At 50.0% G+C, this 61,971-nt stretch overlaps 1 protein-coding gene across 2 annotated transcripts; it reads right to left on the bottom strand.

The window, feature by feature from the left end:
* Positions 1-272: 272 nt before the first annotated feature.
* Positions 273-47,818, bottom strand: SLC25A1 (solute carrier family 25 member 1). Of its 2 annotated transcripts, none has more exons than XM_074973122.1 (9): positions 47,705-47,818; positions 12,126-12,233; positions 10,757-10,856; positions 9,164-9,302; positions 7,522-7,606; positions 6,710-6,814; positions 5,725-5,840; positions 4,635-4,708; positions 273-3,741 (listed from the first exon to the last, which is right to left on the bottom strand). In XM_074973122.1, exons 1-9 carry the CDS (start codon positions 47,802-47,804, stop codon positions 3,627-3,629), a joined length of 942 nt encoding a protein of 313 aa, XP_074829223.1. In that variant the 5' UTR covers positions 47,805-47,818; the 3' UTR covers positions 273-3,626. The 2 variants fall into 2 exon arrangements, with proteins under 2 accessions (XP_074829223.1, XP_074829224.1); XM_074973123.1 differs by lacking the exon at positions 47,705-47,818 and adding an exon at positions 23,598-23,637.
* Positions 47,819-61,971: the final 14,153 nt, after the last annotated feature.

Raw genomic sequence — 61,971 nt, forward strand, 5'->3', positions numbered from 1 at the left:
GTTAACTGGTACGGTGTCTAGTGATTCCCCAAATAAAAGTGAGTGTTCAACAGTACAGCAGATGGCTGCAACATGGAACTCTGATCAGCACACCAGACTAATTAATCAGCACGTTTCCCACTCCATCAGGGCGTGCTCATTAAGACGATTCCTTTGTATTCCGAACTTTGATCCTACACATACTCCATTCTTGAAATTAACCAGAGCATTGACACCATGCGATTCAGAGGCATCCATGACAAAATAGCAGATACACAGACACACCAGAAAAAAAAAAAAGGAGAGAGACATCCAGCTTGCAGCAGGTTTCAGTTTATTACATAATCTCTGAATGCAGTAAAACCTGAGAAAGCAGCAGGGGCTGACACAACATGTGTAGAAGACTCAGCCTTGTAGAGAGCAGAGCACATGGACTCTGCCAAGGCAGAGGCAAAGAGACAACACAGTGCACACACTCCTGTGCTGAGCTTTCTCCTGGCTCTGGCACCCACCCCGAGGGATGGGTGCTGGGCAATGGCCTGCACCCATAGAATGTCGCTCCAGGTAGAGAGTCTGCCCTAGAACACATGACCAAAGGAGATGGTATTTCCCACCTCCCAAGGGGAGCCCAGTGGCAGCAGTTCTCGGCCCTGCACTAGAGAAGCCGTCTGGTAGCGTCTCTTCCTAGCCCAAAGGCAGCTTCGGGAGGGAGCAGCTCCTCTGAGGCCTAAAGACGCCAAACAACGAGAAGCAACGCAGGAAATAATTCATTGGTCCTGGAGGAGAAGACCCTAACTAGTCTCCAGTAGGAAGATCCTTTCCCTAATGCCCTCCTCTTCCACTCAGCATCCTCCCACCCCCACCCTCCAATTGTCATTGTATTGGATTTAGGGCACAATCTTTGCTCCCATCACTGAAGGCAGCAGGCATGAAGAACCCGGCTTGGCTTTCAGATCCCCGCACTAGCAGCACCACAGCCAAGGATTTTACAGGATCAGAGCCTTGGACATTTCTACTGAGCCCAAGAAACAGCCCAGTTTAGTTTTTAGTCATTCAGAATCTCATTCTTAATGTGCTACAGAAGCATCTGAGAAGAGTCAGGGATCAGAGAGGACATCAAATCTCATTCCCTTATCAGCACAGCACTGAGGCAATGGATTGAATTGGATGGTAAACACAAAACAGGGGGGGAGGGGGAGAGTTCCCAGCCTGTTTGGAACCTAGTGGTGACCAGTGCAATTCCAGGGTAAGAACCCAAAAACTCGGAGGGGAGACACTTGGGAAAGCAGACTGCAGCATACATGGGCTAAAGTGTCAAATGATCTGCAGCCAGTGTAACAGAAGACAGCATCATTCCCGTGTAGCTGCAGTGTAGCTAGCTGCATTGGCAAAATGCGTTCACCAGTGATTTGGGACCTGGGGCCCCCTCCTGGATCCCTTTGCTCATCCAGAACACAAGGGGAGGGTGGGGAGCTCTCAGTGACCGAAGGGATGTGAGCAAAAGGCTTAAATTGCAACAGACCCGGGGCTGCCTTTGGCCCACACAGAGCGATGGAGACTTTGTTAACAGGCAACTTTGGTTTACTGTTGGGGTGCTTGCCAGAGCACCCCAATTTGGCCTTGAAAATGGCAAGAGTCACTCCAGCATGCAGCTGCAAGCGCAACATTAACACATTTTGCTCAAAGCTTGAAAAGAAACCCCTGGACTCTAAAATATTAGCACAGGAGTGAAAACTATGCAGCTGGCTCGGAATCCGGGGCGCTGCCCTGTCAGCATGGTACAATAGGGGCTGCAGATGCTACAGCGAGATCACTGTGGGCTGCCAGGGACCACTAATGTAGCACAGGATTGTAAATGCAACATACAAATATGCATCAGGATGTCAGCGCACACACACGCAGTGTAAGGCTTGATTGTTGCCTTTACAGATCCTGGTTCAATTCTGAAGTGTGTTCTAAAGCGAGGCTCTTATTTTATTCAAGTTGCAAATGCAAAATGCAAAAAAACCTCAATGGCTTGAGAGCTGAAAGCCGGAAAGTGACTCTTCCCTGCACTTTCCTTCTTCGCCTGCGCATACGATAGTGTTAAGGCTGCATTTGTCACTGAGAGTACAGACAGACAAACCCCTGTGTAACTATTGTAGACAGACACACGATTTTGGCACAAATCTGCACTGGAACCATTATGAGCTCTTGGCACTGGGCAAGGACAGGGTTACTGTCCCCCGGGGATACAGTACAAGCGTTAACAACGCAGTGTGAAGTTCATTTAGTCTAGCTAGGTACTTGTCTGGCTCCCAGCACTGGAATATCGAGCGGCGTGGGGGTGTGTGTGTGAAGAGGCAGAGTGGAAGGGAATGTGGCAGGAGGCAGTTTAATCAGAGAAGGCCGAGTGGCAGGCGAGCACTTCACCTTTCTCACTCTCATCTCAGATGTAAACAAGGTGCCTCTGTCACAGGGGTGAGGAACCTGGTCACGCTAGGCTGGAAGTCACTCGCCTGGGAATGTTTCCTCAGCGAGGAAAAGGAAAATGAAGGCACCACCGCTCAGTGCTGGGTCTCTACCACAGCAGCAGCTGCACCGCCAGGAGCCTGGGCGAGTGGCTGGGATGGTAGAGGACATGTTCTGGGCACTGGGTTCCTTGCAGGTTCCATAGCAAAGCCCCTCAGTGCTCCCAGGAGGCGGTACAGGGTGGATTTCCTCTCTCCTCCAGGGGAGGTGGCTGGGCAGGCAAAGCCCCTACGGGAAGGCGCGCGTTCGGAGCCACAGGTCTGGATCACACGCTCTGACTCAAGGAGGCAGGGTCATTGCCTGCACCAAGGGGCCTCCCCTCAGCTTTCTGGCTTAAACCAGAGGCTAAATGGCCAGTGTGTGCCACGCAGCTCACTTCACGATCAATCCTCTTTGGCCCTAGTGACTCCCACTGGAAAACGCTGCGACTGAGGCACTTGGCAGCTCTGGTAGCGGGGGCTGGAGCTCTCCCCCAGCCAGGGGTCCCCCCCCGCTAGCAACTCCTGCTTCTCGAGATTGGGTGTGGAATAGCCGTGAGTGGCTCGCAGCCCGGGGTGCCACACCATTCCCTAGAGCATCTCCTAGAGGTAGAGGATGGGACTGGAGTAGCAGCAAGCTCCCCATACCCAGGGACATCACACCATTGCAATCGCGCCCCTGCAGCCTGCGCTCCAGCCCCACGCACTCCACGCCTCCTGCTGGGAGAGGCGGGAGATGGCAGTGAGCTCAGTGGAAACCTTTGCTCGCTTGGCTCTGTTTTCTCAAAGGCAAAAGGAAACGTGGACTGAATTGTAATCTGGCTGGAGAATCATGGCCTCTCTTCTCCCTTTCGGGCACTGATCTATTCCCCACCAGCTCCACCCCCAGGCTAGCGGAGCTGGCCTTTGCGAAGTTTGCAGATATAGTCCCCTCCCCCACACCATCATTTTAGCACATGATCAATAATTTAAACTACTCCACAGTTCGATCCTATAAATAAAGATGGTCAGGGTTTGATATGGGCCCAAGTGGCTGGGCACAGGGCACCGCTCCTAGTGAAATGTCCATATAATTTCTCCCGGGTTGGTCATCTTCCTCCAGCTGTTGCCTCGCGGTGGTGGAGGAGACGGTGCCGCTGCCCGGGGCTGCTGGCAGGCTCAGTCGGTTTTCCACACCTTGTTGAGGACCTTGACCACTTCGTCATAGATTACGAAGACGATGGCCACATCCAGACAGACCCGGCCCAGGCGAGGCACCGTGCCCTTGTAAAACCTGCCAGGAGAGGAGAGGAGAGGAGAGGAGAGGTGAGGGGGGAGCAGAGAGCCCCACACAGGCCTAGGCCAGGCACAGCTTGGCCAGACGTGGGAGCAGGCCTAGCCCACCCGCTCCCAGCGATCTCTGGCGGAGATGCAGCCTGGTGTAAAATGGCGCCAATGCCCGGCAACCACACTTTGTGAGGCTCACCCTGCTCTCCAGCTCAGCCTCTCGCCCACCTCCACCTTCACACTCAGCACAAGCGGGGACTGGCCCAGTCTCTGCTGGAATGAAAGGGGTTTGGGGAAGGGCTGCTTCCTGCCCGGCAAACCCCACCCAGAGACCCCAACTTTTTAAGATTCCCAGTCAGGGCTTTCTGGCCAACTGCCCCACTCCTGTCACAGGATCCGCTCTCCACACCAGCCGCTTTTTCAGATTCCAGGCCAGCTCCTCGGGGGCGTCGGTCACTGTTGACTTCCCTGATTTTACACTAGCTGAGGCTCTGGGCCTGTGCTTCTGTGGCATTTGTAGAGAGGCTAATAAAATCCACACAGGTCTCTCTCCCCTCTTCCCTGTGTGGGTCTCTGCTCCTCCTCTCACAGCCAGGCCTCGCTGCTACTCCTACCATCCACCAGGCCCTTGCCTTTCCCATCTCATCCCCTATGCCTACGGGACAGGCTCCCGCTTCTCGTGTGCCGGTGACCTGTTCTCCCTTCTGCAAATCCCACCACAAGGTGCCTTTTACCCATGATGGTGACGGATCCCTTTGCCCCCTATGGCACTACTCCCCGTTTCACCGTACGGGTGTGAACTGCTTCGCCAGCACTCGGCTGCAGGGGAGGGATTGTCCCTGTTTCCCTGCGTTCACCCAGCCCTGAGCCCCCTGCATGGAGACAAGATGAAGGACTCACGCGATGGGCCCTTCGTATTTCATGATCTGGTAGGCGCAGTCCCAGGTGCTCTTGTACTTGTGCGCTTCAAGTCCCTAGAGGAAGCGGAGAGAAGGGTCAGAGACCTGTAATGGGGGGGATCTATGCCACAGTTCCCAGCACAGCTCCCACAAGCCGTGGCTCCATCCTGGGAGATTCTGGAAGGGCCCCGGGGGGGTGGGGGGGAGGGGGAGGACGGGGGGCTTCTGTTTGCACAGTCGGAGCTGTCACAGCAGTGACTGCCATCCTCGCCAGCCTGGTTGTGTGGGAGCCTGATCCTAAGGAGGGCTGCGGGGTGCTTAGATGTGGTCTAACCCAAATAGCAGTGGCCACGCCCATGCCCCACTGCAGGTGTTTTTGGGTGGCTGCAAGGTGTGTTGAGACGGGCTACGGCAGTGATGCTCAGACAGAGGCTCTTTGCAGCCCTTGCTATTAAAACACCATGTGATTTAATTATTAGCCAATTTAAGTTATTAACCAATCAGGATGCTTTTACTGTGTTATTACCCAATTGTAGCAGATAAAATAATACGTGGTCAGTCACTGCTGTGAGAATAATATAGAACTAGTAAACGAAGCAATGAATTCACATGATTGTGGCTCTTTGGGGATCGCTGATCGGGCTCCTGAACTGAGAATCACTGGGCTACAGGACTGCCCGGAGAGGAACATGCCAAATTCCTCTAGCTCAGGGGAGCCCTGGGCCTGGTCTGCCTAGGAGTGAATCGCTGGCCGTTAATTCAGGTCCCCAGAGGGCAGCGCGACCACAGCCACAGAGCACAGCATGGCTAGTGTGGACACACTGCTGCACTGGGCCTCACTCTCCCATCAGGCCAGGCACCCCAGCGGTCATTCTCTAGGGCAGACAGGGCCTTTGTGGGGAGCAGTCTCAGTTCCAGCTCCTACTCCTCCATTGGGAGGGCGCCGTGTGGCACTTTGCCACGTCCCATTTCGGCGCTTGGCCCAGCGGTCATGGTCTAGATGAGAGCAGGAGACATGGAGCACCCAGAGGCAAGAGGTGAATGATGGGCTCTCAGCAGAAGCCCAGAAGCCACACAACCACATGCTGTACCTGCATTCTGGTTTTCACCACATCCAGGGGGGTGTTGCCAAAGACGCTAGCTGCTCCGGCAATGGCCCCAAATATCCCGGTGACGAAGGGGTTTATGACCTTGTTGGGATCATCCCCTGGGAAGAAGGAGAGCGACACAAAAGGGGCAGGCGGAGGGAAAGAGGGTGGAGAGAGACACAAGGGCAGAGCTCATGAGCACCAAGAGGTGGGAGTGTGCTGGGACGTCACTGAGTGACACTGCACGTGAGAGCGACAAAGGCCCCGACAGGCTGGGGGTGCAATGGGGGTTGGGGGGTGAAAGGAACGGGACCCCGCAAGTGAGAGCCCCCAATGAAGCTGGAACAGAGGGAAGGGCCGAGGGGGCCAGAGATGCTCTCTCTCTCTCTCTCTCCAGGTGTGCGCAGTGAGCAGAGGGGCCAGGCTGCCTGTTTGCCGCCTAGAGTCCTCAGACCCCACAGGTCGTAAGGCAGGGAACACACAAGCCTAGGCCAGGGCTGGCCTAGCAGCAAGTGGGTGGGAAAGCGCCCCCGGCTGGCTTAGTTCTGAACAGACTGTCAAAAGGGCCCAGGCCCAGTGTGTGCGGGCAGGGGTAGGGGCGTTGAGAGCGTGCACAGGAGAAGTAGATATGTGTATACTGCAGCAGACAGGTGCGAGCAGGGGCAGAGTGGAGGAGACCCCATTAGAGTCCCCGCTTACTCGCCGTCTGCATCCCCTGGGGCTTTTAACCCAGGCATCCCCTCTCCCCAGCTCTGCCCTGCCCTGGGGCCTTCCTCAGGCTCGTCAAAGTGACCCCACAGGAAACTGGTGGTGGCGCGTTTCACTCGGAGGGAGGAGCGGGAGCTCAGCTGAGGCTGGAGAAGCCAGCCCTCGCTGCAGCAGGTCACCGTGCTGTGTGGCTCTCCGCCCACAGCGCTCCCCGGAAGAGGCAGGGCATGGCACGGAGACGCGGGGGCAAGGCAGCGGGAGGGAGGCAGAGCGCGGGTACCTTTGTACCAGTTCCTGAGCGCCGTCATGACAAAGAAGCGAATGGCCTGGTTTGATCCTTGCTTGAGGACAGTCGCGGTTAAACCCTGGTAGGTTCCCTTCAGACCTGCGGCAGGGGAGAAGGGGCAGCATTTGAGGAGGGGAAGCAGCATGACGCTGGTGTCCCCAGGACTGCCACCGACCCCATGCCTTCCTGTGGCCCACAACACAATTTCCCCTTTCCCCCATTCATACACCCACCCCGCAAGGGCCCACAGCACAAAGCCCAGCTCCTCCCCAGCTCTTTCTTGTGCCCCACCCACTTGGCCCTGCCTTCAGGATGGCCGAACAGGCTAAGGTGCTGCGTTCAGGCCGCAGTCTCCTCTGGGGACGTGGGTTTGAATCCCAACCCTGACAAGCCCTCTTAATAGCAGGCGTTGGGGGAGAGAGGCATTTCTCCTAATTCTCATTGGCAGCGGGGTGAGGCCTGCTCTGCGTGGTTTTGGTGGCCTGTCATTTGGCCTCCCCCACCCTCCTATGGACATGCTGACAGGGCTGCACGGCTTTCCCCTGGCTAGGCCAGAAGAGGAAAGGTGCTCAGGCCTGGGAAGCAGGTCTCCCAAGAACCAGACTGCTTGAGGGACGAGCAGACACTTGGGAGCCAGTGTTTTTCAAGGCCCTACAGTGCTGGCTGCCTTGGCAGCTCACAGACCAGTCTCCCACTCTGGTGGGAGGAGGCAGTTCACAACCCGGTGTGGCGGGGCCTTGCACACTGAACGCAAGGATAACGCGGCGCGGAGGCACTGAGTAACGCTGCCACGCCAGGGCCCTCACCCTGCTCGCGGATGATCTCCCGCACGCCGTGGAAGAAGCCACGGTACTTCGGTTTGGGGGAGCACTGGTCATGGATAAACTTCACCTGGAGGGGAGAGAAGGTTAGGACTTGTTAATCCCAATCTGCATGTGAAGAGACACCCATTCCTCAAGCTATAGGAGCCCAAACATCCCAATCAGATGCCTGGCAGCGGGGCTCTGCTCAGGGATTCAGCAGCGAGGATCTTTGCTAATCTGAGGCAGCGCCATACCGATGCTGTTCCAGAGCGGAACGAAAACCCTGTCCAAGGTTTACCTGCAACTGCGGACGTGTTTGCTCATGCACTCCACATGCAGTCAGAAAGGGAAGGGACCTATGCAGTCTAGGGATGAAGGACTGCAGCTAGGTCTGGAATACTTGAAACACACAAGGCTTGGCACCTGCAAGGGGAGAGTCTGGAAGTCCCAGGATGGGAAGAAGGGTAGCTATTGCTAGCTCAGGCCAGCAAAGCATGAGAGCATCTTCCCCAATGCTTAATCTATTGGTCACCTGTGAGAGCATATAGCATCAGGTCAGTAAATAACAGTCCCTTCACCCTATCTCTAAGCACTTTGCAAAGGAGGGTCCATCTATTTATCCCCACTTGGCAGATGAGAGCTTTGAGAAGCAGAGAGGTGAAGGGATGGGCCTGGGTTCACACAGCACGTCAGTGGCAGAGATGGGGACAGACTTCGGAGTCCCAGTCCCGCTGCTGCTGCTCACAGCAGTCAGCCTCTTCTTAGGATTATGCTGAACAGAGTCATGCAAGCAGAGGCCAGTTTCCCAGCCAAGTCCCTGGCTCTCACGTTACACTGTGTAGGAAGCATTTGTGCCCAGATATCACTCACTGAGAAGGGCATATTTTACTAAGCCCTGAACAGGATTTCCAGGCCTGGCATCATTTTTGAATCTGGGAGTTACAAAGCAAGGAGAAAAAACTGAGTATAACACAGGGGGAAAGAGCAGAGACAGAGAAACGGCCTCATTTGTGTGGGAGAGCCTGGCAATGAATGAGAAGCAACAACGGTGCAAAATGCCCTTTGCTACTGTGGAGCCTCGGCTAGGTATTTCATGCACGGCGCTGCATTTACTTCTGCCAGCAAGTGTATTGGTGTGGCTCAGCGTATCTTTCATGGTATTAACACCTGACAAATTCTGGAGTCAGGCCACAAAGGCTGGCCTCAGAGAGAAGAGCTGTCACTCACTGCAGGAGTTACGGGCCCCAGGAAAATCAGATCCTGTCTGGTCTCTTGCTAAAATTTCCCATCAACAGGAGAGTCCAGAGGGAACGCCCCACAGGCAAAGTCTTTCCCTGCACCTCTGACCATTCACCACTAGTGGGCAGCTGGAGCACACGGACATTTCATCTGCGCGGGAGCAGCAACATACAGCACAACTCCCTGTGTGACGCCAGGTGGGGAGCAGAGCAGAGGCTGTGCTGAGTTAATACCCGGCTCCAACAAGACAGAGAGAGCCCAGCCAGCTAGCTCTGGGGCCGACAAGGCGCTCACAGGGCAATGGTGCTCCCTCCTTGGCTTCCCCTGCCCCCTCTGAAGAGGTCTCCGGTCTCCCCCTACTCTGGGACTCATTCTCAAAGCAGGGATGAGAGGGCCTGCGCTGTACCTTTATGGTCTCCATGGGACACACCACCACCACGGCCTCGGCCACCCCGGCTCCCAAGCCGCACAGCAGCCCGCGCTTGCTGTTCAGGTTGCCCTTCTCATCTCTCATGTGGTTGCTGAGGAACTCGAACATGCCGAACCTGGCCGGGGAGAAAGGCAGCCAATGCAAACCCCACCGGACTGGGCAGACACAGCTGCTGGGCACAGAGACAGGGCCAGGGCGAGAGGGATTTCCTAGTGCAGCTGGGCCAACCAGCTCGGCTGGAAGCTCCCGCCGTGCCCCGTGGGCATCTCGCTATGGAGCCTGTGGGTCACCTCCAGGGGGAGCTGGGAGAACTGACCAGGGATGGCGGGGAGGGGGGCTCACTCTTCTTTCCCCTTACCAGCACCTGGGAGTGGCAGGAAGTGGCCAAGCCCTGCCGTAGCTTCAAACACCCAGCCGCCCTCCACCCATCTCAGGCCCTCCCACTGGGCGAAGCACAGATGCCCACACTGGGAAGGCAGGCACCTGTAAGCCTGAAAGCCCAGGAGAAGGGGGGTGGCGGTGCGCCTGACTCCCCTGCCTGAGCAGGCTGCTGACTGCTGACAGCTATTAGCTATTGGTTCTTGGTTGGCAGCAGGGAGAGAGAAGGCAGCAGAGCATCCATCCTGCTCGTCTCGGAGTCACACCCTCACGCCCCAGAGAAGAGCGAAGCTGATCTGCCAGCACTCCACTGCCCCCACCCTCCTGGGCTGGGGACCGAACCGCTCAGAAATCACACACTTTCTTCTGCAGCATCTCCTCCCTGGGGAGGCTGTGGCTGCAGCAGCCAGGGCCTGCTGCTGGGAAAGGCTCAGCCTGGAAGAGCTGGGAGCTTCCCAAAGAGCACAATGCTAGCAGTGCCCTGGGGGAGCTCCCCACAGCAAGGCCTGCTGGCAAACAGGGCACTCCCCAGAGCCAGCCCTCCGGCAGCGTCCGCTCAGGCTGGTCCTGCTAAGAGCAGGATGGTTCTCTCAATCCATCCCAAAGGGAACGACCGTCCAGGGAGGCAGTCCCACCCCCAGCCAGGGAACTGGGCACGCTGTCCAGTAACGATTGGCCAGACCCACCTTGAGTAGATTCCAAACCACCTCGAATCATTCCCTCCCCTCCCCGCAGCGGGACCGAGCTGCCTCAGCACTTCTCCAAACATCAGGCCACCTACGGACACAGGTGAGCGATGCCAATCGCTCCTTGGCAGGCAGCCCTCAGGGAGGGTCACTCAGGGCTCCTTGGACAGACCCTGCACTGTGCTCCTTTGCAGAAGCCACGTCCGTGGCCCTCTGGCCTGCTAGCCTGGGGCCCTCACCTGCCTATCCCTGCATGTCTGGCTTTTTTGGCAGGGCTGTTCTGCAGAGAGGCTGCCTGAGACAGACCCCCGGCCTGAGACTCCCTCAGCAGCGAGACGGAGAGAAGGGGCCACTCCAAGGGACTCCTATGGGGTTTTTCATCCGCTTGTTTGGGGGCCTGGTGGCTGTCAAGGAGAGCAGGAGGATCACCTGGGCTCAGATTGCTCAACTGCAATTCACAAACGCCTCAGGGGCAAGGCTGGAAGTCGCAGCCGGAGCGCCTTACCTCACGGCAGCCTTTGGGATGGAGCCATACACCAGTGAGCTGAGGCCTCGATAGAGCCCCTTCACTCCATGGCCCTGGACAGTCTGCTTCACGCAGTCCGCTAGGGGAGAAGGCACGGAAAGAGGGGTTTAGCAGGCCCGCCAAGTCAGCCTGGCAGCACCTTCCGCCATTCAGGCTCTCCCTGGGCCGCTCACTCCCTGCCGTCCTTGGGTAACAGCCAGAGCGCACAGGGCAGGGTGGGCGAGTGCCAGGGTGGAAGAGCTCGGGTAACGTGGTCACCAACGCCAGGCTGCAAACGCACCATCGCGGAGAACACCGGCCCCGTGCGAGTGGACGCGTTCGTCTCATCGCTGAAGACAGAGCGGCCAGGACCCCAACGCTGCTGCCGTTAATGGATTTCCCCTCCCCCTCCAGCGTGCTGCGGCTGTGGAACGTGAAGTCCTGAGTCGTGTCCCCCCCAGTGCAGTTCAAGCCATATGCAGCAGGTGCCAGGCTATACGACTCGGCCTCCCTAGCTAGAACAGGGCAATGCCAAGCCCTTTGCAGAGCTGATCCAGGAAGGGAGAATGGCACAGGGCACTGTTCAGCCCTGGACTCAGCAAGTCAGAAGCCATGTTGCTGCAGATCCTCAGGACCCGGTTCCAAGCCAGACACGAAGCCAGGGGCTCTGGAACCAGCTCCCTGCTGTCTCTCCCCCAGCCAGCTGGGTTCTCTCTCACACTGTCAGCTGGGGCCAGGCTGGAGGGCAAGCAGCAGAGTGCAGCGGTGATACAATACAGCACGCCACCATGCAGCCTGTACATAAGTAGAAGGTTATGATCCTGCCAGTCAGGGACCCCTGCCAATCATCCTGGGCTGGAACGAGGCCGTCATCCCTGGAACGCCTCCAGCCTGGGCACCCGACCAGGCTACCGCCAACACGCCGTCTCCCTCAGCGACAACAGGTGTGCTGCATTGTGCAATTGGCCAGGTCCGTTAGAGGGGCGCGCTCATCTCACAGCCAAGCCTCAGATTCTGGGGACTGGTGGGGGCAGGATGTCAGACCCGACCGCCCAGCGCTCTGATCCACACACCCTACTCTGAAATGGCTTCTCCCCCGTTTCCCTACTCTCCCCCTTGTGAGACAGGAAGGAGGCAAGCCCTAGAGTTCCAAGGGAGGGTCCTTCTATGAGGGGCACCTGAACACCCAGTTCACTCCCGCCCCACGTAGTGATGCACACCCACCAGTGTCCCCCATGCCAGTCTCTGCTTAGCTGGCAGTGAATGACTGGCTGCAGCAGCTCCAATACCCCTGACACAATCGCCAGTCCCCTTGTTTGATCCCTAGCCTAGTCTCTCTGCGCCCACAGCTGCCAGGCTCCGGACTTACCGATGCCTTTGTACCGGGGCGGGTTAGCTTTCTCATCCAGCTGGAGCTGAGTCTTCACATACTCCGTAGGGAACGTAATGCAGATCTCAATGCCACCGGCAATACCACCTGGGGAGAACAAAGAGGGGGAAGATAGAACTGAGAACTGACAACATCTCAGTAGCACCTCCCCGATGCCCACTTCTAATTGCCCAACCCCCACCTTTCAGCACTTGGGAGCCAGAGCTGGGAGTGGGGTCACCTCCCAGGTACGCACTTGGGTAAGGGCCAGATTTGCAAGTCTGCTCAGCAACTAAGGAGCTCTTCTGAGCATCTCGTCCCTTATATTGGTGCCTACATGGGAGCACTTTTGAACAATTGCTCCTTTGAAAATCTGGCCCTCGGTGCTTTCAACAGAGCAAGCTAGACATGTTCTGCCCTCCTCTTCTGTGTGGTCTGGTTAGACAGGGCAGGGACTGGCCCTTACTGCGTGTTTGTACAACACCAAGCACCCTGGGACCCTGGTCTCACTCGGGGCCTCTAGCTGCTACTGCCATACAATAATAATTTTGCCAGCAGAGGAGCATTTAGTGCAGGACTTAAAATTCAGCCAGAGGCATCCTGAGCAGAGCTCCAGTAAATATTTTCCAACCCGCAGCAGCCCCAGCGCGCTCCGTGGGTCTGAAGCCCCGAGCCCCGGGGCTCCGGGAAATACTCAGGGAGAATTTAAGCCCTGATTTAATGTCATCATTTCATAGCACCAGACGAGCTTTCAGTGCAGACCACAGACAGTTCAGGCAGGGGATAGACATGCCCAGACACGGACTAAAGGCCTGAATTATGATCTGGGAACAAGGAACTCCCAAATTCCGGTCCCAGCTCTGGCCACAGAGGCACTCAGTGCCAAAGGCACATGTAATCTTGTTCTGCCTCCTCTCCCACCACAGCCTGCAAGACGGGGATAATGGTAATTATCTGCCTCCCAGGGGTGGCATGAAAATTCACTAATGTCTATAAAGTACTTTAAAGATAGAGTGCTGGGTATGAAGTAGCTGCAGCCGAGACAGACACCTGTCCCCACTTCCTCCAACACTCCCCACGTTCCTGTCAAAGCTCTGTCTCAGTTGCTCCCTTTCATCCCCTTCATCCACACCCGGCTCCTTTCACCCCCCGCCTCCAGAACAGCCTCTCCTTTCACCCCAAGAACCCTCTCCTCCTCCAGCAGACACACGAGTGAAGCAATCCAACTGAAAAGCACACATCCTGCTCCGTGCTTGTACCAGCCTGTGCCTTCAGATTGCGAAATCCTCAGGCCAAGGATCTGTTTGCGCAGCACAGCTCACCAGGTATACAGCACTGTGTGCTTACCGTACTCCCTGTGTCGGGAGTTTCTATCCGTACGTGGAGAGACCAACCGACACCAGGAAATCCTGGTCACTGTCTCATCCTCAAGCCTGTAGCGATATTAGGTGGGCAAGTAAAAGTGGCTTTGTGTTTTAATCAGCATGGTGAGGCTGGGCAAGTAGATTTAGTGTCTGGACTGGTACATTTCCACAGCAACTTCACAAGGCTGACAGCCACCAGCATCACCTTGGGGTTACACACTAAGTTAGCAGCAGCACAGAACTGCTTGGATTTTCCCCACCTGGTTCCTATTACAGTAGTTTAAAGTTAGACCCCCGGCGTCTCTAGCACCCCAGTGCCCAAGCCTGAAGGGACAGGGCCAAGGATATAGATTAAGGCCACAGGGGGCCATTAGATCATCTCATCTGACCTCCTGTGTAACACAGGCCACAGCTCTTCACCCCGTTACCCATGCGCTGTGCCCAGTGACGAAAGCAGAGCTTGTAGAAAGGCACCCAGACTTGATCAGCTGTCATGGAGAATCCACCACTTCCCTCGGCCCCATTCCTCACGGTTAAAAACTGGGCCATAAGTTCTAATGGCAATTTGTCTGGCTGCAGCTTCCAGCCATTGGTTCTTGCTCTGCCTTTGCCCCCTTTAGTACCTGGAGGTAACAGGTTAACAGCCCCTAAGCCAGCACTCCCTGTTAAAGGCATCAAGTTCATGATAAAATCTCCCTCCTTCTTTCTAAAGCAGGGCAGCCTCCTCTTAAAGAGGGCTACCTGAGCAAGGCCCCCACCGCCAGAGATCACAGGCACAGAGCTGTCTGCACAACTAGCTCTACAGATTTTCTTGCCCGAAGCAAACATCCTCCCCTGTCGGCCTGCAGTGACTCCCCCAAAGGGCTACTGAGCATCCCCCTGCCCTAGGTAGCCAGCCTGGGAATGCGGAGATTCCACAGCTGCCATTAAATACAAATGCACAGTAAATGGTCCATGGGAAAAACCTGCCACACCTGTTGTAATATAGGCACTGAAGCCAGGAAATCCCAAGTGCTAATTCCAGCTCTGGTACTGACCCGTTGGGTGGCCAGTGTTATTTATGTCTCTTAGGGTGATGCTCAGAGGTTCCACCCACTGTGCTAGGCACTGTACAAACGCAGGGAGAGCCAGTGCCTGCCCTGAAGAGCTTGCAATCTATATAGACAAGACAGACAAAGGGTAGGAAAAGAAACAGACACAGAGGTGGGAAGTGAAGTGATCCACACCGGGTTGCACAGCAGGTCAGCCACCGAACCAGGGACGGAACCCGCGTCTCTTGACTCCCAGTTTGGTGCCCTACCCCTTAGGCCACACTGCCTCTTCTCCCCAGTCACATCCTTTTCTGTGCCTCGGTTTCCCCATCTGTGCAAAGAGGATAATAACTTAATCCGAGTGCCCCATGAGGTAGGTAACTAGTGGCTGGAACACTCCTGTTTAGTTGGAAAGCAGCAAATCATTACTGCTCACTGCCAAATAGCTGCTGAATGACTATCCAGGACATGAACAAGAGAAGCACCACACCAGAAAAAATGAAACAAGAGTGGTGCAGAGAGCTCTACTCTGAGCATGTCATCGCTGCAGTAAAGCCATGTGTGCGAGCCAGCCTCCTGCTCCAGCCCATTGTGCGGGAGTGGGTGGGGAGGGGGGTTAAGAGAACAGGAAAGAGGCCAGATTGCCCTGATCAGTGCCATACCTAGAATGCTCACCATACTCATCACAAAATGGGGCCCATGTGACCGTGAAATCCTTATGGCAATCACGAACCATCCTACCACGCCAATCCAGGCAGCAATTTCCACACCAGCTGCAGCTCCGGCTGGCCTGAGGGAGTCGCATGCAGAACTCGAGTATTAACTGATCAATAGCGGGGGAGGAATTAGACACAGGAGAAGGGTGTTTGCAGCTCAGATCTGCGAGGAGATGGAGCGAGTGAGGCGGAAGGATACAGGGAAGCTGGTAGTGCCGAGGCCAAGGCTCTAGCACACAGAAGCAGACAAAGATCAGGAAGAGAAGTACAGACGAAATGTCACATTCATCAGGGATGGATGTGCTAGTAGGATTACTCAAAACAACTTCCACTTGGAAAAGCCCTTTTCACCTTTTAAACAACAACAACAAAGAGGAAAAACACCCCAAGGATGGTGTTTAAGATCCCAGATGCCAACAGACTATCAGCAGCAACTTAAAAACAACAAAGCCACAGTTTAACACAGGCATCTGACTGTCCTAGCTACAGTGATCTCTCGGCCCTTTGTGTCTGGCTGGAAGACGTCTTTTACACCATTCCCACTCAAATGTTTAGGCTGTGCGCCCCTTACAGCACAGACTGGGTTTTCTTTGTACCCTGGGCTCCCAACCTTCCCTTCCGCAGTGGCAGTTGTCAGCATGTGACGGAGGGCAGGATTTGGACCTACTGCAGGATTTAGAGAAGTGCAGCTTCCTGCTGCTACATTTTTAGAGTCAGAGAGATCAGCAACAGGAACCTACCTGGCACTCGGGTTTGGCAGCCAAGTGCCGTATATCGGCTATTCTGTGCCAGAACGTCAGTGTAATTGTAAATAAGCCTGCAGAGACATTCTGGGGTGAGCTGGCGTCGAGAGCAGTGGGAAGTTAGCGGGATTTTATTAGAGTCGTTTGAAAAAGAAAAGGAAGACTTGTGGCACCTTAGAGACGAACAAATTTATTTGAGCATAAGCTTTCGTAGCTCACGAAAGCTTTTGCTCAAATAAATTTGTTCGTCTCTAAGGTGCCACAAGTCCTCCTTTTCTTTCTGCGGATACAGACTAACACGGCTGCTACTCTGAAACCTGTCATTTGAAAAAGAGTTTCCCTTTCAAGAAATTCCACAGACTTTGGTGTGAAGAGTCCCCGGCATCCAGGCCGCTTGCGATGGGAGTATTTTGGGCCAAAATGTGTTTTCCTCAGACCCCCCAAACTTTTCTCGAGAGAGTCAGCAGATCCAGCTCCGAGGCACCATCCCCGTATTCACACGGGCTGATTTCAGTAGGGCAAAGTAGCCCGTTTAAGGACAGTGTCAGATTTGACCCTGAATTCACTGGATGCTGGTGCTTTATGTCACAACTGGAACAGCTCTTATATTACTGAGGGATATTAAAATAGCTATGAAATGGCTGGAGTAATACCCCAGAATAGCCGGGGGGGGAAGGATGAGAAGAACAAAATAAGAAAGCCTTTCAGAACTGCCCATGGGCAGCAGCAGAAGCATAAAAAGCATCTGCAATTCCTGCTCTGTAATAGTGATTCTCCAACAAACAACCTTAAGAATGAGACTGCCTTGAGACACAAGGACTCCTGGAGCTGGCTAAGTGCATGTTTCGCATTCAGACTGCGCCATTTCCCTTCAGCTACATACAAAAGGCAACCCAGGAAGCCTGCACAAAACCGAGCCTGGACCCACACGCACTCCCTGCCTCTCTTTAATTTGGTTCTTTTCAAAAGGCCTGGTCTATACTGAAAATTTAGATTGACGTAGCTATGTCATTCAGGGGCGAAAATAATCCAGACTTTAGACTTAGCTACGGCAACCTAACCCACAGTGTGGACACAGCTAAATAAATGGAAGAATGCTTCCACTGACCTAGCTACCGCTGCTTGGAGAGATGGATCACCTACAGGAACAGAAAAACTCTTTCCATTGTCGTAGGAAGTGCCTACACTATGGCCACTGTACTACGCTATGACCCATAGCATAGACAAGCAAGGAGCTTAATTTGACTCCAAACTCGCTTAGCACTGAATTAAAGATCCCTATTCACATTCCAGCTACGAAATTAATGCAACCAGACAGATCACTCACGATGCACGATTCAACCCCAGACTGGGCAAATTGGCCTTCATAGAATAAAAGGAACTGGCCCTACCCATAACCCTGTTAGCCTGACCCAGCCTTGTTGCCCTCTCTGGTAGCCCTAAGCTTATATGCGGTTCTGACAACAGTTAAGTTAAATCTGTGGTGTCTGAGCTAATGTTTTGTGCGCCTCCAAGTTGCTGCTTCTGAATTTACTCAGGACCTAGAAGTGCTGATCAGAACAAGCAAGGATGTTCTCGCTGGATTTCTGGCCCTGGTGGAAATGAGTAGTGCTGAAGAGCATAGTAGAAAGCCTGTTTCCATGAGATCCCCAACCCAATCCTGGAGGTCAAAGGAGCCAAATGTTTGAGTGAAGCCTACCAAGCTTGGATCTGAGCTTTCCCAGAGCTCGGAGGTCTCTAGCATGGTTTGGCTCCAGGGTTTTCGTTTGGCCTAGTGGTGAAGTCCGGATCCACACAAGAACTTCCCTAGCATTCGGGGTGTTTGCATCAGGTGCATTTCTGACTGTGGTTCAGTTATAAAACTCTCCTGGAACCTCACACCCACAGAACACGGACACTCAGTTTGTGGTGTTTATGGACTGTAGGAAGCATAACTGATCAAACAAAGGAGCAGTGGGCTACCGTCAGTGAGCAGAGAAAGGGATGCTAACGAGTGCCCAGCCTAAAAGCCCCATTCCCGTCAAAGGCTTGTGCACACTAGTGCCTTGCGGGAGAGGAGACACTGGATTGTGCCTTATTGAAACTGCAGTCTCTCGTGCCTGTGACCCATGAAAGGGTCAGTAGCAGCCCTTGGTTTCTACCAGCACTGGAGGCACAAACGGACCACGTGAGCTTCATCTTCTGCCACTCTGTGTCCCCCCAGTTCAGATTCCTTCCCCGGCGGTGGCAGAGGAGAAACCTTCAAAAGCATTATGGAGCCCTGCAGCTGTGGTCCCTAGCGATGCTCCCGCTAGCGAGAGCGCTTGGGACCAGTACTCGGACAAGTAAAACACTCAGATCTTTCTGCCCTGGGGATCCATGGAGATGGTCTCCATCATGTGGGCTTGTTAACACTGCCTAGCTCACACCCCCGCCCCAGCCAGCAGTTCATGCATCCTTCAGGTAGAGAGCAGGCCTGCTCCTGCTGCTGGACTCCTCGCCTGATCTTTGACTGGTGTCACAAGACTCAAAGGGCCCAAATTCAAGCTTGCAGAGTCCAACGATTTGCATGGGGCTGTCCCAGAGAAGGGCGTGGTCCCAGGTGCCCATTCTCCTCCCCAGACGCAGGAAGTGATGTGAGGCCTGTGGGAGTGGAGGAGGCTGTGATGTACCCACACAGCTCAGGTTTCAGAGTAGCAGCCGTGTTAGTCTGTATCTGCAAAAAGAAAAGGAGGACTTGTGGCACCTTAGAGACTAACCAATTAATTTGAGCATCAGCTTTCGTGAGCTACAGCATGCATGCATCCCATGAAGTGAGCTGTAGCTCACGAAAGCTTAGAGACTAACCAATTTATTTGAGCATAAGCTTTCGTGAGCTACAGCTCACTTCATGGGATGCATGCATGCTGTAGCTCACGAAAGCTGATGCTCAAATTAATTGGTTAGTCTCTAAGGTGCCACAAGTCCTCCTTTTCTTTCTACACAGCTCAGTCTCACAGCCTCTCCCTCCCCTCTGTCAGGGAAGAAGAAACCTCACCTCCCTTAGTGCCCCGGCCACTTCGCCAGCTCCCTTTCCCTGCGGCTCTCATTCACAGAGAACAGCTACTCAGCATGACTTAGCAGAGAGGTCCTCTGCCTGTCATTGGCTCACAGACAACACCCCATGAAAGGAACAGGATCTGCCGAGCCTGTAGGGTCAGCAGGGATGTGGAACAACTCATGGACAGAGCTATGAATGGCCCAGAGGGAGAACAAAGAGAAACTTTCACCACAAGAGCCGGCCCACTTGGAGATTACGTTCTGCTCTGCAATAAGAATAAGGAACTTTAGGTTCTGTCTGTGCCTATTCTGCTGACTTGGAGGAGAGGCAGACGCAAGGCAGACACTCAGTGCTAACAGGAGGTCTAAAGAAACTGCAGGGGGAGGGGAGGCGGGGTGGGTGTTACAGGGTTCAGAAGGCACCCACCACCGCTTCCAGTCACTGCCTATAGCAGAGCAGCAACTCTCAGCCCTTTGGGGCCACGGTAGCAGGCAGCGCCCTGAGTCTCCCATTTGGACACGTGTACTCGGTTTGCTCCAAGCAGGCCAAGCTCTATAACAAAACAACAATATCTGGCTCAGATACAACACTTGTCATCTTTAGCTCTCAAAGCACTTTACAAAGGAGGTCAGGATCATTATCCCCATTGCACAGATGGGGAAACTGAGGCACGGAGCAGTGATGGGATTTGTCCCAGGTCACCCCACAGGCCAGTAGCAGGAGTTGGGAGTAGAACCAAGTCTTCTGTCCAGTGTACTGGCCATTAGGCCACACTCTGCCTTCCCTAGGACAGAGTCTGCACTGCTGAGCCAGGAGCATGTGCACTGCATTGGGGCCCAGCACACAGACTCCCCATAAAAGTCAGGGAAGGGAAGCACCAATACTGGAACCCATCAAGAGCGCAGTGCTTGAAGGGTTCGGTATTCCATGTGCAGTATAATTTCTCTGTCCATCTGACCTTCACTGCATGTTTCATAGGCCTCCTTCCCCTAGGCTGTTGGGCAAAATTAGAGACAACTTCTGAAAATTCAGCCCCAAGCTCACCAGCGTTGCCGTTACTGCCTCCCTCACTGACAGGACTAAGCTATTCAGCTTTTCCAACTCTGGTGATATCTGCGGTTTTTCTTAAAGCTTCAGCTCCTGGAGGCATGGGATTACAGGAGAAGCAGCTCAGATTTTTTTTTTTTTTTTTTTAAGATGTAGATTTCTAGCCCTCATGATCCCAAAGGGTTCAAAGCCCAGAAGGCAGATAAAGCCCCTGAAGGACTATTTTAATATCTTGGGGGTCTTTTAGTTTGTTTTTTTAAAAGTCAATTTCATGGTTTCTGGGGCCATGACTCATGAGTCTGGGGTGCTTTGGGCTGGCCCATTCACACTGGCAAAGCGCTTCAGAAACCTCAGAAGGAAGTTACTCTGTCAATGTATTTGTATTACTCAGGACATTCCCCATGAGCGGACATGCAGAAATGCAGCACTCTGAGAAACACCTCTCTCTCTCTCTCTCTCTCTCCTCAGACACATTCTCCCAGAAGGAAACTGACTTCTCCTCACTCCCTACACTTCCTCCAATGAGCTGCGACTTGTCCAGTAGAACAACTTCAGCAAGGAAGGGCGCGGTGTGTGCGTGCGGAGGCATACTTAGCCCTATCCTCCCAAAGTCTCCTGGACTCGCAGCACACCTGCCCTTTCATTCAGGGGTCCCTCCATACCCACATACCCATCCCCACAACAGTCATCCCCCAGCTCCACTCTCCCCCTAAGCCCACCCCCACAAGCCCAAATCATCACAGCCCTAACTCAATGGAGCTCTGCCAGTCTCGGAGCAACACTGCCAATCTCAAACATTCAAAAACCAGGAGTCAGCCCCTGCAAAATTCTGAGCTTTTTAAAAATAATTTGGGAGGGACCTTCTGATTTTGGGCCTCTTGGGCTCATCTTTCCATGCCCCCTCTGCAATTGTGAGAGCTAGAAACACTTATTTTGAATGGAAAGAGGAGACTCTCAGGGAGTCATCACATGACTCCAGGAGGTGGAGTGCTCAGAAAAATAAAAAAAAACAAGACTTGGCAACACCCGCAAGAGCCCTAAGTGTACACCAAATCTCAGTTCCTACACACTGTGCTGTCACTTAGTCTGTATGCAGCCAAAGATAACAGAGTTTAAAGCGGATTACCTTAATATGCAAACTAGATACCATTAACTTGGGTTTGAATAGAGACTGGGAGTGGCTGGGTCATTACACATATTGAATCTATTTCCTTAAGTTAAGTATCCTCACACCTTCTTGTCAACTGTCTAAATGGACCATCTTGATTATCACTACAAAAGTTTTTTTCTCCTGCTGATAATAGCTCATCTTAACTAATTAGCCTCTCACAGTTTGTATGGTTTCAGAGTAGCAGCCGTGTTAGTCTGTATTCGCAAAAAGAAAAGGAGGACTTGTAGCACCTTAGAGACGAACAAATTTATTTGAGCATAAGCTTTCATGAGCTGCAGCATCCGATGAAGTGAGCTGTAGCTCACGAAAGCTTATGCTCAAATAAATTTTAGTCTCTAAGGTGCTACAAGTCCTCCTTTTCTTTTTGTGTGTGACTAGTTTTCCAGGGGATAGCTGTGCTGCATCCCTCCCACTGGTTGAAAGGCAGCTGCCTGCCATTTTCCTCTTGGCTGAGTGGAGAAGAAGCTTGTGCTTTGAGGGTGTGAGCGTGAAACCAGTTTCGCCAGTAATTAAGAAGGTGCTGAGTTTGAGCCTGCAGGGAGGCGTGACTCTGGCAGTATCTCTGGGAGGGGGCCAGCACCCTTGTTCTAGTTACTCTAGTGTGGAAGAGATACAAGATAAGGTATCAGAGTAGCAGCTGTGTTAGTCTGTATCCGCAAAAAGAACAGGAGGACTTGTGGCACCTTAGAGACTAACCAATTTATTTGAGCATCAGCTTTCGTGGGCTACAGTGCACTTCAGCGGATGCACAGAATGGAACATATAGTAAGGTGTGTGTGTGTGTGTGTGTGTGTGTGTGTGTGTGAATACAGATAAGTTGGAAGTTACCATACAAACTGAAAAGGAGTACTTGTGGCACCTTAGAGACTAACCAATTTATTTGAGCATCAGCTTTCGTGGGCTACAGTGCACTTCAGCGGATGCACAGAATGGAACATATAGTACGGTGTGTGTGTGTGTGTGTGTGTGTGTGTGTGTGTGTGTGTGAATACAGATAAGTTGGAAGTTACCATACAAACTGAAAAGGAGTACTTGTGGCACCTTAGAGACTAACCAATTTATTTGAGCATAAGCTTTCGTGAGCTACAGCTCACTTCATCGGATGCTGTAGCTCACGAAAGCTTATGCTCAAATAAATTGGTTAGTCTCTAAGGTGCCACAAATCCTCCTTTTCTTTTTGCGGATACAGACTAACACGGCTGCTACTCTGAAACTAGTCACACACAGTCTCTGCTCTCGGCCAAGCAAACCTGCACTAGGAAGTGCAGCTGCTCCAGAATTCGGAACGGTGAGATCCTCCGCTGGAGGATCTCATCTGAAAGGGGAGAAGTTGGCTAGTGTGGTTTAACATGGACCACAGCCACCCGGAACCTCCCTTGTTGAAGCAGGACAGGTATCCAGAAAAGTCTTGGTCCCATTCGGAACCTGTGCAGAGTTGCTTAGACCTTCAGTTGTTCTGGTTAAGCAGGGTTTTCATGATCATTATCCCCAGTGTCTATTCATGCACCCTGCCCATTCTGCCCACTCTTTTGTGCCCCTGCTGGACAGCAGATCAGTGCAACCAACGCTGTCTTCCCACTTGCACCCGTTTCCGGACCACCCCATCCCAGATGTGTACCCCGCAGAGCTGCATGTTGCTACTGAATTTGGCCCACTGCATCTATTATTTTATTAGGAAGTCATGGGGACACATTCCTTGGACAGCACAATGGGACCAGCCCACAAACAGACCCCTCCCCAGCGTAACTCCACTTGCGTTACTCTGGGGATGAATTGGGCACAGACAGCATTAAAAATACCCTAGCACAAGACGGCAACCTGCCAGGTGTAAGCCTGTAATCCTACAGCCTTGCAAACCACGCTGCTTTCTCCCATGGCTGCTGTTTGCAGACACAGCCGTTGAATTCACAAACGAACACTGGTCTGCCTGACAGGGCCAGACAAAGGCTTCTTCTTTTCATCCTCCTCTGGGAAGTCCATGGGAATCCAAGTGCCCTAGGATCTCCTGCCTTGAGCTGTGGCAACACTGCTGCAGCAAGTCTCCCTCCTAGCCATGCTGATGAGGAGGCTTTCCGGGGAGAATGCCTAGCCCTATAAAGAAAAGGAGAACTTGTGGCACCTTAGAGACTAACAAATTATCCAATGAAGTGAGCTGTAGCTCACGAAAGCTTATGCTCAAATACATTTGTTAGTCTCTAAGGTGCCACAAGTCCTCCTTTTCTTTTTGCGAATACAGACTAACACGGCTGCTACTCTGAAACTAGCCCTATGAAGAGACAAGTGGGTTAGGTGACAGCTTTTACTGGACCAACTTCGGTTGGGGAGAGACAAGCTTTTGAGCTTACTCAGAGCTCGTCTTCTGGTGCAATAGAAGATATTACCTCTCCCACCTTGTCCCTCTGTCATCCTGGGTCCAACATAGCGACAACAGCACTGCATAGCCTTGCATATCACATTGCTGGAGAACTCTGCTCCAACTGCAAGAGGCTGCAACAGACACAAAGACGGCTTGTTCTCCTTTCAATCCCCCCTCCATTCATGTCCAGCACGGTGCAGCTACAAAGCATGTTGAACAGTGGAAGGCCACCTGGCTTGTAGGATTGCTTCATCCACTCTGGCTTTACAGTCACGGGAACACATACTGAAGAGGGATAACAGATACTCACAGTTACCCAGTGCCTTTCGCCCAATGTACTCAAAGCACATCAGGATTCCCATTCACATGGGGCACCAAAGTGAGGTCTCTTATCCAAGGTCCCCTAGTGAGTTAGTGGAAGAGCCAGGAATTGATCCCCAACTCTCCGGATGCCCAGTGCCACACCAAGTCCACTAGGGAGGCTCTGCTGTCTCTCAGGGAAGGCACTGATCCCCACTCCCGGATGTGACCCAAGTGTTCGCATCCTCAGACAGTGGACGAGACCCAGCAGCATGGCCACCGCACCCAACGCAGCAGTTTGCAGTGTCACGCAAAGAGCCTTGGCTTTCAATGGCTTTAGTCAAGTCCAGCCTGGGCTTTCAATAGCTTGGGTCAGGGCCAGCTCTAACGGGTCCCTGGTAAGTAGCTCCCACTGCAAGGAAGAGAACAGCAGAGTCCTACGGACACTGATTAGCTTCGTGGCCAACAAGGAGAGTGGCTAATGGAGTTCCACTATGCACAGACTGTGCTTCCCATGCACCCCCAACCCCTCCCCGGCAATAAAGCAGCTCTACAAAGCCAGAGTCACCTTCCCAGCCAAAGTCACCCTCCAACCTTTCCCCGTGAGCCAATGATTTCGTCTTGTACATTTTAAGAGCCGTGAATCATCAGTTCCCAGATGCTCGGCTGTCACGATTCCTTCTGAGCTGCCAGTGTGATATTAAAAGGCCAAGCCAGGGGATGAGAGCGCTGTGGCCGGACCGAGCTGGCAAGAGGAGCAGGCTTTTTGAGGCTTGCAGGACAGGTGCGTTTTGCCAGTTCCTTGCTGGATTTTCTGCATTTCCAGCCAGCCTCTGGCACCATCAGGAAGGGAATGACACTTGCTACAGAACTTCTTACATCAGACTCTATTACGGAGAAAAGATTGAGGTCTTAACTCTGAAGAGAACAAAGCATGTGGGTTAGATTCTGGTTTCAGTTACACCAGTGTAAATCCGGAGTGACTCAACCAGGAATCAATGCAGTTACTCTGGATATAGACTGGTGTAACGGAGCTGAACCTAGCCCCATGCCCCACAATTCTCCAGGAGGTAGCAGAAACCCCCTTACTGAGTCGAGAGCTTCTCTAGAATTTGGGGGATGCACCCAACATTTCTCAGTGTCAATCCCATACTATTAGGATGGGACTCTTGACATCCAGGTTGCTCACCCCAGCCCATGGCTCTTCCTGCTCCCCAAACTGGGCAAACTAAGGGTTAGCATCTGGACACTCGGTAGATCTGACACTCCGCTTTCTTTCGATGAGAGCCCTCAGCTACAGCAGCGAGAGAATGAGCAAACATGGCAATTAGCGATCTGGTTCCTTGCAGCCTTCTGTGACCCCCTTAAAGAGAACACAGATACACCTAGACACAGTGCATGTTCTTGCACCAACGTTTCACTATATTTCAGCCCGCTGCAGCCAACAGATGAAAGCACGATAAAACAAAATACAGGAAAGTATTACAGGCAGCAGGCAAACCTCCATTTAACAGGGATTTGAGACTAGAAGCAACTGATGGAATCCAGAGGGCAACGTCAAACAGCAGGAAACCTACGGCTCAGCTAATTGCAGGCCTGCTCTGTAGGGGCTGAACAGGCTGGGGGAAGGAGGAGGGGGTGGATGAGAGCTCTCAGTGGGTGAAAAGCTGCTTCTCCCCTCAGGCAGCAGGTTGCAGAGCTTCATCCGCCCCCATCAATTCAGCCCCATTGCTTCCTCAGCCCCACCCATGTGGGAGAACTGACTGCAAACTACTGCACCTGAAATCACCACTGAACACAAGCCAGCCTCCGCACACACGCAGGCCGGTCATCCAGTCCCAACCCCATCCCCTACACAGGCCGGCGATCCAGTGCTGGGAGAGCTCCCCCTCGCCCCCATCCCGTGCTGTGGCCAGGTCCTTAGTGGCTGCTCAGATTGGCAACCCGGTAACGCTGGTGCCCACTCGGTGGGACCCAGGAAGCCAAAACCCTGTGGACTGTTAGACGCCCGGGCCTGCATCTGTGGGTGGCCACAGCTCTTCCCCACGCAGCAGCACTCTCTGGATCACTGCGCAATGGTGGAGGTGAAGAGGGGCCTCGGGCAAGTCCCGTCCCCTGGGGGTGTCTCCGTGTACCCACCCGCAGCACGAGGGCGACGCCTCCCTCCCCACAGTCACTATCCACCAGGCACTCTGGAAATGGAGAGCGTTATGCATGTGCCGAGTCCCGCCCCGACCACCAGGAACAGGCCTAGCCCAGCAGCTCAGCCCTGTCTCTGTGACCAGGGCTCCTACCCACCGCAGTGATACAAACGACAACCACTCCCAGGCCCGCTAGCCCCCGCTGGGCTTGGGAGGCCTGACAGGTGAAGGGCACAGCCGTGTGTACTGGGACCAGGCTACCACCCAGCGTCCCTGGGCTACCGCCCACCCCCCTCAGGGTCAGAGCTCAGCGGCTGGAGCAGGCGGGCCCCCGAGCCCTGCATTCCTCCCTGCTGGCACCGTCCCACCGAACACTGGCCCCTCACTTCGTTCCCCAACCCCCCCTTCACTGTTTACAGAGGCCTGAGGAGAACCACCAGGGACTGAGCTGATGTATAAAGGCCGGGCTGCCCGGCTCCTCCTCCAGCTCCCTCCCGCTGAGCAGCAGCTGCTGACTTGGCACTTCCAGGAGCCGAGTAACACGGGAAACCTCTGAAAAACAAACCGAGCTCCAGGGGGGAAACCAGCACCCGAGGTCAAAGCAGCCAAACCCGCAGAGGCAGAGCAACTATAGATACTGTACTGCTACCGCCCATGCACCCACCCACGCTCACAGCTTCCTAGGGCCCTTTTTGAGCCCTATCCGCCAAATTGTGCCAGCAAAGACTGGGACCCAGGAGGAGGGCTGCCAAGCATGTCTGCCCTGCCCCGTGTGGGCTGGGATTGTTTTTCTGACAAACCATGCTGCAGCTCACCCCACCGAGCACGGAGCCTGGACACGCGCCACTGCCTGCAATGGCAGCAGTGCCTGGTTCTGCTGCAGACACAGCCTGTTTGCCCACCCTACCAGGCAAGTCTGGTTGAAAGGAGCAGGCTGCGGCAGGATAGTGCACCGTACATGTGTGGCCCTGTGCCAGCCCTCACAAAGCTGGTGAGCCACTATTTAGGCATCCCTGCCCCTTTAAGATGAAGCACAGAGGTTAATAAATAAGGGGGAAACTTCTCTCTCTCTCACACACACACACACACAAAGCCAATCCTCACTTCCATGGCCACAAAGGTCCCCTCCGATGAGAGGAACTGCTGCACATGGGTTGGGCTGGACAGCAGGAGGTGGTTGGGAGTGGGACACTGTCAGGTTAGGGCTTCCAGGCCTAACACCCGAAGAGTGGGGCCTTATTTGGGGTACACAGGGCTCCTTCATCCATGACCACAAGAGAGAGAGTTTAACAGGATTCCCAGAAGCACTAGCCATTTCTCTGGCTAGCGAAATCATCCACAATTACATTGGACAGGATAAAGAACAAGGCATATAAACCCATGTGCTTCCTGTAAACATCCACCCTCTAACTCGCAGGGGGGTGGGGTGGGAGGAGCAGGGTGGATGGCTTAGGAAGAATTTACTACTATGAGCAGGTTACTCCATAATTGTCCTTTCCTGGGATTCTAAACACCTTCCTCTGGAACATCTGGTACCCACCACTGCCTGCAGGAGAAAGGACGTGAGCCCCAATGGACCACAGGTCTGATCAAATACGGCAAATCCCAAGTGCCTTAATGCAGCTCTGTAGCCACTCCCCACACAGGGAGGAGGCGGCAGCTGAAGTACTCGGGCTGGGCACTGGGCTGAGGATTTTCCCTTAGGTGCACAAGCGAGCCACAGTACAGAGAAAGAGGTGTCCACCCCCCACATCTGGAGAATGCTCAGGAAGGTGGTGGGTGGAGGTGAAGGGTCAGACCTTCTTTACTGCAGGTGGAAACAGGGAGGAGAGTATAGAGACTGGGGGAGCTGAAGCAGGTTATGCATACCCATGCCCAGCGGTTCTGAAGCTTATGCTGTGCCCTACCCTGTGTATACTACAGGGGTAAGCAGAGAGGTGACTCTTGTTTAAATCGCTCCCTGCTGAGGCCAAGTACTGGATGGACAGCCCTGCAGTCTGGGTTGCTATCTACCGCCCAGAACAGATACCGCATGGGCAGCTGCCATGCAAGCTTCCCCCAGAGAGCCATCCTCAAACCTCCCCCTTATCTATGGAGCACAGACAACACCCCCAGTTTTGTGCAGGACGTGGAGTGCCAAAAGAGAGGTGATCAGGGCTAACTCAGAACATGGGAGGTGGAGGTCTGCTAAAAACACCCGTCCACTTGGAACTGGACTGAGGCCACCAGCTTATTTCACAGAGTCCACTAAAGAGCCACCAGGTGGTAATGAATGAGTCCCTACTGCCCTGGGCTCGATTCAAACTGGCAAGCAAGATGCAAAAGGCTCCATATTCCATTAACAGTCACCCACTGGGATAAGCAATTCTGATACCCCCACGTTAGTTGCAAATGGTTTTATTCTCCTCTGGCGACAGCACATGGGGTCTGAAACTCCTACAGAGCAACAGGTGTTTGAGTGCCAGGTTGCTCTTCGTGGACCATCAGAGCCAGAATTGCAGCTTCACAATCAACACCACGCTGCTATGGAAGTGCCAAGCAGGAAGCTATTATTATGCTCCCTTTTAGAATAGGGAAGGAGGAGAAAATCCAGCTGTGTGGTTATTCCAGGGACGCAAGCTCCTCCCTTGTGGTTTCAGTCATCTCTGGAACTGCGTGGAGAAATGAGAGAGTCTCACATATAAATTTCCTGCTTACCTGGCACTCTTATTATGGACGGTTGTATGTACCAGGTACCCATGGAAGCCTTTTACAGGCATATACACGCATGGGCAATATATGAGGGAGATGATGCCAGGGAAGCCTTTTGCTTCTTACCCACTGGATCTATTTCTGGGGTCTGTTAGCACAGCCCCTTTGTTCTATCTGAACTGGCTGAGGCTCCCTCCCCAAGGCCTGTCTGGTCCGGGAGGTTTGCTTAGCAGTGCTTGGTTTTTACTGGCTGCTTTAGCACTGAATCCTGAATCCTAGCAGGTGGGGAGAGCAGATCTGCAGCCTTAGAAGTGGCTCTGGAGTTCTGGGGAGCAGTTCCCCCGAACGACTAGCAGCGTGACAGAGCGAGATGGGAAGAGGGGACATGTATAGTCATCTGGGAGGCAATAATTGTGCTGTGGTACAGACACTACCATTTAATCTCACGCTCCTGTCCTTAGAGTCTGATGTATTAATTGGTAAGGCTAAAAATAAGGTAACAATTTATAATGCTCTTTACAGTGCCCTCCACACCACGGCCTAATCCCCCTCAGCAGTGGCGCGTTATTCATGCAGGACAATTAATTCTATGTGAAGACTAAGCACTGGCTTATTTGCATACCTCCCCCGCCCTCGGGGTGCCAATGGCCAGTGAGGTTGCAGAGGGCTCTGTAACCTGTTTACCAGGACTTTAACCCCTAGAGTCAGTTCTTGCAACACTGCAGAATCAGCAGCAGTCACCTCTTCTCTAATTACTTGGGAGTCGAAAGAGCAAGCGAGATGGAGGGAGGGAGGGTGAGCGGCTTGGACTCTGCACTGAGGCTCTCAATCATTAGCGGGACACCCCGGAGCCAAAGGAGAGAAAGATCACCCTTCAGTGAAGGTCACAGCTCACCCGCTCTGGCAAGTATCAGTCAGGAGCAGGGACAGTTGTCGCCCTTTGTCTCTGGCAATCGAAGGGATTCCCGCTCCCCCAGTTGGCCAAGCAATGACATCTCCCAGTTGAAGGCCACGGGTAGGAGGGGACCAGGCACCAGCAGAAGGATCACTTGCAGCATGTCTCCAGTTATCATGCAAAATCCTTGACTAAAAGTGCCAGTGAACAAGACCCCATGGCCACCACGGAACTAGAGCTTGTTGGGAAAGGAGGGTCCTCCCTCCCCTCAGGAAAATTTAGAATTGTTGTTGACAAACCCAAAAGTGGGTTTAATTTCACTATGGGCTGAAATACCGAGACAACTGTCATACGACAAGTCTTCAGACAATGCTCTGACGCACGTTGGCAGGACGGTGGAGTTTTTGCCAGGGTTAGGGCTTAAATCCAGCTGTGACTCATGTAACACACACAACGGTGCATGCACACAGGAGGTTTCCTATTTGTTTTTAATTTGTGATTTTAATGTCCCCAACACTGTGGCCTCTGGGCACATGAAGCAAATTAAGAACGAGCAACTCGTTAAACTGCCTGCTTGAGACTTCACCACCAGCACCCCCACCAGGCCTGTCCCAGTCCAGGAGAACTCCCTAATGATGCTCCACAGAGAAAACATTTCTTTGACCCAGGCTGGAGCAAGACAAGCTAGGGTCCTACGCACAGGAGAAGTGTGTGACATGCAGTGACATCTTCTACTCATGGGATTCCCCAAGTCAGGGGCCCTCACAGCAGACACTGAACCTAGCACTTAACACAACATTGCCTTGTGGGCCGACAGACAAGCCAAACCATCCTTACAGTTGGCGTCATGCTTCTTCCTTTCGTCTAGCTATGGAATGAAATACACCACTAACAGTGTGACACTAGTATGAGTACGAGCGTTTTGAGTTCTAGACATGGTTTGCAATCACAACTGCTAATCACAGGGCTCTGTGTGGAAGAGACAACTATACCCCTTGGGAAAGTGCAGATATGATTGCTCTATGCTGTTACACACACACACACACACACACACGCACGCTCTCCCTCCCTCCTCGGGGATCAGCAAGTTCCCTCAGAAACGTCCATTCGGGCAAGGTGATTTGCAGGACAAGTCAGAGATCAGCTAAAAAACCAAGGTAGCAATTCTAGACTTCAAGCTATAAAACAGTTTACATTCTAAGCCTAATTTTGACCCCACACCGCTCTGGCTTTTTACACAAAACTCCTTTTGGCCTGAAATTTCACATTGTCCATTTAAGCCAGAGGAATGTTTTTTCGAAAGCTTTGAGATCAAACTAGGAAACTAACATTGGGCCATTCCCTGAATATGAATGGGGGGTGGGGGGCAGGGAGTCTTAAAGACAGGAAGGATTGTATCCATGTAGGGATAGCATCCATTCCCTTAAAAACAGATCGCCAAACGAATTAGATGTAGCTAGTGCTTGGGGGAGGGAATAATTTACTACCATATCACAGCCTCCCTCAGCAAAGCGTCCATCCCATTAGATGCGTCATGATTAGACGGAAAATCTCGTATTTAATAGCAAGCAAGGATGGCGCTGTGTGTTACATTTCATCACTTTCGCTGGTGGTAAACAGCACTACGAACACAGCCACACACCCAAGACCATAGAGTTGGGACAGCAACATCCTTATGCTCCATAGGTGGGGAATATACAGAACTGCAAATATTTGACTTCACTATTCTGCACACTGTGTTGTCAGACTGGTAAATAGCCCTGTGTAAACAGAGCTGTCGATAACACTGTGGAACAGGATGGAGTAATTTGTCCCCGACTTCACTGGACTCATTCTGTGGCCTCAGCTCTCCGCCATTTCCCAACTTCCTCATGTACAAACTTTAATGAAAAAATAATCTGCTGAGAATGTACGTCGTTTTATAGAATTCAACGGCAAGAAAAGGGAGAAACACTAAACTGAACAGCCACATAAAATCTAAAGCCCCGGAAGGCTCAAAGGCCTGATTTACTGAAGCTTTTATTGTTTATAAAGACAACAGAAAGGAGCGGACTTCCATTCTCCCCAGCTCCTCAGGCTCTGTCTACACTGGCACTTTCCTCGTTAAAAGTTTCGTTGCTCAGGAGCGTAAAAAAACCCACCCCCCCGAACGACAAAAGTTTTGACGAAAAGCGCCAGGGTGGACAGCGCTTCGCCGGCAGAACACGCGCGCTCCCGGCGACAAAGCTACTGCCCTTCACTGGAGGTGGTTTTAGGACGTTGCCGGGAGAGCTCTTGCCTGGCGATAAAGAGCGGCCACACCACGCACCTCACAACAGTGCGGCGGCGGCACAGCCACGCCGTTGTGCGGTGCGCAGTGTAGACGTAGCCCCAGTAAGAGGAAGAACGGCACACTGGGATTCCAGAGCAGCTCCTGAAGGCACCTTGCTAGAACGGAGCATCTGCTCAAGAGCGCTTTACAAGGGCAAAATCAAGCAAAGATGCTTTCTAGACAGTCACGTTCCAGGCTTACGGACGGGCTCTCAAACCAGGACAGGACAGACGTAGTAAGACAGGGATGACTGGCGCAAAGGCCACTTCCCTGGGCCAGCAGTTACGGTCTCCGCGTTCCATCTGCCTTCAGTGCAGATTTCTCCTTCACAGCCCATCTAGCCCAGTGCCTCTCTGCTGGTTTCCACGGTGAAGTTGTACTCCAGTGACGACGACATCACTCCGTCGCCTTGGAAGCGATTGTGATGCTGCCAGTGCTCCAAACACCAGATCAACGAGTGGAGAGGCAGGGCATGAAGGAATTGAACGGCTTTCTTGGCAGGTTAAAGTAAGGTAATTTCTAAGCAGCATGAAAAGTAGTTTAGGTTTAAGCCTGGAGGGTCCGAGTGTTTCCTTCTGTATGTTCTTAAAGCCAGAGCAGCAGGAGACAGTGAGCCGAGGGGCCCCATTTATTTTATACCTGTGAGCAAGCTGCCATGCTGGTGCAAGCTGCCAGGTGGACAGCTGTGCTGCTCTTACAGAGCTGGGAGAGCATGGGCCTCAGCAGGGCAAGCTTCCTCCCAACTGCCCTGCCAATGTGCCTCAACACCAACCTGGTGGGCACCATCTTTAAAGGCCAGAGGGGAGTTCAGTCTCCATTGCCCACTCTCTCCTGGGCCGACCATTGTATTAACGTGGCCAGTTTTGAGATGCTCTCACACACACACACACACACACACAGACTGAAGCACCATGAATTTACCAAGTGCACAGGAAGGGGTTAATACTGTTAGTAAGAATGACCCAGAAACTGGATTATTAAAAAAAAAGCACTGAAAGGGTTGAGTAAGACTTTGCAGGACATATTCTTTGTTCACCCAACAGCCAATGAAAGGTACTGAATCCCAGCATCTGTAAGCAAACAGTTAATGGTTAAACAGTTAAAAGGTACACCTTGAATGTATACAGTGGCATTTGGTCCAAAAGATCCCAGCGCAAATGAACTGATCTACTAACTCTATCCAGGCATCCCCTCACCCATCACCACAATGCAATCATCCGCAGGGCTCCATTTTACCAGGCAAGACTGATTTAGCTAGTGTTTCCTGCAAAGCACAGCTCAGAAAGTCAGTGCAGAAGGAGAATACATTACTTAGAGCCTTGGCTAATTCACTCATGCAGAGCCAGCAGCTCTGATTTGTCCCTCATTTTAAACTGATTTTTCAGTTGTTTCCAACAAGAGACTCTCTCCGAGCTCTTTGCTTTTATGTCCTGGACAGAGAGCAACTGTGGAAGCTAAAGCTCAAGGGAGTCCAATGGCTGGGTTTTGGGCTCTGCTAATAGTGCAGTGGTAGAAAAGAGGCTCCAAAATGAACTCTAGCTGACAGGATGAGCCCAAGAGACACTGGACTGTAAATCTAGGGTCACCATTCCCCAAGCAGAGGTGAGAATTATACCATTTACATTCACAATGCAAAGTCTTTCTGAGGGGAGGGAGGGAGGGAGGGAGAGAGAAGCTTGTAACATCACTCAACTGTCAGCTAGAGGTACTGATGAATTCAAGGAAGAGTGATGGCATGTGCCAGACGCTTACATAAACACAGAGAGAAGTGCCCTGCGGAATACAAATCCAAGCATCCATAAGAGCATACACAACATCACGAAAAATACCTTAAAGGGTTTGGTTCCAAACCCCACCTAGCCTCCCTTCTTCGCAACACACAGACACACCTGAATCAATATGGAACTGAAGCACCAGGAAGTTAGGTTGGGTGCAGCTAAACAGCCAACTGCAGCTTCCCAGTCCTGGGAATTTTCTGCCAGCCCAATCCACAGCATAGTTTGGAGCAACTCTAAGCTACTCTAGCTAGTTATGGCCCTTAAGGCCCAGCCCACCAGCCAGGGATCATCAAAACTCAGCAGCCATGCCCCTTTTCTCCTGGCCACATCCATAAACAATGGAGACAGGGAGGGGTCTGAAGGTGGAGACTGCTACACCAGCTGGGGACTCCCGCATGCTAAGGGAATCCCCAGCCAAGCAGAGACCCTGGCCTTACAGCCGCCTGATGTCAACCGCAAGTGTGGGGGGAGAATCTGGCCTGATTAGATTTACTCGTAAAATACTGTTCCTTCCCCAGCCCTCCGCAGTCCCTCAGTGCCTCGCCTACCTCCTTCCCCACAGCTCGACACTGAGCTTCTCAGGAAATGCAATTTAAAGCCACCTCTGCCGCCCCCAGAACTGCACAGCCGAGGACCAGCCCATGCCTCTCCCTAGCCATGATTTGGTGCTAGTGACTCTCCCATGTGGGGTGGGGAGGGGGCGGGCCATTTTAAGCAGGGCTTTGCCAGTTATTGTTGTATAGTGTTGAGCAGCGTGAATGAGCCCAGAAATGACGGATGGCACATGTCGTAAAAATTTCCTGGCTTTGACTCTGGCAACTGGCATGGCTGGGACTCTGTTTCCCCACCTGTAACCTGGGGATAAGGCTCCCTTTCCTTGCAGGCGTGTTGTGCAGATCATGGGTAGGCTGTTCGTAGAGCCCTACAGACGTGCGGAGAACTAGCTCCACCGAGCGCCACAGGCTCGCGCGCCATCCCCCAGCACACACAGAGCAGTCCCACACACTACCCGAGTGCTGGGAAACCGCATCTGGGGATTAATCCTACTCTAAACATGCCAGCAGTCTGCTTTACTGCTCTACGGTGGGATGTGCCTCTGTGCCCAGCAGAGATAGGGCTTTCTGAAGGGAGTGATTTGGGAATCTTAGTGACGGGCAGGACGCTTAATTACCTTTTTATACTAGAAGACAACAAAGCGGTGCGAGAGCTAAGCAACCTGTGACTCCTTGTGCATTACTGTTCATCAGGCAAAGGGAACATGGTTTACCAATGAGAGGCCCTGAGCTGGAGCCCCTTCCTCCGCCCTCAGCGGAGATGTCCCCAGTGTTGCACAGAGGGGGCCTATTCATACATATCACTAGAGAGGAGATTTCAATATCTCCCAGTGGAGTTTAGCATTGGTGAGAAGTGCCAGACTGAGAGTCACAAACACACAAGAGGATAAATAGGAACCTAAGGCAGCATCCAGGAAGACATCCTCAGCAACGCGCCTTCATCCAGACCTGGGATGATCACTTCTAGGGCTCATTCTCCCTGGCACATCCAGCCTTTGCCCTCTCTACTGAGATGACCAGCAAGGGAGCCAGTTAGTACCCAAAGATCAAAGGCAGCTTGTAACATCTGCAAGCAGGTAGGCAAAACCGACCCAAAGGTGCCCTCAAAGGCTGTTTGTGAACAGCAAGTAAAGTATCATATTGCACCGGACCCAGTATAGGGCAGGAAAGCTTCCCCGAGGAGTCTCCACTGCCTGGAGTGCAGTTGACAAAGGCACCTGTCTGCACTAGAACTAGACGAAGACCACAACTATTTCACACAAAAGAAGAACACCATGCAGTCAGAAGACCTATCATCAACTAGGGCTGGCTTCAACGTGAGCTAGAAGCGACTGAGAAGCAATATGGGACATGGAGCCTGAATGAGTAGATTGTTTCCTTAAAAGGAGTATTATTTTAACTGTCGGTCATATCAGGTGCCTGGATTTCACACCTCATCTCCCCTGGGACCCCCAGCCATCTGTGCATCAGCAGCTGTGCTCCCCTTTATTTCCAGCCCAATTTCTTCAGTTAAGCCACAAGCCAGTGACTGTGAAAAGCGTTTCCAGGGGGTGAAAAAAATGACGGAGGGACGCTACTGAGTGAATCCAGCAGGAGGACAAGGCTAGTTCTAAAGGGTGAACCCTGCTTAGGCACAAACACCCCTACAATCCACAGCAAGACGGGGGTGAGGGGGAGGAATTGGGACAAAGGATGAGAGAGAAGTTTCAGAGTAGCAGCCGTGTTAGTCTGTATTCGCAAAAAGAAAAGGAGTACTAGTGGCACCTTAGCGACTAACCAATTTATTTGAGCATAAGCTTTTGTGAGCTTATGCTCAAATAAACCGGTTAGTCTCTAAGGTGCCACTAGTACTCCTTTTCTTTTTGATGAGAGAGAAGTGGGAGCTGGCTAAAAATCACACCATTTTGTTTACAAAAAAGAGGAAGTTACTCACCTTGTGCAGTAACGATGGTTCTTCGAGATGTGTCCCCCTATGGGTGCTCCACTTTAGGTGTCTGTGTGCCCCTGCACCTCTAATTGGAGATTTTTAGTAGCAGTGTCCCGTTTAGCCTCGAGGTAGATGAGGGAGGGAGAGCACATGAGCGGGCTTTTTAGCACTGCACAGGCAAACCCCCCTCACTTCCTTCTCTACCACAGAGCCCTATAGAGAACTCCGAAGTAGAGGGGAGGAGGGCGGGTTGTGGAGCACCCATAGGGACACACATCTCGAAGAACCATCGTTACTGACAAGGTGAGTAACTTCCTCTTCTTCGAGTAGTGTCCCTGTGGGTGCCCCACTTTAGGTGACTCCGGAGCAGTATCCACCATTGGAGGCTGGGACTTTGGAGCGGAGTCTTTTACTACAGAGAGTACTGTGGAGTTGAAGATGGTGTCAGCAGCCAAATCTTCAGTGATCGCATAATGTTCTGCAGAAGTATGGACAGAGGCCTCAGTCATTGCTCTATAGATTGGGGAGACAGGGGTATCCCTACGGAATGTGATTGAGGTAGGAACTGATCTCATGGGGTGCGTATGGACGGAAGCAAGTTGCGCCTTGCTAAGTGATTAGTGCAACTAGAGACCCATTTGGATAGTCTTTGAGGAGATATCACAGAGCTTTTGGATCTTTCTGTGGACGAAAGGAAGAGTTTAGGGGATTTCCTGAAGTCCTTAGTCCTGTCCAAGTAGAATGTTAATGTCCTTCTAATATCTAGCAGATGCACAATTGTCTCCCAGTTGTCACAATGTGGTTTTGGGAAAAAAACAGGGAGATGGATCTGTTGATTCATATGGAAAGTGCAGAAAAAGTAGGGAGAAACTTGGGATATGGCCTTAGAGTTATTATTAATTTATTTCTTTTTAAAGACAAAGGCCGTGAATAATGGGTGTGCCACCAGGGCCGCTATTTTTCCTATGTGCCTAGCTGAGGTGATGGCAATTAGAAATGCTGTCATCATGGACGGGTGTAAGAGAACAAGTTGCCCTGGACTCGGAGGGAGGTCTAGTCCAAGCCCTGAGAAGTAGATTAAAGTTCCAGGCTGGAGCGGGTGGTGTCACATGGGGGAAAGAGAGTCCCAATGCCCTTAAAGACTCTACGCATTAGTGGTTGAGCAAACTCCAAGTGGGAAGCCATGTTCGCCATGAGAGGTACCTTAAAGGAGCTGAGTGAGAGTTTAAAATGTAGTGCAAAATCAGAAGGAGGAAAGAAGAGGTTGGGTCTGTCCATTTGGAATGGTACGAACTTGGAGTCGTTTCCATTTTGTAGATAGGTATGTGGAGGGGTCAACTTGTGGTTGTGTTGCAACATGTGTTTCAGATTGCCAGAGCATTCTGCTTTTAAGCCTTGGAACAAAGAAAGATCCAAGCCTGGAGGCGGGTTGGGGTGAAGGGTCAGCCCATTATTTTGAGAGAGCGGGTGAGGAATGGGCTGACGTCAGAGGAACAGGAGGGCATATTGCCATCAGCGTCAGGTAAGGGAGCCAGACTTGTCATAGTCAAGAGGGGCAATCACAATAACTCTCGCTTTGTTTTGTTGAATTTTCAACAGAATCTTGGATAGGGTAGGAAACTGGGAAAAGACATAAGTGGGCCCTGTCCGCTGGGAAGATGAGGGCAACTGCCAGTGAATGTTTCCCCAAAGGGTGGCTATATCTTGAAGTATACACTCATTGTCGTGAGAAAATTCCAACTGAGACTGTTGGTTATCCCGTTCTGTATCCCTTGTAGACAGACAGCTGAGATGAGCACATTGTGATGGGTGCATCAATTCCAAAGTTTGAATGCGGTCTTGCAGAGGGAGGGAGATCTGGCAGCTCCTTGGCAGTTTATACAAAACATACAAGTCACATTAAGTCCATCATAACCTTTATGTGTTGTTTTTGATGAAAGGCAGAGTTTGTGCACAGACACTCCTGACAGCCCCTAGCCCCAAAATAGTGATATGAAAGGTCATTTCTGTGGAAGGCCACTTGTTCTGAACCTCGTTGTTGTGTAGGTGAGCTCCCCAGCATATTAGGGAGACATGTGTCTCAGGGTGGTGAATGTGGGTAGTGAGAGGAGCGCTCTCGCTTGTACTGCATCAGGTTGGTGCTGATAAAGTCCAGTCACTGTACCGGGGTTAGTATGCCGCTACAATGAAGTGAACCTTGGAGATTACCCTGTGTGTAGCAGTCTGTACCTATAATGATCCTGCCCCAAAGGTAAGCAGTAGGAAATCTCCTGTACAATGGTTGTATTGATATATGGAAGTAGGCAATCTGTAGGTTCAGGGCTAGAAATCAATCTCTTTGCTCTAGAGCTGGTCCTAGCTGCTGTGAAGTAAGGTAAGGTGACTTCTGAGTGGCGTGACAGGTGTATAGATAGCAGCTGATGCTGTAAAAGGTATCATTGTTCAGGCCCCTGACCAGCTCATCAAAGTGCTTATAAGAGACAGTTTGAGAGGTCATGGACTGGGGTGAGACTGTTCTCACTTTTGAGCTCTGGGCCTCTTACACTGTGGCTCATAACAGCACAGAGATGGTGAGTATTGAGAAGATTGTGATCTGTGGTGTGGCTGAGAGGTATATCGTCTCCTCTGTTCCACAGTGTAGATTCCTAAGGAGTGTAGTGCGGTCCGAGAATCCTTCAGGATGTGGAGAGAAAAATCTGTCTTCTCCGCAAAGAGTTTGGCCCTTCTAATTGGAAGTCTGTAGCTCTTTGTGCAATCTAGAGAGGTGTAGCGAACACCAAAACCCACAACCCACCTCAGTACCATGTCATGGAGACTGGGCAGGTAGCTGTAACAGCTACATCCAGTGGTGTCTCTAGGACCAGTCTGGTTATTAACTGACCTTCTCTAAGAATGGTCTTAATCTGTTCTTTTTGTGTTTCCAGTAATGTTTCAGAAACATCCTGGGTTTCCCAAGATTAACAACATTGTTTTGGCCATGAGAGTTTGGTAATTTATGACTCTAAACAGTAATGTTGTCGATGAATACGCCATCTTGCACAGCCTGATCACATGGAGTTGACTTGGCGTTACGTTGCTTGCTTCACGCATTAACCACATCCACTATGATGGAGTTGGGTTGCGGATGCTAAAAACAAAGTCTACCTCTTTGGGTACAGGTGTAGGGTTGTTTTTGTTTACACTCTGTTGCTGGTTGGTGCAATGGAGGCTGGCTCTGCCAGATGATTTTGGTAGGATCTAGAATCAGCCCATTAATTGGGAGGACAGTTCTAGATGAGAAGGTAGTGTGCAGAATTTCCACCAACTTGTGATGTGTATCTGCCACCTCCTGTAAGGGAATCTGCAGCTCATAGGCTACCCTCTTGGTAAGATGCAGAAAGTTCTTAAATGTTCACCTTGTGATGCAGGGTGGGCAGCACAGTCTCATCTGGGAGAGATGAGTAGAAGTGTGCTCAAGAGGTAGCTTCCTCTTCAGGTGTTTCCCCTCCCCCCTTTCCCCCTTCTTTCCCGTTCTGAAAAAGCTTTTTCCTGTCCTGGTTCAGGTGCTCTCCTGCCCTGGCTCAGGTGCCAGGCTGTAGCAAACCATCTGGTGAACTCTCCCTGAGAGACACCGGAGACGGTCACACCATGTGTGTGTATATACCCGAAGAATTACAATATGGCCTTGGGAGGGAGAGGCGGGAAGGCAGGCACGGGCAGTTGGCATGATGGAATTGGGGATGACCCTTGTAGTGAGGTGGTGGGCCGCCTTGGGGGGCCAGGGAATGATCTCCTCCTGGCCAGTGTCAGATTCGTCAGTGGGTAAGGGTGCCGTTGACTGGGGTATGGGCAGTATACAGCCCAGTGCTAAGAGCGATTCTGGGTGCCGGGATGTGCTCGATACCGGGGTCCTGGTACCAAGTAATGGGGATTGTGGTTCTTCCCCAATCATCAGGTCTCCAGGGTACCAGAGCTCATGCAGTACCATGGGTTCATTTGGTACCACAGAGGAGGGTCCATGGTACATTGTCAGTACTGATAGTGGGGCAGAGCACTCCCTAAATGAGAGTTTTGCCCAGTACAAAAAGTTTGTTAGTGCCACTTTTTTAGAAATGGTATGATAATTGTCTCTCCCTGGGTACTGAGGCCGCAGGTCTCCAGAGTATCAGAGCACCTGTGTTACCATGGGCTCATCCGGAACCCCAGAGGAGTGTCTGTAGTCGGTATCAATGGTTGGGAAGGTGCAAAACGCTTCCTAGATGGGAGTTTTGTTACATCTGCTACCAAAGGGTTTCCCTATGCCACTCTTTTATCGATGGTACGGTAACGGTACTGTCGCCTCAGAGCATGACAGTGGAAGCCTCTGGTGTCTTGGTGCCAAGCAGAGCTGACAGCAGGGCTTCTCCGTGCCGCTCTTTTAGAGGTGGTACGGTAACGGTGCCCTCTCGGTGCAGTAGTTGCCCAGACTAGAGCTCAGAGCAGCAGGGAGCTCACAGAAGCCCCTTGTCCCTGCGGAGAGCAGAGCTCAGAGCAGGGCAGAGCTCACAGCAGGAAGCCCCTTCTCAGGTTTCAGCTTCCAGAGCTTCGGTGCCTGAACCCTGCTGCAGCTGAGCTCACAGCAGGAGGTGCCTCTGCTGGTATTGTCCTACCGAGATGGCCGCACTGGGGAACACCCCTCTGGCTGGCCACTTGCTCGGGGGTCGGTGCCCAGATGGCCGCACTGGGGAACACCCCTCTGGCTGGCCAGTTGCTCGGAGGAGCCTTTCCAGGGGGAGTCTGCTGGTGGCTTCTTCTTCTTCTCTCTCTTTCTCCTCTTCACCACTCGACCCCTTTTGAAGTGAAGGCTCCGGGGATGATCTGGGGTCAACACCCACCGGAGTCCCCTGCAGACTGAAGTGTTTTCTCTATAGGGAGGAATTTTTACTTCAGCTCCCAGTTCCTGTTAGGCTACAGTTTTAGGTGTGGAGGTACAGCACTTCTGTGAGGCTCTCCCAGGCACAGTGAGTGTCTGGCCATTACAGGAACTGACTCCTGGCAGGAGAGGCACCGCTTGGAGCGGAGAGAGCCAGGCAAGCCCCAGGGCAAGGGGTGACATCCTCTAGCAGGGAGGAATATGCAGAATAATGTCTTTACTTTTTTTTTGTTTTTAAACTGAAAAAGAAAATAATTATGAGTCTACTAGATGCCTGGGGAGGGGGGGAATGCCCCCAGACAGGGAAGGAAAGTGAAGTTCTTTTCCTTTTTCTCTTTTCTTTTTAAACCAAAGGAATAAAATAAAATAAAACAAAACACTAACCTGAGTACTTTTAGGGAGAACAAAGGTAACAAAACAAACACTACTTATGCTAACAACACAGATAAGGAAGGGACAACTGCTTGTTCTGGCAGTAGAGAAGGAAGTGAGGGGGGTTCACCCATGCAGTGCTAAATAGCCTCCAGGCAGACCACGAGGGAGGGAGAGCACATGCATGGTCTCGACGGGACACTGCTATCAAAAATCTCCAATTAGAGGTGCAGGGGCACACAGACACCTAAAGTGGAGCACCCATAGGGACACTACTCGAAGAAGAAAGATATTGCTGGAGAGTGTGTTGGGAATCTCTTTGCAATTCACAGCTGGCGCTGAGATACCATGGCGATAGGGCCCATGGATACTGCACCCCTCGGGAAGCTCCTCCTTGGGAGCAAAGTACTCTGTGAGGAGGAGACGCTAAGGTGAATGACTGTTATACAGCCCAGTGGCACTGAACTCCCAGGCCAGAGAAGCCAGTCCAGGATCTCGTTCTCATCAGTATCGGTCCGTTGGCAGATCTGTGTTGTAATTCTTCATTTTGCAAGGACTATACGGAGCAACCAGAAAGGGAGAGCTACACTTTCTTCAGGCAGTACTGGAAGCCCCAATCCTTGGGACATGGACAAAGCACTAGTGGATAGGGACCTGTCCTGCATTGGCAGAGAGGCCTGGGCTACATACAGCTTGTGTGCTGGTATAACTATGTTGGTCAAAGGGGCGTTGTACTGTTTGAACTACATCTTCCGAATGGTAACAAGGTCTAAGTAGGTCTCTTCTCATCTTTAACATTCCCAATTTAAAGGGATTTGAGGGTCTGGAATGCAATGAGGTAGTTTATCGGTACCTGATCCACTGACAAACCCTGTAAATATCAGCTAGCACCTTTAATATAATAGGCACACATGGGCCTCATTGTTTTCCCTGTCTAAAGGAACGGATGACTCCGTGCTGGCAGGAACAGAGCAGAGTTAGTACCAGGCACCATCCTGATGGATCAGCTTATTTAATGCAATTATGTCTACGACAAGGCTGGCCAGTGCTGCCTGTACATTACAGATCATTTTAATTTACTGGATGCGAGGAAGGGGCCAGCATTTCAACAGGGCCTCTCTTTCATCTCATTTGCTTCATGATCACAAAACTGGGAGCTCCTCCAGGCCAAGCAATATGTAACTTAGGGCTATGTTACAGAGACCTACCCCTGAATTAGGCTGGAAGCCAGTCAAGACAGGGACCCCCCATACCTGTAAAGTTCTATGCACACCTGTGCCACGTAATTCCTGCTTTCCTGGGGACCCGGGATCCACTACACCTTGATAAACAACGGAAAGCCACTGATTCCCCAGTGATCAGTGAGCTCCCAAGGAGCCAGGGAATGGCAAACGCCTTTGGCAAGGGCATATTCAGTGTGCCATGCAACCTTACACAATCTTTGGACTGATTGTGAAAGACCCGCAGGCTTCTCCAGCCCAACTCATAACCCTGCCCTGTGGGCACAGGACTCTCAAGAGGTCGAATGTGAGGCCAGTGCCCAGCGGCATTTCACCCATGCATTGAGCTTTGCAGTCTGGGCACAGCTGAAGAGCTGCAGGCACAGCCACTCCCAATGAAGCTGGGCGTGGCTATCCAGGGGCAGGAGAGAAGTTGGCCCACAGTGTATGGCACAGTTACTTTTCACAAGAACAAGCTAGTGGGATCAGCTCCCCCCCGCACCCACAGGTTGGATTGAGCTCCATCATTAAAAGACAAGACAAACCGCACTATGATATGCGCATAAGAACTGGCAGAGCAGAGCAGACCAGAGACCTACTCCAGCAGTAGGGGCCAGTGCCAGAAGCTTCAAAGGAAGATTCAATAAACCGAACAATGGACAGTCATGGAACAGCCTGCCAGCGGACAGAAATGTCTTTCAATCCCCAGGCAAACAGCTGCTGGCATATGCCTTGATGCATATGGGTTTATGTCCCAGACAAAATGTGTAACTGTGGCTATCACCACCAGTCCTTCTGCAAATAATTTGGGGTGAACAGTTTAGTCAGAAGCTTTTGGACTATCCAGTTAATTTGAGGCCCCAGCTCCTTGTCACACCTCACAAAGGTGGCTCCCTTCGTACTGCAGGAGGTGCATACATTTCACGCAGCTCGAGTATTGATTTCGAGTCAACCTTGCAACTTCTCCAGTGGTTTTTCTTTTTGACAGGCCCATGCAAGCACCAGAGACTGTGACGTTAACGAATGCATGTCAACTGACAGCAAAGCCAGAGGTCACAGATGGCAAACAGAACTTGACTGGCAGCAGACAATGGTTCCAGCAGCCATGCAGGAAGAGCAGTAGCCATGTAAGGCTCACTCTTAGGTCTCTGTTAAGCTAAGCTAGCACTTCGCTGTCAGACCCCAAGGAAAGGTGCACAGTCGGCTGGAAGAACAAAGGGGTGGACGTGATCATGGAGGAAGGGAATTAGCTGGGAAACACAAAAGCTCTAATGATGCAGATCACGTCGAAATGGCCATAGATATATATTTCATTTAAGAGGAAAGACTTCCATCTCCATTCTAGGAATTTCCCTGTGGTTGGGCAGAGGAAACAGGAGTTAACGTGCCACTACAAGTGAGTTCTATGAGCCTTGCCTGGCACCACGGTACACTTGGTTGGGCTCCCACTTTTCAACAGATACAGATGTAATGGGCCAAGTGTATCCCTGGAGTAGCTCCACTGAGGTCAGAGAGACTTTGATCCAAAAGCAAGCTGATCTGTGGGAGTAATTTCATCCCACAAGAGATGAGGGGCAGCTGCGGAGCTGTTGCAAGAACTCATCAGTGGGAACCATCCCAAAAGCTGTTCCATCACACCAGGGAGCAATAAGGCAGCAGAGTGGGAATGAGCTAGGAGGAGAACAACAGTGTTAATCTGTTCCCCGAGCCTCCTTTTCATCCTCAATGTGATTATAAGCTCCGTGCACGTCCCTTTAGAGGGCTGGGTCCCTTTTTTGTGCAAATAAATTAATTTCTAATCACTGATACACTCTGCTAAATGAGTTTGTCCTTGTAGATGAAATAATTCTAGCAAACTTATCCAAAGCCTGTATGTGTTTGCCTGTATATTACCTGAACAGAGATCACGAACATTGTGATATCAAAGTCACGGTTCACAGTCAAGACCTTACAGCTAAATTACTTGGGAACATATGTCAGTATTGTCGACTTGTAATGGTCCACGGTCATTTAGAATGCCCCGGTTACATGTAAAGTAAACTCAGAATCCCTGCCCAAATTGGGTCACCCCTGCTGCTGCTGGACCATCAATGTATGCAACAGGTTGAAATGGAACATCCCCATGGATGGAATGTCTGACTGTTGGTTACATCCAGCCACACAGAGCTGGCACACTTCCTGGACGTACCTCTTGCAGCCTGGGATTCAAAATGAGAGAGCAATCAGAATGTGTCTCTTTGACTCATTATCACCACAGAGGTTTGAAGGGAACATGACATCAGTAGATTACATTGGGGAAGGAGGAGACTGAGATTGTTAACATGCCACCCCACCTACACACCTTTTTGGGGGAGCACAGAGTAATGCACTGATCATTTATTCACCTGGGGCTGTGCAGCTACTCACTTGAAACTGAACATCCACCTCTCCAAGACACTGGGTGCCACACTCAGCTCTGGTATAATCATGCATAATTCCCATTCAAAGGGAGCTGCAAGGCTTCCCCCAAGAACTCTTTTCCCATAGTCTCTGTCACCAAGAGATCCCCCAGAGGCATGGAGGAATGAAAAACGTGAGCGCTCCCATTTCCTCTAAAGGCAGCAACGCTACATAAGTCAGAGATGGATCAAGGAGGGCCTGGAAAGAACCAGCTTGGGGGTTGAAGCTAGGCAGCACTTTCAAGGCTCTGAAGTCACATTTCCGTGGTCATTACTTCAGTGGGGAGAGCCCCACTCCTGTTCCGTTTCAGAACATTTCAGTGTGTTTACACGTCCTTGCATTCCTCTCACACGATTATCGGCAGATTGTGAACTTGGATAATCCGTGGGGAAAACCTTGTACTTGGAACGTAGGCACCGACTCTGTGGGTGCTCCGGGGCTCAAGCACCCATGGGAAAATATAGTGGGTGCTCAGCACCCAGGAGCTAGAGCTTGAGCGTGGAATGTGATGAGGGAGTTTGTTTATAAACAAAGGCAGGGTGATTAAGATAACAAAAGGCTTGTCATTAAATTAAATTAAGGATCGTTAGATGATCCTGAAAGCATTGCCAGGCACTCCACTTAAAAGATAGGAAACAAAGGGCAGGAATAAATGGTCCATTTTGAAAATGGACCGAAGTAAATAGGGGTGTCCCCCAGGGGCTTGTACTGGACCAGTGCTGTTCAACATCTTCATAAATGACCTGCAAAAAGGGGTGAACAGTGAGGTGGCAAAGTTTGCAGAGGATACAAAATTACTCAAGAGTGTTAAATTGGAAGCTGACTGCAAAATGTTACAAATGGATCTCACAAAACTGGGTGACTTGGCAACAAAATGGCAGATGAAATTCAATGTTAAATCAAAGTAATTCACATGGCAAAATACAATCCCAGCTATACATACAAAACGAGGGGGCCTAAATTAGCTGTTACCCATCAAGAAAGAGATCTTGGAGTCATTTGCAGTACTCTGTTTCCAGAGTACTGCAAATTTCTAAGAATCCTTCTCATGGTGCCTGTATCATCCTGAACTCATTCTCCAGCTTCAGAGTAGCCGCCCTATTAGTCTGTATCCGCAAAAAGAACTAAGGTGCCACAAGTACTCCTGTTCTCTCTCCAGCTTCCGAACACTTAAAAATTATCTCCAGTCATCAATGGGACAGATGCAACTGAATAACTTAACTGTCCTTAACGTCCATCAAGACAATACCAGGGAACTAGAAGTAAATAAGATTGCTGACAGTTTCATCCAGAAAGCTACAAAATGTCTTTAAACAGGGATGTTAGTGAAGACACCTTGCAGGTGATTGCAGCGATTTTAATACACTGTAATTCATGATGATGTTATTACGTAGTTCATAACAATTTACTCATTATTAAAATAGTAAAGATACTAATGACAGACAAATTCGATAACTAGAATATGAAAGAAGTGTATAAATATGCTGAAAATAGCCTTCCCCAAAAAGTGGCAGAGTGCCCCCTCCCCAAAACACACACACACCCCTCTTCAAAAGTGCCCAGCGGCAAAAACAGAAGTCAGCGCCTATGACTTGGAAACTGAAAGGGCCTGCAGTGTATCAAATATACAGACTCATGACTGAACAGACACAAGGAGTTGAGTGAAGAGCACTGCAGTGACCCTGGCTACCTTTAGGGGCAGTGATAAACCTCAATCTACACAAGCCCTGCTGTGACAGATCCCCCAAAAGGGTAAACAGGGAGCTCTCTTGCCTAGTGAGGAAACTCCAAACTAAAGCCTGGCTCAGCCCAGATCCAAGCCATAATCTAGAACCAGGACAGAGTCTTGCAATCAGCATCCCGGTGCAATTCAGCATAGGGAGGTCCCACAGCAGCAAGGGTGCCACCGTCAATCCCATGTTGGCGCTCACAGCTGTGGGTGCTGTTTTGCCGTTAGACACTCCCCTCAGCTCTGCACTCAGGACCCATATCTCCCATCACCACCCCGGGTAGAAAAGCGACCACCGCTAGGACTGCAGGGAGTCCCGGGGAACTTTGAAAGACCCGAGCAGGGCATGCCAGGAAAGGGCACTTCTCAAAGCAGGGCTGCAATTCCCGCAATTGCATCAGACAGTGACACAGCGGCCAAAACTCAGTCCCCAGCCCCGCATCCCGGCCCGCCAAAGACCGAGCGGGGAGCAATGCACTGCCATGGAAAAACAACGCTTCCCGGGAGGGAGGCACGTCCAGCTCCCTGCGAAGAAAGAGCCAAGGGCTGCTGGGGCTGTCCGATAAGGAGCCGCGCACACCGGGGGCCAAAGTTCAGAGCATGCACACGACTCGGAGCTGCTCTTTCAAGCAGCCCAGGAGACCTGCCAGCAGGACTGAGACCCCGGGGTGCCGAGCAAGACACCTCGAGGGGCTGGGCGATTGTCAGCCCCCAAGGCAGCAGAGGGGAAGTCCTGGGTCAGGAGGATAAGGGGGGCGGGGGTGTTGCTGTCCCATCAGGTGCACACAGGCGGCCGCTGCTCCCCACCCCCGGGCGGACCCCGGCGGACGGTCGCTCCAGCGCGCGGCTCCCGGGCAAGCTGCAGGCAGCCCCCCAGCACTCACCTGCCAGGATCGCCTTGCCGGGGTGGGTGAGCTTCGCCTTGCCGGCCGGGGCGGCGGCGGCCAAGCAGCGGGGGCCGGGGAACGCGGGGCGGCCGGACATGACTGCGGCGGGCAGAGGCCGGCGGCGCGGGGCCGTTTAAGCGGTGCGGGGCTCGGGGCGGGTCCCCGGGCAGGGGGCGGGCAGCGCAGGCGGCGGGCAGCGGGGCTCGGCGCCCCCTGCGGACGCCCGGGCTGGTTACGCGCTGGCGCGGCGGTCGGCTCCCGGTCCCCGCCCGCAGCAGGGGTGGGGCCGCCGGCGTCACATCCTCGGGAGCGCACGGGGCGGGGGACGCGCTGCAGCTCCGCTGCCTGTTCCTCGCCCCCTCGTGTGCTGGGGGGCAGAAGCCGGCAGGGTCCTTCGGGGCGGGGAGCTAAGGGGGGAGACAGGCGGCTGCTGTTCCAAGGGGGAGGCCGGGCAGGGGTAAGGAAGCGGGTCCCCCCCCCCCCAGCAGAGCAGGGCTGCTGTGAAATCCTCCCGTCAGGGGATTTGCCCTGCCCCGCTGCAGCCTCAGCAGCCCAGGGGGCTCCCCTCACCCAACCAGCCCCAGGGCTCAAGCTGATTTTTACTTTCATAACTGATGCAGCCAGCCCAGGGGTGCCAGGGTCACCAACTGCCCAGCCCAGGGGTGCCGGGACTAGGCCTTGCCAACCCCTGCCCCAAGTTAAGCGCTGGCACTTCTACATCCACCGGGCTCAGCAGCCCCTGCTTCCCAACCGTGGAATCACATGCTGGGATGAAACCTTGAAAACACAATCGCTGACCTCGGGGAAAGAAGCCATGAGCCTGGCTACATCCAGCACCAACGTGAGGGTAGTCTGGCCTAGTAGATAGAACAGGGTCCTAGGACTTAAGAATCCCTGCCTCTGCTACACAGCAAGTCCCCTTACGCTCCTGTTTCTCCAGCTATGAAAGGTGGATAATGATAATGACTGCCTTTGTAAAGCACTGTAAATAATTATTAGAAATGGACACCTGGGGCAGGCTGATCTAGGCTTTTGCAGCTTTATTAAGATGCCAGCTGCCAAGGACAATAGACAATACAGTGTTTTGAGGGGGTCTAGATAAGGGGCCATAGCCCTGGCCCTGTTGCATGAAGTTGTTTAGTAATAGAGAGACAGCTGTCTTATCTATAATGGATTTATATTGCAATTTTCATCCCCAAGGACATGGTTCAAGTTAAGCCCCTCAGGAAGTAGTTGTAGGATTAGGACATTCGAGATTGTGTACAGCTACCTTGTACACACACACCACCCCCTTTAAAGAAGCACGTCATCTTCCTCTCTCTAACTTTTTCTACACGTGTGGTGCCACCTTCATTTATGGAAGTTTGAGAGCAATTTAATTCCAGCCCAGGGTTGTCATTAAGCCACTCAACTTTGCTTGTGGGGTTTAATGTCAGCACTACAGCTCCTTGATGAAAACTGCAGTGAGTTATATTTATCCATAAATTATACAAGAGAAGCACCTGCAAGCATCCAGGCATTCATTTTTTATTTGTTTTCGTCATTTGTTTTTCTGACTGCTGCCTGTAAACAACCACGTAGAAGCTAAAAAATTAAGTCCTGGTCCCCAGTGAATGTTCCTGGGTGGCTGTTGTACAGAGGCTGGTTTGTTATTGCTGGCCCTGACTGAGTGAAGGAAAGCATCCTGGCATTTTTTAACAAGAATTACATCTATTTCCAAAGCCATAAAAAACACCACCAACACATTTGTGCCCATCTCAACCTTCACAAGCTGTGAAATGATGATTTCCCCTTCCCCCCAACAAACTATGAAAAAGTGAACATCATACACTGTGAACCTAATATGAGGTAGTCGTAATGGGCTATATATATGCACAGCAGTGAGTCACTAGGGCCTGGCTAAAAAGAACTTTCCTGAGACCCAAAATTATGGGGCTGAGTCTTTTACCAAGAACTGGATTCAAGTCAGCTGTTAGTGCTGCACTGGTAGAAGGGCTTTTCTTCAGGTAAGACAGACAAGCCCTGGCTGGCCAACTCAGTATTAAAGAACACACTAGTATAGTACGAGACTACTAAGATTTTCACATCAGCCACTGAATGGCTCTCAGATGAGGGTACAGTTTGGGCCCGTTGACTTTAGCTGAACTTGAATTGCTGGCTTAGATGCGAAAGGTTCTATATCCGCACCATGAGTTCCCTTCCCTAACTTGTCCTCTTTTATCTGTATTTTAAACAGAGGGCAATTAGCAGAAATGGTGGTTACTAGGTGAATAAATTGAGACATTCACTTCATAACTGGATCAGAAACTGACACTCCCAAGATGGGGAGATTGTGGAGCCAAGGTTCTAGCTGAGTCCAGTTTAAGCGGAACAAAATCCAGCACATTCAGACTAAGTTTAAACTAGTCCAAAGTTAACCATCTAAATGGCAATTTTTGCTATCATCAGGATGCAGAGTCAGTTTTCTGCACAAGACCTAGGGAATTCCAAAAATTTGCAGGGAGACCCCTAATCCACAGAAGAAGAAGTCTACCTGTGCAGACTTCCCTACACAACAAAGCAATCGGCCTGTTCCAAAGGTAACTAATATTACCTTTCATAGGCACTCTCCAACAACTGTAACCAGCCCTGCTAGATGCAAGTCAGCTCTCATGGAGTCCTGTGGTCTGTGCACCTTCATGTTGTTCTTTCCCATCAGCAAGTTTGAGGAGTCAGCTAGCAGATGGAATCTAATTCAGTACATGGGACAATTGACTGGTATGGTTCTAGCAGAATAATTATTCCACTGTAGCTATGCTGGTGCAACTGCCTGTGTGAACACACTGTTCCAGTATAAATATGACTTTATTCCAGTATAATTGCTCTATCTCCAAAGTTAAGTCACACTTATTTTGAAACAGTGAGCGCCCCCAGGGGGTTATATCAGTATCACTACAGCAGTGTAATTATTCAGCCCAAAGGATATAGGATGTAGCGGTCAATTTTCTTATTTAGTCAAGCCCCCAGTGAACGTTAGGGACAAGGCTCTATGTTCATCTTTGGTTCAGATACCTGATATTGGCCTCCAGCCACCAGTGGGGGGCAGACACTATCTGGCCTTAGGTTCTCAAATCTACAGCCATAGAACAGTGAGGCTCCTTGCTCCGAACTCATGTGACTTGCAATACTATTACCGTTAAGGTATTGTATTGAATTTCAGATCCATCATCAATGAGTGTGTGTTGTGCTGTTTCAGGGCTGGAGCCAGTCTCAGAGATGGACTGCATCACGGCTAGGACAAACGGGCTCTTCACTCATCACTCCTCTCATCCAGCTGGGCACAGTAGTTTGTTTCTATACAGCCAGGTGTGCAGTGCAGATGGTCTCAGTGACTGTTCAGTGTGTATGTTCCCGCAGTAATGGCTGTGAACCGTTGCTTTGATTTCAACCCAAATCACATACTGAGTCCGCTTTTTACTTTGTCCGACTCCACTGTCGGACCCCATCCATTCTCGTTGGTACCCAGTCCGTTGCAGGATCTCTCGGCATACCCTAGTCGCAACACTAGCAGCGAGCGAACATTCCAAAATGCTGATTAATGGTAATATTACTACTTACCTTAACATGAATCTGGAGCTAAAGGGGTTTCCTGAGTGTCTCATTCTGTCTCTCACCAGTGCCATGGCACAAAGCTGAAGGATGACCTATAGCTTTCAAAATGGCTGTGTTTTTTTGCACCAACATCCATCTTGGCCTCCTCTCTCCTTTGGGGTCATCCCTCCATCCCCTTTTCTGAATTATTCCATTCAATCCACAGCAGCTTCTTGGAAAAGGAGATGAACTAAAATAGGTGAAATGTGGAAGTTGTTTACCTGTATAATAGGTATTACTGGGGGCTTCACATCATGGTTAAAACATACATGCTGATATAGTTTATACTATACCATAAATGAAGTATGCATAGGTATCGGGGGGGAGGGGCAGAGTAACAGAGTACAAAGGCCAAGATTCAGGGGAACTGATTAAGCTGGAAAGCTTGGAACAGGTTATAATTTTATGAGAAAGGAGGTTAAGAGTCAGAGACTAGGACTCAAGAGCTGTAAGGAGTGGTATAATCCATCCCTTTCTGGGTAAGACTGGCAGTAAAAGAGCATTTATGGCATGGGAGGCCAGGCAGAGACAGAAGTAGCAGTGGAAATATCCAGCTCACGTCTCATGCCCACTCATGGTCCAAACTTTTCGTCCCTATATAGGAAGTTAGACACCCAGAACCCAAATCTTCCATTTTCCTACTGACCCAGCAGAGGAAGGAACGATGCTATACCATTTGTTTGCTAAGATTGTTAAGCTATTATTCAGCTCGCTTTGCTTTTTCCATCATGTACTGCTGAGCAGCTTCCACCCTGACTCCCCACATCCAGCTCGTTTGAGTTTACAGGAGCTACAAGAAAGGTGCCACAAGCACCACTCAAGCCATTCTCTGGGTTCTCTCCAGCTTGAATCTGCTAGAAGAGTACAGACACATGGGATGACTAAGCATCAGTCCTTTTCCTCCCACCTACTTGACCCACAGGAAGGAAGGAATGTAGGCAGCGTCAGATTTGAGGCAGCTGTTTAGAACTCTGGTTAACAGCACTGTTTGGATGGCAGAAAACTAAGTTTAAATCTCTTGCTGTTTTCAGACAGTTTATAAACTTGTGCTGTATTGCCACAGCTCCCTGCTTGCTTGTCATGCCAATATGTTGTTATAGCATTTGCAGACATGCCCAGTGCTACTGTAGGTGAGGTCACTTGCTTTACCCAATCTTCAGTACACACAGACTCTTCATTAAGCAATATATTGGCTTTTTTAGATCTTAACTCATCAAGTCAGTTAAGCAATGTGCATGATCTCAAACTTATTCAGCAAAGTACTTAAGCGCACTCTTAACCTAATGCATATACTTAAATCCCATTTATCTCACTGAGATATAAGCAGGTGCTTAACTTTTAAACATGTGATTAACCCCTTCCCTATTCAGCAAAGTAATGAAGCACAAGCACAGATTAGAAGTTGTTACACAAGTTGCCCTCCAAGAAATTATAACCGTCACCAGGAAGAGACCAGAGGAGAAGAGTACTCTGTAGAGAACAGCTGACCTTTGTACTAGTGGCTGTAGAATGGGATGTTTAAAATCCATAGGTGGTTTGTACATACAAGTTTGCCCCGCCAGCTGAAGCCTACAAGAGTGTATTCCCCTGGGCTAGTACATGGGCAAAATTAAAGATAAAAAGAAGAGTTAACTTTAAGAGACAAAACTTAAAATTCTACCTCTTATTTTTGTCAGTCCAACAATTTCTATGGAAGCAAGCTATCTGGCAAAACCAGAGTCCATTTCCATTACTGGTGGCAGGTTCTGCTGTCATGGAAACAAATACCAGATTACCATATTTGTGACAAAGTACTAGAATAACTTTAACCATTTCCTTCCTTTTTTTGTCCCCTCAATTCCAGGGGTTAATAAAGCTACCGGGGACCAAAACAGCAGCAGGATATCAGAGTGAGGACTCGGGGCTCTCGAGTACTGAGTGGGAACTGAAAACTGCAAGGGCTGATTGACAAGCATTGGCTACAGACCCAAAAAAGCACCTCAAGTCTGGGGCCATTCAGATGGAAAGAGTTTCCCCCTCCTACTCTTACCCTATAAAGATCATTAAAAAATAAAATCATGTTATTTGATAAGCTGTCATGATGTCTGGCTCTGTGTTAGACACAAACTGAAGACAATCCTAACCCTGAAGAATTTACAATCTAAAGATGTCCCAAAACACAGGACTCAGTGACTCCAAGCAATGAGTGAACAGGGATTTTACATTATTAATATTACTGCTGACACCTCCCACGGACACTGAACATTGTTTTCAGCTAGAAACATAGTACGTCCAATGATGTGGTTTTACCAGAAACCTTTAGGTGGTTGAAGTATTGCACCAAAAGCATACCTATCACACACTTACACACATTATAGCACAGCTACTTTAATTATACAGCAATTTGAAAAGTGTGAAGCACTACTTAAATATTAGAATTGGTCAAGATATGCTACCCAGAAATTGACCATTACAAGCCCCTCCACCTGCTGCAAAAATACACCACTTTATGCTATGAGGAGGAGGCAGTGAGCTATATTTCCTTTCTCCAGCAGTGAAGGTTCACCAGTATTCCAACAGGCTCCTTACATCAAGTCTATAGTCTGCTACGCATGACCATGAAGATGGAGATGTTATGTTAGGGCTTTTGAGTCAGAGCATGTAGTGAACCAGTAGGATTCTGAGGACACTATTCTACAGTGCCTCACAGGGCCCCAGTTTGAACACCATTTGCAAACAAGAGTCCATTGTGAGGCAACATTCAGTCTGAAAGGATTTCCCTTCCCACACTACCTGGTATGTTGTGGCCATCGAGGGCTTATAATCTTCAAGTGGGAGTAGAACTCTGTAGTAGTAGGATTTTATGTTTGTATTTTGTATGATTTAGAATAAAAAATAAAGAACAACGAGATAATAATGTAGCATGTATTAAATGTATTGGTATATGATTTGATCATATTCTGCCAGCCACCCTTTTTGAATGGCAGAAAGGAATGGCCTCATGGGCCATTTGGTAAAGATGCATCAGCCAGAATATGTGTCTGTGCTGATTTCAAAGGCAGTGACAGACCTTAGAGGGTCACCAATTTGTTGTAGGTTTAGCATTTTAAAATAAGTAAAAGAATGCAATGATTGTTTTTCTTTTGCATTGCAATTTGATGTTCCTGTTCAAAATGTTCTGTGTAAATTAATTTTGTTTTGTGTGTGAATGAGGAATGTGTGTGTTAAGAGATAAGCGTGAAGGCCATCGCTCAGCCAGATGTATGAGGGAGGAACCAGAAACAGACGCAAGGGTGCCAGGAGGCTGCAACATGCCCCTGTTGAAATGTCAGAGGAGGGCAGATTTATGATTCTAAAAATGAGACAGGCACCTATAAATGGGGACAACATAGCTGTAATAAAAAAAATAAGGACAATTTAAGAAAACGAGCACTCGTCAAACAACAATTGATTTCAGCATGACTGTGAAAAACTCATTGGTCCCAGGGAAGGAAAATCACAATATAAACAGGGCGTCTTGCCATGAAACTTTGGGTTCGTCTTGCAAAGACTTCCCCGGAGCACTGTGTTGCGAACGACGGAACCCAGCTCCTCCAAACCAGTGATCAACCTAGCTGGCCACTAGGTTGATCCAGACTCTGGACTGGTACCTATAACATCGACTGATGGGACAGTGTGTGTGTGTGTGGTGTAATTGAATGCGTATGCTAATTGTCTGTATCTTCAATAAATGTGGCGTATTGCCTTTTCACCTATAAAAAAAATCCTGTGTGCTTCTTATAAACATAACAACGCAGCTTCTGATCCAAAGGCACAAGCCCCCTAGCAAAAGAGCAAGAATAATGGTCTTACCATCTTTACACTTAAGCAGGCCTGGCTCTCCATCCAGCAGAAGACAACTGTCACACACATGCTAGATAGGACATTACAAGTTATCACCACTCCACCAGAGCATGGTAAGTGCATTCTCCATGGCATAATCTATGTTGTTGCTTTAAAAAAAAAAAAAAAAGTTAAAGTCGACCAACCCAGGATTGAATTTACCCTAAACATGTCCATTTGTACCATCTGACTCAGAAGAGGGGGAGGGGAATCTCTTTCAAAATAACAGCATTCCAAAAGATTAAAAACCCTCAAGTTGTCAGATGGGCAACCCTCCTGCATACTCCCCCAATCCAGAATCTTGGGTTTCTTTGCAGTCATACATTGTAATGACTCAGAACCTTGCCACTGGGCTAACGTACATGCCAGAGGCTCTGCTAGTCCTTTCTGGTTGCCCTTTTCCCACAAAGGGTTACAAACGTGATCTTAGAATAAGAAATTTTAAATCTTTATTAAGAGTCCACAAAATATTTCTCAGCTGGGACAATGAAACACCACAGGAGAAGATTTGATAGATAAAAATTAGAATTTAAAAATGGAATGGGAACATTTCTAGTGGTTTAAGGTTTTTTTAAAAAGTTACTACATTTTACAAAACTAATTCTAGGTCAACTGGTTTAAGCATCTCTTTAAGAGCAGGTAGGCTATGAATGTATGCAAACCTGATTTTCAGGAATTCCAAGTACCAATAACGCCCAAAGAAGTCAATGCATCTTTATACCTTGAGGCAGGGATGTGTGTGGGGGGAGGGAGCAGGGGAGCCAATACAGTGCCCCTAAATTGCCCAGTTAAGTTAAGGAAGCTTTCTTCTGCTCTATTCCTTTCAACTGCCCAATACTGCAAGGGTCTTTGTTCTTAAAGGCAAAGTGTTCAGTACTTTAAATGGATCAGAACAGCTCATTCCAGATGTAATCTCACTGAGATTTTGCTACACAGTTTTTCTAACTCCCCAATTTCATTAATTCTCTTGTGCACAAAGAGATTGTCTTCCACCAGCCCTGGTCAAAAGCTAAACACAGAATGCAGCATTGAGCTGTTCGAACTTGACTGATAACAGATCAGTTCAGTTTAAAGAAAAAGCTCCTAAGGCGATGCCTACATCATGAGCTAGGGGTGTGGTTCCTGAGCTCATGTACACATGAGAGCTAAGGCAAGTATACACAGCTGTGTAACTGCAGTCGTACGCGCAGCAGCAGCATGGCTTAGCTGTGCTAAGTACAAACACTCCTGAAATGAGAGGAGATATGTACCCAGTCCAGCTAAGCTGTGCCACCACTGTGACTGCAAATGCTATCATGACTACACCACTAGGTTACACCACTATTTATACTTGTGCTAGCTCTCCTTGAGCTACTGCAGGATGAGTGTGTAAGCTGGGAAAATCACACCCCCTAGTTCATAGTATAGATGTAGCCTCACAATCAATCATACAGGTAGGAGTTCAAATCAGTTATCGCTGCTGTACTCGTCTGCATTTCATATTTGGGGAAAGGATATGCCAGGAGAAAGTCATGCTCCTGCTTGTGGCCTTTTTTGCTAAGAGTTTGCCCTTCCCACCTTCATCTTCCTCCCTCTCACCATGAAAAAACTGTTAAAATGTCCATTTCAGGCTCCAAATTCAAGTTTGTTAAGAAAGCAATGTTTTACAGACATCAGGGCAAAGGAAATGTTTCCATGTTTCAGCTGTTTGTAAAAAATCCAATTAAAACTTTTGTTTGGATTTAAATATTCCCAGTGCAGAGTTAGCAACCCAAAACACCTCAGCTATGTGCCAGTGTGAGAATGATAGTGAAACTGACTAGAAACAGAAATGAAACTAAATGGGCTGTTTCTTCACCCATGTTAAAATTTAGTTATCAGAACTTTTAAAAAGAACAGCTAAAATGTTTAAAAAAATAAGTCCTGAACTTTTCAGTGTAAACTGACACAGTCCCCTTCATTCGTATTACATGAGTGGCATCTTTTCCCCAGGAACCCAGACAAATATTCTCAATCCATCTCTGCGAGGTATTTTGGGGAAGTATCCTCATCACATCCATCTTCAGTAACCACCCCAAGCCAAAGTCACTGAGTAGCTCGTCTGTGATGAGCTGGCAGCTTGCTCCATTAGGCAGGATTACAGGGAATACCATGAACACGTCACGTACACTTAGGAGTCCTAATGTCTTCTATTACGGCTCTGAGCTTTGTTGTGCAGCTGAATCTGCAGAATGTTGTATAGCACCTTAGAATGCTGGTAGTTAGGTGGGTGCTACACAAATGGCTGACGTGACATATTGTATTGTCAAGTTCATCAGGTCACACACATGCAACTTCCCATCAGCCTTCGGAGCTAATTGTTCAGAAAGGAGAGCCGTAGTACATCTCCTTTCACAAACACACTCACAATGCTCCCCAAACATGAAGTCTGCTTTCACATTCAGGACACACAATGAAGCACAAAGAGGCAGCCAGGGCTGACAAACCAGTTATGTGCCTTTTCTTTGTGCGGACTTCAGCACCCAAATTAGGTCATCTTGCTATGAACAACCTTTTTACCACCACCACCACCGCTGATTCCTCCCAGGGGCAACTCTGCCAAATTTATCAAGAATCTTGTGCTATTTGGTATTTTTCTTGAAGCTCCAGGTCCTGGAGTCTTTTGGTTAGATGAGGCTCTTGCTTTCATTTAATAAGATTCTAGGCCTCTTGTGGACGAAAGTTTGGAAAAAACAAAATCAAACCCTAAAGGCTCAAAAATCAGGAGACAGAGAATCCGAAGTGCATTTGTTTTAAAAAAAAATCTCATGATTTTTAAGCTAATCTCAGTTTTCTGGGGCATGACTCGTGATTTTTGACTGTTTGCAGCTGGCAATACTGTTAATACTTGCTTCAAAAAAGCATAACTCCTGACTGTTTCATTCAAATATTTAACAGGCTGCAACACTAAAGTTCAAGGTAGGAATGGTCCTGTCTAGAAGAGTTTAAATCTTGCTTTTATGTTCATTGAGGCAGGATCCATGTCTGCCTCATGAGCACACAGCACATTATGAGCACTGACAGAAACTAACAAATAAGACCACTAGCTCACATCCATTATACTTAAACCTTTTCTGAAAGACTGAAAGTTTGCTGCAGGGTAAGGTACAACAACAACAAAAAAAGAGACAGTAGGTAGAATTTCCATGCATTATGCTAGAATGATGCCCCTGCAGCTTGCAATAGCAAGTACAAAGCCACCCCATGTTACACAATTTAAAGATATATTCCAGTGTTATAAAGAATACTCCCATTGTTCCCACACAGATGTGATGAAGCACTTCTCATATATAGTTCACAGGATTTTGTTACAGCTTCAAAATGCCCTAAAACTCCACTCCCTGTGGGAACTAATGGGATTCAAGCAAGCATTCTCCCGGGGTGTGTTTTAGGGTGAGCATACACACATATTTAGATTAGGAGCAAAGTGATGACTCAAGCTATATATAGCAGAATATTGAGATTACAGCAATGTATCAGAGTAGCAGCCGTGTTAGTCTGTATTCACAAAAAGAAAAGGAGTACTAGTGGCACCTTAGAGACTAACCAATTTATTTGAGCATAAGCTTTCGTGAGCTACCGCTCACTTCATCGGAATGCATCCGATGAAGTGAGCTGTAGCTCACGAAAGCTTATGCTCAAATAAATTGGTTAGTCTCTAAGGTGCCCTAGTACTCCTTTTCTTTTAGCAATGTAGTAGAAAATGCTATAAATGAGAAGGGCATTACATTGCCTAACAGTTTCCACTAACCTTCAGAACTGCTAGTTGTATGTGACCTGCTGCATGCAGGTCTAAAACCTCCAAGATCAGGTTGTTTTCTAACCTGTCATTTTGGGTCAGATAGCCTTTTCAATGCAACTTGGACTCACTGAAGCACTGTTTTAGGAATGTGGTTTTAGCATTTCTAACACTCTTAATCAGCAAGTCAGATGTGGTCAGACATAAGGGTTAGCTATTTAGTAATTTTAGTTTTCCTAACTGGCTATATTCAGCTATCAGTTATAAAGAGATACAGACAATTTTAAAATTATCTACATCATATAAAAAGTAGCAGAGGACATAAGAATGGTAAACGACTCTTTCCTTTTTCCCCCCTTTCGATACAACAAATATAGGTCAAGGATTTGTCAAGCTGTTTTTGACATACCTTACAAAATGCCTGTTGCCAACTGGCTAGGAAAGGACAGCAAGCTGTCTTTGGCACGGTTATTTGCACAGACAAAGTTGCATATTGGGCTAAATACCAGCTATTTATATGTTAGGACTGCAGTGGCTAAAGATGACATTTTATAGAGAATATATTAAACAGATTGAAATGAACTCTGGTACCCGGGGGTAATTATTCCCATTTTATACCATGGGCACTTGGAACACTGCCATAACAATATCATAAATCAAACAGATCTTGCCTGGCTGGAGTTCTTCAGTACTGTATGTACATTCTGCATTCCCCACTAGAAATGGGACTGAAGCACTTTAGGGCATTCTGGCAGGGCTTCTGCAGGACTGATCTTCAGTGGTGCTGCTTTAGTTGTACAACCCTGGAAAAGGTAAGTAAGCAGAACAGCTCCTGAAATAAACATTTTTTCTGTATAGCCAAGAAAATGGAGCTTACTGTTGAGAAATGGTCTTCCTGGCTTTTCTGGCTTAGCCCACGGGTTTGATACCAGAGCAGAGAGCTGGGTCTTAGAAAAGCCAGCCATCAGGAGCAACTTTGTTTCTGTGCAAGAGGCATCCTTCCACCTTCTACCTCCAGACTTGGCAGAGCATCACTTGGAACCAGTCAACCAACCTTCATTGGAGGGAACAGAGGATAGTGATGGTAGCTTCTATGCAAGTAGGTACCCAGCTAGCCCACCCCAACAGGATTTCTATCAAGAGTACAAGGAACAGTACACATACCTTTCCACCAGCACAGGTGCCTTATAGGCTTGAGACTTAAGCCATCTATTTCCATCTAGCCTGGTGAGTCACTTAACAGCCAAGATACAATGCTTGCAGAATCCCAATATCTTGGGCTAGGCCCTGCTGAGTGGGAGTAGAGAAAGTTTAATATTCTCCCAGGGCATATTAAGTGGAGAAGGAAACAAAGACCCCATGTGGACTGATGTATAGCCAAGGCTAATTGTAAAGAAGGAAGCCCATTCTCAGACAGCGGAAGGACAAGGTGACAGACATGTATGTGAGCCCTCTATTATGCATCCTTTTCTCATATCCTTCCTGAAACAGCCTTCCCCCCACATGAATTATTCGTTACCCTAATGTGAACGGATATTCCCCTACAGCAGTAACTGCTGATGGGCTGCTTTAGTTACATGAAATGGATGAAGAGTCCTGACCAAGAAGGATTGTTATCCTGTTAGAAGAGCAGAGAACTTCACACCCTCCTTCACCGGAACATTATACATCACAGCATTTTTGGTGCAATTGTTGTAAGAAACACATGGGAACTCGTCATTACTTTCTCAGTAGGAGCACTCTTCCCCAATACAAGTGAGGCAAGACTGGGAACAAGAAGACTGACTGGCTTAGTTTCCACTTTCCTACCCTTAAATAAGCTTGATTTTAAGTCTAAAGCAGGTGATCAGTTCAATTTCCTGCAGTGCAGCCTCTTTAGGGCTTATGGGGGAAGTCTCTTATTCTGGAACATGCATGTGACACTTGATTAAACAAAAGACTTGACTGTTCTATTGCTGGTGCAGACGGCTTTAGAAACCTGCATTTTTATTGCAGAGGAGTGAGAGGTGCAGGTAGCGAAACAGTAACCCTAAAGCATGCAGGGCTGTCATATTTACACTGAATCTACAACTATAGTGGCTGGATCTGAAGAGTAACCCGTTCCATATCAGCTAGCTTCCAACAACAGCAACAGATGGTCAGTTTTATGTTGAAAAGAAGTGCATCTATGGGGCTATGCTAGAAACATGACATTTTGGTCCTTCCTCCTATGCCTAAACACCTGTTGGTAATTTAAAAGCAAGTACTTGCCAGAATTACATTTAAGAGATTACAAATAACCCAGGGGTTTGCAAACTGGAGGTTGGGAGCCTGGGGGGGGAGGGGGGGGGTCATGAGCTGACAACCTCCACCCCAAACCCTGCTTTGCCTCCAGCATTTATAATGGTGTTAAATATATTTAAATAAAAAGTGTTTTTAATTTATAAGGGGGGTTTCACTCAGAGACTTGGTATGTGAAAGGGGTCACCAGTAAAAAAGTTGTGAGAGCCACTGAAATAACCTCTTTCATTTACATCTACAGACCCTTTAAACGGCGTACTTGTGGCACCTTAGAGACTAACAAATTTGAGCATAAGCTTTCGTGAGCTACAGCTCACTTCATCGGAATGTAGCTCAAATAAATTTGTTTAGTCTAAGGTGCCACAAGTACTCCTTTTCTTTTTGCGACTACAGACTAATACAGCTGCTACTCTGAAACCTTTAAATTAAGGTTCTCTGGCTCAGGTGCTTGCACTGAAATTTTTGCTATAGCAGCATGGTAGGAGCTTTATTCCCTGCAATTGTTTCAGCTCCTTAAAGTATCATAGCTCTTGCTGGAGAAAAACAAATTTTTATATACCTGCCAAGGTCCAAATTAGGCTATAGTTAGGTTTAAGTCTATGTTACTAGTTGAAAATCTTACAGGTTTTTGGCACTTGTTTAAAAGTAGAATTCTTCTCTCCATCTCCCTTCCCCCCATGATCTACACTGGTTACCTACATTTCATCTGATATTTATGCCAATAGTAAGTTAATGG

This window comes from Natator depressus, chromosome 15, assembly GCF_965152275.1.
Source record: "Natator depressus isolate rNatDep1 chromosome 15, rNatDep2.hap1, whole genome shotgun sequence".
NCBI lineage: Eukaryota > Metazoa > Chordata > Testudines > Cheloniidae > Natator > Natator depressus.

Coding starts and splice junctions, on each gene's coding strand:
- SLC25A1 (XM_074973122.1), bottom strand. CDS start 47,804: ATGTCCGGCCGCCCCGCGTTCCCCGGCCCCCGCTGCTTGGCCGCCGCC. Junction 10,857..12,125: donor GCCCCGGTACAAAGGCATCG/GTAAGTCCGGAG, acceptor CTTCTCCCCTAG/CGGACTGCGTGAAGCAGACT. Junction 4,709..5,724: donor TGGTGAAAACCAGAATGCAG/GTACAGCATGTG, acceptor CGCTTCCTCTAG/GGACTTGAAGCGCACAAGTA.